The following is a 72,089-nucleotide window of genomic DNA, read 5'->3' as shown; positions in this document are numbered from 1 at the left end:
AAAATGAAGATAATAATACCTATGACATAGACTGGCTATAACAATTAAATGAGGTAACTGATGTACAGTAGATTCAGTTATTTTTTTTAATTCCCATATGTCATAAGTGGGGTGGGGAATATAGGTTTATCTCATTTGGGCCAAGAACCTCCTTCAAATGGAAATCACTATACCCTAGACCAGGCAAAATACAGAAAATGTCAGAAAAGAGAATGAAGTTTACATGAGAAAAGAATACAAGTACGGGCAGAAGAAGGAGGACCAGAAAAAGCTGTTTATATTGAATGACACAGAGATTCTATGGTTCTAAACAACATAATCCACATTTTTAAATAAATTTATTAGAAAGATGTGGGATTAAGTAGCTAACAAAATCAAAGGATCAAAATCAAATAACTAAGGTTCATGCAGAGCAAGGAAGGGAGCAGTAGTCATCAATGCGGGTGGACCATCTCTTCAAGTCATGGCCATGGGAATGAAGCCTCCAACCATTTCCTTTCCTTAAGATACTGGCTAAGATTCAAGATCCTGAGAGAGTCAGTTAGCCTGTCTTGGGGCATGTACTTGCCCCTTGGTTAAAGAAGCCCAGTCACCTTGAATGACAGTCTGGTACACCTCAAATGATGGGCCATCATTGGGAAGGTCTGAATCATCAGGGAGAATTGGGGTTCTATTAGAGAAGGAGTAAGGAAGGCTGAGCAGGCAAAGACAGCAGGACCCATGGCAAATTATATGTAGGTGGTATGAGAAAAGGTACAGGAGAAAACATAATTCTGTGCAAACCTATTTTATACCATTGATCAAAATGTGTTACAAGCATTCCTTTACCTGGGTCCCCATGACATTATAAGCTCCTGAGAGCAAAGGACTGCTTTGAATATATGTCCTCAGTAGCTGTCCCATAAGGAACTCTCAGCAAAATTTAGACTCACAGAAAGTTTCCATTTCACTGCACTAGAGTGTCACAATGGAACCATTATTGGTTGGGTCCCACAAACAAAGGAAGGATGTTCATTTACACAAATCATGCATATGGTTGTGTAAAATTCAGAATTAGAAATCAATCAAATGAGCTAAAAATTCATTTTTCAGTCTTTAGAATTTGTGAGTAATGTAGGTAAGGGAGAAAAAAGATCTTAAAGGTCTAGTAAACAATATTTATTGTGTATTTTGATGTGTGCAATAAATGTATTTCTGGCTAGTTAGTTTTAAAAGAAAGTCAACATCTCATTTTTTAAAAATGCAATTGAGCCCAGCCAGTGTTGGTCAGTGGTAGAGCATCAACCATGCACCAAGAGGTTGCCAGTTCCATTTCCGGTCAGGGCACATGCCAGGGTTGTGGGCCCAATTCCCAGTTGGGGGCATGCAGGAGGCAGCCAATGGATGATGTTTCTCTCTCATTGCTATTTCTATCTCTCTCTCTCTCTCTCTCTGACTTCCTTCCTTTCGCTCTAAATTTAATAAAAACATATTTTTTTAAAAACACAATTGAGATGCACACAGAAAGATGCCAGCCCTTTATAGCCATCCATGACAAGGCAATGACATAATTTATCCACCACCACACCCCAACAGCCTGCGATTCAGTATTTTCTCACCAGGGCATGTCTGTATATTAATTTACCCATACTTCTTGCCAAGTCCCCTTAGTGAGAAAAGATATATTTCAGAGGGTTAGAGACATGGTATAAAACCTCGGTCTTAAAACCTAATGGCTCATGTGGGAATCAAATTCATGGACACTAGGAGTTGATAATAAATGAATTGTGGTATTCAGGTGTCTGTTTTTTAAACCTGATCTGAATGAATTTTAGAGTCAGAGTTTAAATGAAAATTTATGGAATATTATTGGAAATTGTTATGATTATTTTGACCTAAAATTTCAAAGTGACCTTTAAATTTCATTGAATTAATGAGTCCATTTTCCTAAGAAACTAAATTTTTTCCTTATCAACCTTAGATGGGTATGTAATGACCTTCACATATTGCATATATGTTTCTCTGTTGGTTAATGTATTTATCACCATTGCTCCAAAATGTATAGGGAAAGACCATTAAAACTAGAAAGTGGGAAGGAAACTCTCCCTTTTCTGTCGTCGAACAAAATTGTTAAAAACCCTCATGAACCCATCCCAATATTCTTTTTCGTCTTCTTTAAACGTCATCATTGGAGTTTTGTAAATATTACATTCTAAGAAGAACATATTTTTCATTAGACATGGAGGCTTTCTTTTTTAAGGTGGAAATTTACAGTTAATTAACAAAAAATCAATTAGTAGGTTTCTACAGTGTCAATAATGAAGCTAAAGGGCATTAACTCTTATCACAAAGTTGTCAATCAAGGGATTGTGTGATAACAGGACAAAAAGGGAAGTGTTCAACTAATGGTACTTACCACCTGGATTTTCAGGGGGCTATAAAATGCCTCCTCTTCTAAGTGTGAAGCAGATAAAAGTGGCTCTCTCCTATTGATTACAGGCCTAAAGCAAAAGTGGTCAATTGACTTTCCTGGGCTAATGAAGTCACCTCTGTTTAGAGGTAAGGTCATAAATTCTTTGCTATCTGCAATGGTTAATTTTGTGTGTCAACTTAGCTAGTTTATGGTACCCCAGTTGTTTGGCCAAACACCAGTCTAGATGTTGCTGTGAAGCTATTTTTTTAGATGTGATGAACATTTAATCAGTAGACTTTGAGTAAAGCAGAGTACCTTCCCTAATATGGGTAAGCTTTATTCAAACAGTTGAAGACCTTAAGAGCAAGGACTCAGGTTTCCAGATATATAGTATATCCCCATATTGGTTTTTTCCTCAGACTAATACACTATCTTAGAGTGTTTCCAAAGTTTTAGTGAATTGAAAGCTAGTGCCTACCTTTTTAAAATTTTAAATAGTTCAAAAAGATTATTTTTTCTGATTTCATTTTATGAGTTTATAAATAGCACCACATTTTCTCTCACTTCCTGTTTAAAACTCACAAATGGCTTCCCGACCCCCAAAATCCTTAGCATGGCCTAAAAGGCCCCATGTGATCTGCCCCAGATAGAAGGTTCCTCTAACAAGATTACTGGCATCAGACTTTTGTACAAATCACTTCCTACTGTCAGGTATGAACAATCAGTTAACAAAAGGTGCCCTTGTGAACACAGAATTAAAACAGCTGGGCACAGATATTCTTAACAGTTTCAACAGAGTATCTGAGTGGATTGTTCTATCCCTTGCTAGATATTTCTATCCAGGCACCTGGGGCCTGTCCTCAGAATCAGATTACCTTCTTCCCTGAGAACTAATGGCAACCAAATGAGAAGGCTTTACTCACTGGTGCTCATTTCTCCCAACTCCATTTCCATAACTCAATCTGTTTTGACAATACAGCATCCCCATGGGTGTGTTGCAATACTACTGCACTGCTTTCCTAGGGTACACACCCTAATCACGTTGATGGAACTCGAGTAACACTCTGGTGCCATGAAAAATCAGAAGGGACATCTTGATCTCCTTAGTAGCACATTTAAAAAACTATCACTAAGGTTACTATCTCTCTGGACACATTACATCTACTTTGGATCTATTTTTATTTCCCTTAGTTTGATCTGGCACAGTCCCTATAATCTGAGAACAATTTGGGATCTAGTGCTCCCTGTGCACTGATTAATTTGTCCTATTCCTGAGTAGTATGACAATGTGGTTTTTCCCTATCTCTGACTCATTCATCACCCTCTTCTAAACCTGTCTAAACATCTCTATTTTCAACATATTTGTCAGAACTTAGGTTATCCCATTCCCATCCCTCACCAAACATAGTGCAATGTTTACCTTTTGAGAGATTTCCCATAATAGAAGTAAAAATCTATAGAAATTTCCCAACAAGAGACTCGTCAAAAAATGAACATGTCTATCAGCGTGGCTGTACCACCATAGATCATGCCCATAACACACACACACACACACACACACACACACACACACACACACACCACTACCACTGCCAGCACAACAACAACAAGGAAAGGGAAAACCTCACATAATCCTGATCAATTATAATTACAGGAGGAAACCCTGACCAAATTAAGCAAAATCTAGAGTATGTGGCTTTGAGTATTAAATGTATCAGCAGAAAGAAGAAGGTCTGTATAGGACCTAGAAAAAGTGAAGCAAAAGCAAGAAGTGGTCAGTACATCTCACGCATCATCCAAGGGGGAAGTGCTTTGAACCTTGAGCCTGGGAATTTCATTCATCCAGGCAGATAATAAAGATAATAACCTATACTCATATAGTTCCTACTCTGAGCCAGGAAAAGTCTAAGCACTCTGCATTTATTAACTGATTTAGTATGCATAACAGCCTATGAGTAGGTACTACTACTATTATGCCCATTTTTCAGGTAAGAAAACTGAGGCAAAAGCCAGAAACAGAGCTGTACTTGAATCTAGATAGCCTGATGTAAGGATCTATTCTCCAATAGTAAACTATAGTAAAGAAGTAGAAAGGACTGGTTCCTTTCTCTTTGGAAGAGACAAAACTAGCATTTGTTGAGCCCCTGATAATTGTTGAGGATTATCAGGTGGAAACAACACTATGAATTTCAACCATCTGATCCCCATTTACAGAGGTAGAAACCGGGCCTCATGGAGTTCCCTAAGAATCAAGGACTTTTGAGGGGATCACTGAGAGCTTGGCAAGATCAAAGCCAATTTATTGGCTCCCTTTAATTCATTTTGAAACTAAGCAAGAAACAAATGTAGTATGTTAAACAAGCCCAAACATGAAGACCCAACCTTGAGAGTGTGGTCCATCTGTTCATCTGAATGGACCAATGGACCAGTTGATAAAATGTGTGCGAGTGCGCTCTCTCTCTCTCTCTCTCACACACACACACACACACACACACACACGAATAAAACAGGAAATTCAGATGTCAAATTGAGTTGAGGATGACTCATTTTAATACACCCTATTCTGATTATATGAGTCAACAGAGAGTGTTATGTTTAATGAAAAAAGATGTCTCAGAATACATTTTCAATTTCTCAAATTGGAAAGCAGCTATGCTCACCACTATATCACCAATGCCTTCTCAATTTCTCAAATTTACTCATTAGCATCATAAAGACTCATTTAGATGTAAGTGAGAAAGTCCAACATTACAGAAGAAATCAAAGCTGGAGGCCAGATCGGTATTCAGGAGTCTCTCTGTGTATAATGACTTAGCCAGAGACCTTTCCTTTTACCAAATAAATTTATATTTGAGATTTATTACAAAGTAATATATTTTATAGAAAGGTCTATGGAAAATAAAAATAAAAATTGCAAGATCCTAAAACTATCCTATGGTAATCATGTTAATGTCTGAGGCTGAGATGGTATTTTACAATGCATGTATTTTAGATAATATTTGGACCACAGGATATATAAATTTTTGGATCTTTTTTCACTGGAATATTTATGTTATTAAATATTTTTTGAAAGTTAAAGACTGAAAAATATTTATAGCATAGGTATACCAGGATACATTCTGTTGTTAAATATCTATGTTGTTACCAATGAGATAGATAGCAAAAACATTAGCACATTACTCTGAAAATAGATAAATAAGGGGGAGAACCAAGCATATCTTATTACTTTCCAACATGAACTATTTTAGGGTAAGCAAATTGTTAGAGGGGGGGAAAACTTTTCTTTACAGAAATTTTTCAGTTAACTAATGTAAAAAGATTGGTAGAATTTAAAAATACCATTTGTAAATCCTCATAAAATCATGGATCTAGGAACAATCATTAATAAATGTTATAACTAACAATTATATAAAAAGTCAACAGGGAACTTAATTTAAAAGGTAAATTAAAAAAAGAGGTCTCACCAGAACCTACAAATCAATCTTAGCATCACTAAAAGTGGGGCAACCAGAAATTATATGCATTCTGGTGTAATACAACAGGAAGTAAAAAACACCACACATCTAGTATTCTTGACAAAAATAAAGATAAAAATGAGCCTAAATCCACTCAAGCCTCTAAGTACTAGTTTACAGGAAATATGAGGGATAGACAGAAAAAAAATTATTCGATACCATGAAGTAGACATCAGCTAAATCTAGAATGTGGGACATTCTATAGGACAAAAGACCTAGTTTATTTATCAAATAAATAACAGAAGAAAGAGGTAGGAGGGACCCTTATACATTAGAAGAAACTTAAAAGGCATAATGTCAACATATGCAATTTGCAGGCTTCTTTTAGTTTCTAATGTGAACAAAACAATTACAAAAAGATATTCTTGAGACAATGAAATGTAAACATAAACTCATTCAATTCTCTTAGATCTAATAATGGCCTTTGGATACTATTTTAGGCTTTTATCACACAGAAATATTTAGAAATAAAATAAGATGCCTTGGATTTGCTTTAAAATACTCCTGAAGAGATCTGGATAGAGAGACAGAGAGAGAGAGAGAGAGAGAGAGAGAGAGCGAGAGCGAGAGCACAGAAACAGCTAAAACCACACTAGAAAGATATTAATAACTAGAGGCCCATTGCACGAAGATATTCATGCAATAGGCCTTCCCTTCCCCTGGCTGCCGGCACCAGTTTTCCTCCAGCACCCGGGACCCAGGCCTTCACTGCTCCGGCTGGAGCCTTCAGTCTTCACTCCACCACTTCGCGCCTATGTATGCAAATTAACCACCATCTTTGTTGGGTTAATTTGCATACTCTCCTGATTGGCTGGTGAGCATAGCGGAGGGATGGTCAACTTACATGTTTGTCTATTATTAGGTAAGATTATTGAAGCTGGGTAATGGGTACTTTTGAAATGTATTGTAACATTCTCTACCCTTTTCTATTTGTATAAACTGTATATATATTTACTTCTTTGAAATTTTTACTAATACCACAGACACAAGGTCAAAAGGCATAAACTTCTTTAAGGTTCTTAAAAAAATCTTTTTCTCCAGAAAGTTTACACCAGTTTATAAACCCACCAATATGTATGTCCGTTCTCACCAGGCCATCACCAAAATTGAATAGGTATTTTGAAATATTCATTCTATTTTATTAGAGAAAGGATATCTTGTATTAATTAATGCTTTTCTTAACAATGAGTTGAAATTTTCTTAAAATTAGTCACTTACATTTCTTCACTGAATTATCTGATTATATTCTTTATCCATTTTTATTGCAGTCTTTAATTCATAGGGGCTTATATAATAAAAGTAATAGGCCTTCTTCATCTGATACCAAATATTTTCCCACTTATTGTTTGATTTTGATTTTGTTTGTTATGATATTCAGAAGTAAATTTTTAGGTAATTAAATCTATAGGCATCTATCCATGGTTTCTTTATTGCCTTTATGTTTAAAAATTCCTAGCCTCTCCTAAATTGAGGTAAATATTCATGGTCTTAGAGTTTTTTAAGGAATTTTTACTCATACATTTTTAATCCATCTGGATTTCATCTTGGTGTATGGCTCATGGTGTCAATTGGTATATTACTTTATTATTTTCCAAATAGTAAGCCATCTTTTTTTTCTTTTTCTTTTTTCAAATTTAAGATGCCTCCTGACATTTAATAAATCTCTCCATATACTCTTGTATGTTTATGACCTTCTTGATACTATGGCTCCCACTTCCTGTTGAACTTTGTGTCTGCACCGTATTATTATGATTTTGTACCTGGTGAATAGAGATAGACTTTTTTAAAAAACTAGAATAGGAAATGAGAGAAACAAGGAGAGGGCATGAGATTATTATGACATGGACAATAGATTCATTTCAGTGGATATCATCTATATCACCAGCATCTATATGAAAGCTGTGTGTTCTAGAAGAGAGAGTAAAGATTCCAGAGTTTGGTATACAAAGATTCAGAATCTGATTTTATTTATTTACTGGCTGTATGTCCTTGAATAAACCATTTAACTTCTCTGATCCTGTCTCCTGCACTGCAAAATGAAGATTATAATATTTATCTCATAGGGTTCTTGTAAGGTTCAAACGTAGGTGAGAGGTGGCTGAGAAATTCTTATAAAATATAAAAAAGTATAATTTTATTTTTTAAGCATAAATGTTGATAATGTCCAGGATATTAGTAATGAAAGCTCTAAAGGGATTTCCTAGTATTAGTCTTAATATGTGATAATTAAAAGGATAGAAGAATGGTATAAAGGCTACATATATCTAGATGTAAACTATCATGAAATCTATATTCCCATGACCTAAATTTAATTCATTCAATGTATTCCCTATTTATCTCACTAGGTTCTTACTTATATGTATAAGATTAAGTGGAATATAAACAAAATAGTCATTTGTATCTAACTCTAAATTTACCAAGACAAACCAGAGACCCAATGACTACAGTCCAAATAAATCAAGCCATACCCTTTCTCCTTACACTTTACTCTTGAAATTAGCAGTGCTTCTTAATTATATTGTCTTCTAAGTCCTCAAACTCCTATTAAATGTCTACCATATGATAAGCACAGCCAGACATCTGCCCATACATTTTCTCATTTAAACCATATAATAACCCTGGGAAGTTTGTATTATCTTTTTTAATTTACTAAAGAACACCAAGTTGAGAGAGATTAAGCAGCTATATAAGGAGCAGAACTGAAATTTTAACTTAAGTCCTCTAATTCAAAGACTTTTCCAAAGCTTACTTTTCCTTTCCTAAACTCCTTGTTGATGCAAAGTATTCTTACCATTAATAATAACAACAAAGACATAAAGAGAAATATAATCGTAGAATATATATTAAAATGTAAGATACTGTTTTCCCTCTTTTATAAAAGTGGATCATGGATTTTCAGATAGAAGACTCCACATTGAATTATTCTCATCATGTGAAATCAGAATAAAAACAAAAGCCCAATCCAGCCAGCATGGCTCAGTGGTTTAGTGTCCACCTATGAACCGAGAGGTCAAAAATCAATTCCCCGTCAGGGCACTTGCTCTGGTTGTGGGCTCAGTCCTCAGTGTGGGGAGGGTGGGCGTGCAGCAGGCAGCCAATCAATGATTTGCTCTCATCATTGATGTTTTGATCTCCCTCTCCCTTCTTCTCTGAAATCAATAAAACTATATATATATATATAGACAAAAGCCCATCCAAGGCAGAGGCCTAGCCTCTGGAGATAAACAGAGATTCCTGAGAATGAAATCTGGCTCTTCTTTTATTTACTGTGTTCCTCAGGGTAAGTCACTTTACCTCTGAGTCTCAGTTACCTCACCTATAAAATGGAAAAACAATTTCTCCCAGAGTATTGACTCAAGGATCACATCATATACATTACCCTAGGCCAGTGGTCAGCAAAATGCAGCTCGCGAGCCACATGCAGCTCTTTGGCCCCTTGAGTGTGGCTCTTCCTAAGCCTTAGGAGTACCCTAATTAAGTTAATAACAATGTACCTACCTATATAGTTTAAGTTTAAAAAATTTGGCTCTCAAAAGAAATTTCAATCGTTGTACTGTTGATATTTGGCTCTGTTGACTAATGAGTTTGCCGACCACTGCCCTAGGCCATGCCCAGAAAACTATAGCTGGTATGGTACACTTTCCATTTTTTTAGGAGCAAGTTAACTGATTTGCAGAACACAGATGGATTGTTAAGAACATTCATTCACACACATAATACTAAACATGGTGTGTGTGCTGACTAGGAGGATATACATATTTTTAAATATTGTGATAATTGTTGCCTCGGAGATCAAATATGCACTGCTTTGACCTACAACTACAACCCCACCAGCTGCAGTCTGCTCAGTTTACCTGCTCAGCCTCTGCCCAGCTCCTTCCATCTTGCTATCCCCACCCCATCACTCTCCCAATCCTGGTCAATATTTTGTCTCTTCTCCCCTTTACATAATAGCTGTTGCCCAATCTCCCCAAGTATGCAGTTCAGCTAGGAAGGTGATTAGGGCCCAAGTCCCCTCTGTATCCAACAACAGTTAACTTGCACCCACATGACACAGAACTAACATGGTTATATTTACAGATTATTGGGGATTTTCTGTGACTTTCTAGCACCTTGCCTCACTGCAAGCCTTCCCACACACAAATACATCATCCACTACTGTTTTCAACACTGTTTTTCTTAGTTAATTGATATTTGACACTTTTATTATTCTACTAGTGGCCCGGTGCATGAAATCTATGCACTCGGGGGGGTCCCCTCAGTCTGGCCAGCACCCTCTCACAGGCTGGGAGCCCTCGGGGAATGTCTGACTGCCAGCTTAGGCCTGCGGGGAGCCGGCCTAAGCCAGCAGTGGGACATCCTTAGCACTGCTGCAGAGGCGGGAGAGGCTTCTGCCACCGCTGCTGCGCTTGACAGCCATGAGCCCAGCTTCTGGCTGAGCAGCGCTCCCACTGTGGGAGAGCACTGACCACTGGGGGCAGCTTCTTCATTGATCATCTGCCCCCTGGCGGTCAGTGCGTGTCATAGCGACCGGTCATTCCACCATTGGGCCGAAACCTGCTCTCCGACATCCCCCGAGGGGTCCCAGATTGCGAGAGGGTGCAGACCAGGCCAAGGGACCCCACAAGTGCACAATCGAGGCCAGGGAGGGATGTGGGAGGTTGGCCAGCTGGGGAGGGACCAAGGGAGGGCACCAGGGAGTATCTGGCCCATCTCACTCAGTCCCAATTGGCCAGACCCCAGCCACAAGCTAACCTACCAATCAGAGCATCTACCCCCTGGTGGTCAGTGTACATCATAGTGATTGGTCAACCAGTCAACTGTCCGCCCTCTGGTGGTCAGTGCACATCATAGCGAGTGGTTGAGTGGCCTTAGCATATCATTAGCATATTACACTTTGATCAGTTAAACAGATGACCGGACAACTGGACACTTAGCATATCTTGCCTTCCAAATGGCCCTTCAGCTTATGTTTCTATGCTGTTAATGACAGGACGATAATTTCCTCTTGAAGATGCATCTTTTCTGGTATTTTGATAATTCTGAAAATTTTCTTTCTCTCATTAAGCCGAATTCTGCTTTTGGATAACAATAATCTGAATTTTTCCTTCCCCATAATGATTCTCAAAAAAAAAAAAAAAAAAAAAGAAATATCTAATTCCTTTTCTATGAAGTAAACTCTTCCAATAAGATCCTATATAAATCAGGCTATGCCACAAAGATCTGATGCTAAGTGAAAGATGACAGTCTCAAAAGATTACATATAGTTTGACCCCATTTATATGACATTTGGGAAAATGTAAAACTATAGGAATAGAAAACACATTAGTGTAGCCAGGAACTAGTTGCTGAGGTGGAGACAGGAGACATCGTATTTGACTACAAAGAGGCAGAATAAGGAAATTATTTGGGGTATGGAAATTATTCTGTATACTACTGTGTTGGTGTGTTTGTAGTTACAATAATCTATACATGCATTAAAAGTCTAGACTATATACCAAAAACGATGACTATTACTACATGTAAATTTTAAAAAGAGTTAATATTAAACTCTTACTATGTGCCAGATACTTACAATTTTTTAATTTTAATCTTCATGATCACCTCACAAGTTAGGTAATATTATTATATTCCCCACTTTGAAATAAAGAAATTGAGACACAGAGAGGTTTATAACTTGCCTGAGGTCATAAAACTTCATAGAGGCAGAGCTTGGGTTTTAACCCAAGCAATCTGACTCCAGAACTGAATATCGTCACCACTGTCCTATGCTGTCTCTGAAAAGAATGAGGCACTTCATTCATTCTCTCTCAGTGAACCTATATGACCAATATAAGGAGTAGAACATCAGCTAGAGCTACATCAGCACAATTAGTTTGCAAATGGAGCAGAGCCTAATGCCACCAAAATAAGCATGTCTCTGGGCCAAAGAAGTCTTCATTGCTTTTTTTTTTTTTAATATATTTTATTGATTTTTTACAGAGAGGAAGGGAAAGAGATAGAGAGCCAGAAACATTGGTGAGAGAGAAACATCAATCAGCTGCCTCCTGCACGCCCCCCACTGGGGATGTGCCTGCAACCAAGGCACATGCCCTTGACCGGAATTGAACCCGGGACCATTGAGTCCGCAGGCCGAAGCTCTATCCACTGAGCCAAACTGATTCTGGCTTCATTGCTTTTTTAATAGCTAATATTCAATCTTTTCTAGTTCCAATTTCCTTTGTAGTAAAATGTCTTCTTGTTAACATACTAAATAAATTTCAAAATCAACTTTCTAAGGTCTATGAACTCTGATAAAAAAATATTTTCTTAACTGTCCCTTAAGAAATTCTGATTCTGATGTAAGTAAAATAGAATATGTCAACTGGAAGCTCAAGTAAATTGTTTAAAATTTCAAAAATCTTATTCCATTCCTTCTCCCTCCCCAGTCCCCCACAACTAAATCCTTCCGGACATTTTTTTGAACTAAAACCTCTTAGTAATGAGACAAACGGATAAATACACCCACATCCGGGGCCTTGTGGTCATTCTTACACATTCATTTAGAGCTTTCAGCCGACAGTCTACATCCCCACAAACTCCATTCAGCACTTTGCAAAAATAAAGCTATCCACTGTAAAAGTAGTGCATGGCATACCTGATAATTCAGCAGCTGCTGAAAAGAGAGAATAAAGGGAAAGAATTATGATGGTTTTTAAAACTAAAAATTACCAAAAGTATGTCTAAATTTGGTAAGCACTCTCTTGAGATGGTAATGGTTGCATAATTTTGATGTGAAAAGCTGGTAGAAGAGAATTTACTTTTGGGTTTTTAATGTTCAATACATGTTCGTGACAGATTTAATCACTTCAGCACTGTGTCGAGACAAATTACAGACATAGTCATGTACACATGTAAGAATGATCCAAGTTCTATGTGACATGTCTGCCTTGTACCCACCTTCCCTAAAATAGTCAAGAGTTTAATGGAGCTATTCTCAGTCCATTATCATCATCCTCCAAACATCTTTAATCTGAATGCCCTAATAATTCAGAAAATTTTTTAAAAGAGAAATTTGTAGAAAAATATAGTTGGTCTTTGAAGTCAAACAGCCCCAGCCCCTTTCATCACTCTATCATTTATTATCAATGCTACATATGACACATTCCTGTGTATTCTCTGATCTTCTTTCTTCTATAAAAGTGCTTTAACCGTATTTCTCTTTCAGGTTACCATTAGAATCAAATGAAATGATGCTGACCTTACAGAGGTCTTAACCACATACTAGGATGTCGGTAAGTTATAATTACAATCAAAGAAAGAAATCCTACAGATGGAACAGTGTTCATCTATGGCTATTTGCAGCTTTATTTCACAATATTTCCTTAGGCAAATTTCTCTACTCCCTGCCTCAATATTAGGTTTGATCTTGTTATAAGCTCATGGGCTTTTCAGTATTAATTATTAGTTATCAGCATACCTCCCATGAATACAGTGATTTTGGGCTTATAAAATTAAGCTTGCTAGAGAAATATTTAAGAGACATTAAATGACTATAACCTGATGCAGCTTACCGGCTAATTTCACAATCCTAATTCACAGGCCCAAGCACATACGCCCACACACCCAGGAAGTGCGGGTGGGGCAGGGTGGAGGTGGGGCCTGGTGGAAGTCAGTGGCTTATCTATTATATGCACTCACTCCGGAGCTGTAAACAAGGCCATGTGAGGACTCAGCTAGAATGCTTCCTCTGAGTCAGTATTAAGCAAACTTCCGAACTGTTAGGGAAGGAAATAAAAACACTGTACCCCCAAAGCCTCAGGACTTAGAGTACGGACCGTGGGAGTTGTGTTTAATATTGTCAGAGACTGGTGCAATCATTAATGTAAGTTTTGTAATAAAAAATGCTGCTTAATAATAATAGCTGGCATGAATTAGAATAGGTAGTAATCTCCATATAGAGTGCCCTATCACAAATTTACATGACTGATTATGTGGCATGGCAGGAATTTTTAACAAATCTTTGGTGCTTTACTTTATGAGAATGCTAACAAAACTTTCGATTTGGTGATAGGAGCCTTAGTGTCATGGTCTCTGACATGATTTTGGTTCAAAAATCAGAGGCAAATATCTCATCAACGGTGAAAAAAACAAAACATCAAGAAATCACAGATTTTCATAGACAGCATAATATGATGCCCTGGAAAGGGCAGACTGTAAATCCGAAGTGCTCCAATTTCACACTTCATAGTTTTGTGATCTTGGGCAAGTTATATCGCCTTACTGAGACTCCATTTTCTCACTTAGAAGATCATGATATTCACGAGGTTCTTATTAAGATCAATTTAGATATTAGATGGGAGTAAGCACCTTGACAAATATGAAGAGCTATAGAAATAATGAGACATTACAACTGACTGCTCTTGTCTGTAAATGTCCTGAGGTCAACTAAAACAGACTTAGAAAATCTGTAGTTATAGCTCAATACAGAGACTGCAGCTCTTACATATAATTTTATTTCTGAAGTTATAAGACTTAATATAGAAATCACAAGTTGTAAATTAAGAGGACATAGTTAAAACAATTTAATCCTTCCCAATGTCCACAAAATAGGATGTTTTATTAAGTGTTGTCTGGGTGCTAGACAGTAAAGCACATGACCATTTCCGGCAACCCAAAACTTGACCTCACACTTGGACTTCTGAAGGTAAACTTCCTGGGAGGAAATTAAATACAGAGGACCTCTTCCAGCTTTGGATACTAGTTTAAAAAAAAAAAAAAAAAAAAAAACACAGTAGGAAACAGTTAAATTAATTTTTAAACTCTTCCCCTAAAATTATTAAAGCCAACAGAAAAGGCAGTGTTAGGGTTTTTTTATTTGGAATAGGAAGTGAAATCAAAGATGTCCAAAATATCCTTTACTACTTGCCTATGTCTTTATAAAATGTGTTCTAAAGTAAGATAACAGTTCCTCCTTCCCTCCCTGTAATATTTTTACTTAAACCCTAATCTCCAGACCTTATAAATGAAAACATTCAACCAAAAGGGGGAGAAAAAGGACTATAACAGTCATAAGTGACATGTGTGACATATATAAATAAAGTAAAATAAGAATGTGCTCCCCCTGCCTTCATTACTCACGCTACCCAAGATCATTCAAGCTTTCTTTCCTCTCTAAGGTGTGGTGTGCCTGCTGGATTCAGTGGACACTTTGAAAGTTCAAATAGAGTCCATCTTTCAGGCAGATGAGATGCTCTTCTATTTTTAAAGACCTCTAGAAAAGGAAATTCCACTAGCTTCCCCAGCTACACATTCCAATGTCTACCAAATGTCACTGTCTGAAAATTTTTCCTTTTCTCTTATCTAAATCCCTCATCCTGTAACTTAAGCCTGTTGCCTCTGGTTTCTAATGGAGATGGTCATCATCCTTCACAGATCAACCTCCTCACACAGGCCAGAAACCACTTGATTTCTAACTCCCTTTATCACAGCTCTTTAATTGTGGTTGTTACTCGCCTATCATTTTCTCCCAAGTTTTCTTCCTTCCTTTCACATATCCTTTTAATATATTTTTAAAAGTAAAGAAAATTATAATTATCCAGTAACTTTACTACACTAGACCAATCTATTTTCAGTTTTCTTTGTTCTCACCTCTCTTACATACATATACATACATCGTTGTAACCATAATGGGTAATTTTATTGAATTTTTCCAAGTTCTTTTTTAATTCCTTCACAGTTTCACAACCCAGAACATGCCTAGATTGAGCTAGTTAACTCTTATAACTTGGACAAGGCTGGCATAAAGTTCAAAATTTGAAGAATTTCCTTTTTTATTCAATAGACTTAAATGATTGGTTACTAAGTATTGAAGCAACGCTAGGTTCTAATTAATTAGAATAAAAAAGATCCTTTATACGTAGATGATTCCTGCATCTGCCTATTCAATGCAAACTTATAGGGTTTGATTGAGAGAGCTGGACCTTGGGGTAGGCAGACCCTGCAGAAGCCAGGAGTGAGGAGTCGCCTGGCAGGTGATAAGAGCAGCAGGAGCTCTGGATAAATTGCCACAGCTTCCTCCATCCACTAGGAGGCCAGACCCCAAGGACAGAATGCTCAGTGCTATCCAGAGTTTAACTGGGCCCCTGAGGGAGGATGTTTGATGAAAGGCTGAGTTCAGTGGCAGCTGCTACCCAAATCTTTTCTGAATTATAAGGAAAGAGATTGGTTACCAGAATGAAATGGCAAATTTGTGCAACTGGGGGGAAAAACATGGTTAATAGAGTAAGGAGACTAGGATAAGACTTGTTTGAGGATTCACTTATCAAGTGGTGAAACAACCCACTAGCATCAAGAGAGCAAAAACCTGAAAGGAAAGACTGGTTCAGTAACAGAGTATCCTTAAACAAGTCAGTCTTTAGGTCTGACCTTCAGTTACTTCACCTGCTTAATAGATGTTGTTTGTGTGTATTACATGATTTAGGTTCCAGAAAATAGGAAATATTTTTTAAATACATTTTATTTTCAAAAACTGAACATATGATCCCTTCTTTAATGAAAAGTACCTATGCTCATTCTCCCTTAGATTTAAAAATGGAATACATAGACTATGCCTCAAAAAGTTTCGTTTTAAAAATAGAACCCCGTGAAAATAAAAAGAAAATAATAAAATAAAAAGAAAATAGAACCCTGTTTTTAAAATATTAAAGGAGCTTGCAGCTCAATAGATTCTGACTGATGAGCCCAAATGCCCAATTATTCCTCCATTCATTCAACAAAGATGTTGAGTGTTACCTGTAGCAGGCAGTGTGCTAGGTACTGGCAATAATGTACTTTGGAGAACAAAATTCAAGGTCCCAGAAAGAAAGCGATGGCTGAAAACATGCTCAAAGTCACTAATCATCCGAGAAATGCAAATCAAAACAACAATGAGGTATCATCTCACACCTGTCAGAATGGCTATCAACAAATCAACAAACAACAAGTGCTGGAGAAGATGTGGAGAAAAAGGAACACTTGTGCACTGCTGGTGGGAATGCAGACTGGTGCAGCCACTATGGAAGACAGTATGGAGTTTCCTCAAAAAATTAAAAATGAAACTCCCATTTGACCCCGTGATCCCACTTCTAGGAATATATACCAAGAAAACAGAAACACCAATCAGAAAGGATATATGCACCCCTGTGTTCATAGCAGCACAATTCACCATAGCTAAGATCTGGAAGCAGCCTAAGTGCCCATCAGTAGATGAATGGATTAGAAAACTGTGGTACATCTACACGATGGAATACTATGCCGCTGTAAAAAAGAAGGAATCCTTACCATTTGCAACAACATGAATGGAACTGGAGAGCATTATGCTAAGTGAAATAAGCCAGTCAATGAAGGAAAAATACCACTCATTTATGGATAATAAAGACCATTATAAACTTATGAACAAAAATAGATACAGAGGCAGAGCAGCCTCGAACAGACTGTCAAACTATAGCGGGAAGACCGGGGAGGGTTTGGGAGTGGGAGGGGGGCGGTAAGAGATCAACCGAAGGACTTGTATGCATGCATATAAGCATAACCAATGGACATAAGACACTGGAGGGTAGGGGAGGCCAGGGGATTGTCAAGGGCAGGAAAAAAGGAGACATATGTAATATTCTTTGTAATACTGTAAGCAATAAAACAATTTAAAAACAAAAGAAAGCAATGGCATACTTGAAACAGATAATTTAAAAGAGTTTAATAAAGAGTCTGTAAAGGATGTGGGTGGCAGTAGGAGAAACTGAAGCATCTGGGGCTAGCCAGCAAATGCCTAGGAAGAGCAAGAAGAGAAGCCAAATAGCTGAAGTTTATTACCCATGGGCCTAAACCAGCGGTTCTCAACCTGTGGGTCGTGACCCCTTTGGCGGTCGAACGACCCTTTCACAGGGGTCACCTAAGACCATCCTGCATATCAGATATTTACATTACGATTCATAACAGTAGCAACATTACAGTTATGAAGTAGCAATGAAAATAATTTTATGGTTGGGTCACAACATGAGGAACTGTATTTAAAGGGCCAGAAGGTTGAGAACCACTGGAAACCATCAGGGAGAGGAAGTAGTTATGGAAACCAAAAGTGTAGGAGATGACTCCCTGAAACAGGAGCTTTGGCCTTTGGTAGAAAAACACAGCTACCTCCAAACCTTTCCTTCCGCCCTAAGATCTCTGATCTCGCTTAAACCCAACTAGAAGCCGGAGGGCAGGGGAGCCCTGCTGACACAACTCTAAGAAGTCAGCCTCTCAGGACACAGAGAGGGATGCAGACACACAGACATCACATCCCTGCTCTGTGAAAAGCATCTGATTGTGGTGTAGAGAGATAGTTAACAAGAAAAGAAGACATTGCAGATGATCACCAGTGGTCTTAACAGTTTAAGACAAGGATATGATTGAGGAGGTGAAGGTAACTGTGAGATGATATTTTTGCTAAGAACTTAAAAATAAGAAGGAGCCAACTATAAAGATTCGGAGGGGAGCATTCTAGGCTGGGGGAAGAGCCAATGTAAAGGTCCTGAGGTAGAAGGGCTGGCTCTTAAAGTATTTAAGAACTGGGGAAAAGGCCAAATATTTCCAAAGCATGTTAAGGAAGAGGAAAATTTAAAAAAATATATGAGGTCAGAGTAAGTAGGCAGTGCCCATATTTTGTGGTAAAAGGCAAGGAAATCATAGCAAGGAGTTTGGGCTCTTCTTTAGTGCAGTGGGAAACCACTGAATGATCCGTGCAGGGAACTAACGTCATTTTGTGTACATGTTCCAAAGTTCACGTAGGCTGCTGTGTAAAGACTCAAGTTCAAGGGCACAAAATAGAAGCAGTGAGGCCAGTTACCTGGGTACAATAGCTCCCACTTATTTGCAGGAGCTATGTCCCAGGACCCCGTGGATGCCTGAAACCACAGATAGTACTGAACTCCAGATATATTGGTTTTTTCCTATACACACATAACTATTATAAACTTCAATTTATAAATTAGGCACAGTAAGAGATTAGGAATAATAACTAAATAAAACAGAACAATTATAATAATGTCCGATATAATAAAGGGTAATATGCAAATCGATCAAACGGTGGAAGGACTTGTCACTGTGAGCTCACTGACCATCAACGAGCAGACACTCAACGCAGGAGCTGCCCCCTGGTGGTCAGTGCGCTCCCATAAGCTGGGCTCATGGCTGGGGAGCGCAACTGTGGTGGTGGAGACCTCTCCTGCTAAGGATGTCTGAATGTGGCTTAGCCGCATTCATTCGGACACCCCACTCTCCCCCACCAGGGCTTCTGGACTGCTAAAGGGCGCAGGCCGGGCTGAGGTCCCCCTCACCCCACCCCGAGTTCATGAATGTTGTGCACCGGGCCTCTAGTACAGTGGGGCCTTGACTTACGAGTGTCCTGACTAATGAGTTTTTTGCGATACGAGCCGTCTCTCGGCCGATTTTTTGCTTTGAGTTGCGAGCTAAAATTCGGGTTATGAGCCAGCTTCAGATACCCCACCCCTAGTTGGCGCAGCGAACGTCACAGTGAACGCCACATCAGCCCAGGATCACGTGTCTCACTCGTTCACTTTTTGATTTGACATACGAGTAATTTGAGTTACAAGCTCTGTCACGGAACGAATTAAACTCATAAGTCAAGGCCCCACTGTATTACAATAAAAGTTATGTGTCTGTGGTCTCTGTCTCCCAGAATATTTTATTGCACTGCACTCACCTTTTCACTTAAAGAAGTACTCTGTGGCTTCCCGGTGGCATACCTGAATTGACAGCATAGCAATTCTTGCACTTTGGGCCATTAGTAAGTAAAAGGAGGGTTACTTAAAACACAAGCACTGTGATACCACAACAGCCCACAGGGTAACCCCAAAGGCTACTAAAGGGGTGGGAATATTTACTGCGTAAGCACGTTCGCAGGACGCAGGACGTAGGATGATGCGCGTCTGGGCGGGACATAGCAAGACTTCGCGAGATTTCTTCACCCTACGTAGGGCAGCGTGCAATTTAAAACCTAGGAATTGTTTCTTCCTGGAATTTTCCATTTACTTTTTTTGGACCTTGGCTGACCGCAGGTAAGTGAGTTTGCCCAAAGCAAAACTGTGGATAAAGGAGGAACTACTGTATTTCAGAAGTCTGTAGAGAGTTGATGGCTTTTTGGACTAAGATAGTAACGAGGGAATTAGAGATGATAAGGTACTTTCAGAAGGATTAGAGGTAGAAGACAAAAGAGAGAGAAAAAAATATCTCCCATATTTTATCTACTCATACATACTGCGCTTCCTGCAAGTTATAGATATTAAAAAATTGCACCCAGCTGGCAAGGCTCAGGGGTTGAGCATCGACCTATGAACCAGGAGGTCTTGGTTGGATTCCAGGTCTGGGCATATGCCGGGGTTGTGAGTTTGACCCCCAGTGTGGGGCATGCAGGAGGCAGTTGATCAATAATTCTCTCTCATCATTGATGTTTCTCTCTCTCCCTCTCCCTTCCTCTCTGAAATCAAGAAAAAAATATATTTTTAAAATTGCATTTTCCTAAACAGACATTATTTACCCATACTTCTCTGCCTTTCCATTTGTAGTTTTGTCTTTCAGGAATGTTCCCCTTTCTGGTCCATGTATCTAATCCAGACAATTCATTGTTCGTGACTCAGTTCTAGGAATACCTGACTCCAGAAGCTGCTCCTAAAACCCTGGTCTGAGTTGGCCTTCTCTCCTCAGAGCTTTCCGCAGCAACTTCTGCCTGCAGCACTTGTTCCCTTCCTGTTCACCTGGCTTATATCAGGGGAGCAGCAAGGGAAAACACCATAAAATAGACTAGGAATTAGAAGATAGAGACTTATTTGAATTTAAGGCCTTTTTTTTTTTTTTACCTTGAGTGTTCCCAAAAATAGTGCCCAAGGCAAGAATTTATAAATGGAGGCAGGAGTGAGGGGCTGGGAAGAATAAGGGAAAGTGGAAAAGCAAATACACAGATGCGTTATTAAAATCACTGTTGTAGGCAACTGGCACTCAGTCCTGCCTAGAGTCTTCTAAAGAAAATGCAGAATGCCTTTTTGGAATTGTTTACCTGAGGATGGATGATTTTTATCTATAGCTCATATCGCACACTAATTATGATTTACTTGGAGGCATAAAAATTCCTATATACTTCCAGACTGAGCATGCCCGCTTGAACAAAGGGCTTCCCAAAGGCAGCTGTGGCATAGGAAAAACCCAAGGACAAGGTGCAAAACATCCAGTGCTTGAGAAAAGATGTCAGCATGAGGTAAGCCAAACTATTCACTGCGTGTGCACTAAAATCAGAAACCAGGCTAAGAGGATGTGAGTCAGGAATCCAAAAGCAATTCATACAGTCTGTTTTTTGTGTCCCTCAGATATACATATGTTCTAAAATAAGTCCCATCCGCCTCTCTAAGTCTTCAAGGTGGTGGTCAGCCACAGGCTCTACACATGACCTAATGGATACATATTAAACAATAGGCTACAGTCTTCATTGCTGCACCTGGTCCTGAAGTTATAAGTGATATTTATCATCTCCTTCCTCCACCATCCATATTAAATTTCCCTCTCGCTCATCCAGCACTCATACTTGCCTAGGTTTCTAGCCTGGTGGGATGAGGCAGGCCTTAATCCCTGAGCAGGCTGAACCCTTGATGACCATGCTTTTGTCAATTCATGGTTGCTAAAATTGCAATTGATCATTATCAATGAGCAGTGAATGCTAAGAAATACCGATGATTGACCCATACCTTGTCAATTCCTTAGCAATCTCAAATTGCCCAAAGCTTCAGTTCCCAATGTCTCCTCATCTAAATCATCTCCAGTGTGAACCTAGTACTATATTGGTTAGGTTGGGTTCTACCAAAAAGCAAAGCCTCAGTCAAGGAGATAATCCCAGAGTGCAGGTTGGAAACCAGAGAGAATTGGGGAAGGGGAAAAAGTTGGTTTAAAGGTACATTTTTTTAATATCATAGCCTTGGGAAACTGGGGCTTAATCCTGGTGTTTAAAGAACATACAGAATGTATCTCAGAGCTGTCTGCCAGAACAACAACTAGTTGAAGCATTTATTCATAGGTTTCCATCCCTCATTGATGGAGAATTGCTTTGATGGAGAGTCAACTTTCATTAATTTAGGGGCTCCATGTATGAGCTTAACAAGTGGGATTCCATTCCTAGTTGTAGTACTGGAGAAGTCCTGAACCTGAAAGTCAAAAAGCATGGTGTACATTTGAGATGAGATTCTGTTGTTGTAACATGAGTCAAAGGCAGAATGCCCATTGCATCCAGGCTGGAATCAGAGGTGAGACTGAGAAAATGTGAGTTAGGGTCCCAGAGGCTCAGAAACAGCCTTCTCAAAGAATTTGGATTTAATTTAATAAAACATAAGCAAGTATCAGGCATCTTTTTTCCTTTTTAATGAATTTATTGGGGTGACACTGGTTAACACAATTATGCAGATTTTAGATGCACAATACTACAACACATCATCTGTACAGTGTATTGTGTTCACCACCCCATCACCATTTATCCCCTTTATACCCTCCTCCACCTCTCCCAACCCCTGCCCTCCTTCTCCCAGCAATCACCACACTGTTTTTGTGTCCATGAGTGTTTTTCTCTTTTTTCTTTTTTGCTCAAGCAAGTATTAGACTTTTAAGCAGAAGAGTGCCATAATTAGGTTTATATTATAAGAAGATTATACTTGAGATACTGAGGAGGATGACCTAGGCCAGTGATGGCGAACCTTTTGAGCTCGGCGTGTCAGCATTTTTAAAAACCCTAACTTAACTCTGGTGCCATGTCACATATAGAAATTTTTTGATATTTGCAACCATAGTAAAACAAAGACTTATATTTTTTATATTTATCTTATATATTTAAATGCCATTTAACAAAGAAAAATCAACCAAAAAAATGAGTTTGCATGTCACCTCTGACACGCGTGTCATAGGTTCGCCATCACTGACCTAGGCAGAGAATGGAATGGTGAAGTACAGGGGCCCATTTTGGATACTAGGGCTCTGTCACTGGAGATGAAGGAAGGAAGGAATTAATGAGCTATTTATTGATTGATTTTTTTTTGAGAGAGAGAGAGAGAGACATGAATTTTGTTGTTCCATTTATTTATGCATTAATTGGTTGATTCTTGTATGTGCCCTGACCTAGGATCAAACCTATAACCTTGGCATATTAGACTGATACTCTAACCTACTGAGCTACTCAGCTAGGATAAATTAATGATCTATTTAATCAGTGGGGGAAAGTTGTGAAAAGTTTCATGTTGGGAATTTGCTAAAAGAGCCTATATAATCAAAGGGTAATATGCAAATAGACTGAATGGCAGAACAACCGAACCAAAGTGTAATATGCTAATGATATGCTAAGGATGCTCAACTGCTTGCTATGACGTGCCCTGACCACCAGGGGGCAGACAGTCAACTGGTTAACCAGTTGCTATGACGTGCACTGACCACCAGGGGGCAGATGCTCCGACAGGTAGGTTAGCTTGCTGCTGGAGTCCGAACCGATCAGGACTGAGCAAGATGGGCCAGACATGCCCTGGAGCCCTCCTGTGGTCCCTCCCCGGCCCAATTGTGCACCTGTGGGGTCCCTCAGCCTGGCCTGCACCCTCTCGTAATCTAGGACCCCTCAGGGGATGTCGGAGAGCTTGTTTCAGCCTGATCCCACAGGCCACTCCCCTTGGGAGGGTGCCAGACACAGGGCTCTCCTGATCGGGACTGATTGGGTGTGAGCCTGGCAGGCACAGTGGGGCTGGGATGAGCAGGAGTGGCAGGTAGGAGCTGCAGGCGGTGTTTTACTGCGGGTTTCAGCCGGATCCCTATAGGCCACCCAGAGGGACCCCACCCATGCACGAATTTGTGCACCAGGCCCCTAGTATTATTATAACCAAGTATGATCAGTTAACCATTACCTGTAGTTAGTAAGAGTTTGTTGATGGAACCAATGTGGTTTTAAGCTTAGGTCAATGAATGGATCATGAACCCACATAGTATCTACACTAATAAAAGAGAAAGATGCAAATTGACCATACCCCCGAACGCTTCCCATTGGCTAACCCCTGAACGCTTCCCATTGGCTAATCAGCAGGATATGCAAATTAACTGCCAACCAAGATGGCAGCCGGCAGCCAGGCATCTGAAGCGAACAGGAGGCTTGCTTGCTCCAGTGACGGAGAAAGCCAACATTCCCGGCATGCGGCAGCCCAGCTCTGAGCTTCGTTTGCAACAATGTTGCAATTATAGAAGCTAAAGAAACCCCAGATTCCTGCTGTCAGCCAGCAGCGGGCTCAGAGCTTAGAGCACCAGTGATGGCAACAGAGTTTCAATTATAGAAGCTAAACAAAGCCCAGATAACCTGCTTTCAGTAGCCAAGGCCTCAAGCTGGAGCCGGCCTCAGAGATAAAGCCGGCTCTCAGCTCCAGTGACAGCGATAGAAGGTAAATAAATCCCAGAATAAAAAAAAAAAGAAAAGAAAAAAAGGAGAGGTTGGGAGCTTCAGTCACCCACCAGCCTGAAAACGGCCCTCAGCCCCTCATCCAGACTGGCCAGGCACCCCAGTGGGGACCCCCACCCTAAAGGGGGTGCGGGCAGCCTAAAAACAGCCATCAGCCCCTCACCCAGACTGGCCAGGCACCCCAGTGGGGACCCCCACCCTAAAGGGGGTGTGGCCAGCCTGAAAACAGCCCTCAGCCCCTTACCCAGACTGGCCAGGCACCCCAGTGGGGACCGCCCCCTGAAGCCTCAGCAGCCGGTCTTGCCTTGTGGCCTGGGAACTGCCCAAAGGCCCACTCCAAGCAGCCAGTCTTGCCTTGAGGCCCAGGAACCGCCCATTAGCGGGTCCAGGCTGCAAGGCAAGGCCCGCCCCCAGAAGCCCCAGCAGCGGGTCTTGCCTTGGGGCCCAGGAACCACCCATCAGCAGGTCAGGGCTGCAAGGCAAGGCCCGCCCCCAGCAGCGGGTCTTGCCTTGGTGCCCGAGATCCACCCATCAGCAGGTTGAGGCTGTAAGGCAAGGCCCGCTCCCAGCAGCGGGTCTTGCCTTGTGGCCCGGGAACCGCTCATCAGCAGGTCCAGGCTGCAAGGCAAGGCCTTCCCCCAGAAGCCCCAGCTACTTTAAAAATAGAAGGATCCCCTTTTGAACCAATCTGTTTAGATTCATGATTAGTAAAACAGTATGGAACTAATGAAATACAGTGATAGCAATTAGGAAGTGTGACACTGATGGTTCTGGGCATGTGAAGGGTGAGGGACAGAAGGGTATACACGGTCTTCCCTTCAGTTCTGCTGGAGAGATGAGCTCAGAGGGCCCAAGCTGCTCTATGCCCAGAGGAGGTGGGTGTGGTCAGTGGCTCTGTTACAGAACTTCCTGCCAAGCAGAGACCTTACCCGACCCACAGGAACCTTTTACTCCAGAAAACAGAAACAGCCAGTTCCCAATGTGCATGGGAAAACCAGCGTACCCTCCTGTGCACAGTGTCCTGATGGGGTGACGGGGGAGGTGGGCAAGGGGAACAGTGCAGAGTTGTTAGGCAGCTGGAATGGGAGTGGAAATGCCATGAAATGGCCACAGTCCTGCTGTGCCCATGGCCTGGGTGGCTCCTCCAGGCACTGGCTGAGGGATTAGGGCTGATTCTCTCAGGAAGGGAATATTCCATAGGTGAAAATTTACAGGCTGAGGGTGGGCCGTGTGTTAGTTTGGGGCAAATCCCTCAGCATTCCTGCTGCCAAGCCCTCAAAGGAATGAGGCAGAGGCACCCCTCACTCCCAAGACCCCATCGTGGACATTTTAGCATCTACGTGATTTTTAATCCCTTCAGGGAGACTTTCTATCCTGCAGTCCCATCCCACCCCACTGTTGCTGTTTGTCTGCCAGCTGGGTCGAGCATCAAGGGGAAAGGGGGTTAATATTCACTGAAAGACTACCAACCTATTTACTGTACTGTTGGAAATATCATACCCTTTATATCCTGTATATTGGCTTCTTTTAAATAAATTGAAATGTCTTAGAAAAAAAGAAAAAAAACAAAAGGCAAGGCAGGGCGGGATCCAGAAGACCCAGAAGCCGCCTGATATGGCAGTAACTCTATCAGTAAGCACTCTGAACGTCAGTGGCATAAATGCACCAATTAAAAGACAGATTATGAGGGTAAATCAAAAACAAAACCCACTTTAAATATAAAGACACATATAGATTAAAAGTAAATGAATTAAGCTGCAGCCTGTTTTGCTCAGTGGATAGAGCATTAGCCCGTGGACTGAAGGGTCCCAGGTGAGATTCCAGTCAAGGGCATGTACCTCAGTTGCTGGCTTGATCCCCAGTCCCTATCAAAGCATGTGCAGGAGGCAACCAATCAATGTGTCTCTCCCTTTCCCTTCACTCTCTCTAAAATTCAATGGAAAAATATCCTTGGGTGAAGATTAACAAAAACAAAGTAAATGGATTAAGTAACATTAAAGAGATTATAAGAAAAATATATTCCAAATTCTGTTAGTTGTATAATGGTTATGTTTAAATTATTAACACCTAAGAAATTGGGTGAAAGGTATATATAATATGCTGTAGTACTTTATAGTTTTTTTAGATGTGTAATATTATTTCAAATTAAAATATTAAAAAATTTAAAAATTAATAAAATATTAATTGAAATGTATCTGCATTACATGAAAAATCTCCTAATTGCTTCTAGCATAATTTATTAAATTGTACTAAAATTTACAAGGGTTCAATTAAAAAATATCTTAATTCTAAATGATATAATAGAAAATATATAATAGTGCAGTTATAAGCACTTATCTGAAAATAAAAATTTAAAGAAGTGAATTTAAAGAAGGGATTAGCCAAAGAAAATATATGCACAACCCATGGACACAGACAACAATATGGTGATGGCCAGAGAGAAGTAGGGGGCAAGAGCTGGGTAGAGGGGGCAAAAGGGGGGAAATAGGGACATCCTATATAATAATAATAAAAGGCTAATATGCACATTGACTGAATGGCAGAATGACCGGTTGCTATGATGAGCATTTGCCACCAGGGGGGGCAGATGTTCAATGCAGGAGCTGCCCCTAGTGGTCAGTGCACTTCCATATGGGGAGTGCCACTCAGCCAGAAGCTGGCTCATGGCTGGCCAGTGCAGTGGTGTTGCCAGGAGCCTCTCCCACCTATGAGGGAGCACTGAGAATGTCCAACTAATGGTTTAGACCTGATCCCTTGGGGGCCTAAGCCTTTAGTCGGACATCCCCAAGGGCTCCCTGGCTGCTAGAAGGATGTCTGACTGCAAGCTTAGGCCTGATCCCCTGGGGAGTGGGCCTAAGTCGACAGGTGGACATCCCCACGGGGTCCTGGACTGTGAATGGGCACAGGCCGGGTTCAGGGATGCCCCTCTCCCCCGAGTGCACAAATTTTTGTGCACCGGGCCTCTAGTCTATACTAATAAAAGGGTAGTATGCTAATTAGGGCAGACAAAGCCACAGAGTCTGCTAGGGCCTAGGGCTGGTGCTACACGGGAGGGGTGGGCCATTCTGGCACTCACATGGCAGGGTGCACCCCCTTCCACAAAGGTGGCGCAGGACAGGTCACAGTGCAGCCCAGTCCCAGTGCTGCCCCTTCCTCAGAGGCAGCCACAGAGGCAGCAGCACAGGCCCAGTCCAGGCGCCACACCTCTGCAGAGGCTGGACAGGGTGCAACCTGCTGTGCCTCAACCTCCACAGCCCCTCCCTCAGCCAGCCTGGCCCCAGCTCACCCACCACCCACCAGTGGGTGGGAGGTGGGTACAGTGCTAAGAAGTAAGGGCCGAGGGCCTGCAGCTGTGATGTCTGGCAGTGGCAGCAGCAGCAGAGTAATAGGGGCAGCGCCTTCCCCTGATCAACTCAGTAGCCTCCTGCAGAGGAGGACATCCCCTGAGGGCTCCTAGACTGTGAGAGGGGGCAGGCCGGGTTGAGGGACCCCCTCTCCCACCATGCACAAATTTCGTGCACCAGGCCTCTAGTATGCATAGAAAGAAACAAATCAACTCATGTGTTAACTGTGGTTATATCTAAGGAGATGGATAGGGGAGAAATTAATGTAATTTTTACTTTCACTTTCCAAATTATTATCTTTGCGGCATTTTAATCTTTCAAAATAAGATGATAGTCAATATTAGGTTTTAAAATCGGGCTGGAGGAAGGAAGACATCAAAAATAAAAAAATGGAACTTCTCCTCCTTTGTACAAATGTATGCAGAAGAAAATCTTGTCTCTTATGCCTCCCAAATTTTTATGTTATACAGTTGAAAAAGAGGTTGGGGGGGGGGGGGGGGAATAACATAAAAGTAAGTAAAACATAATGTATGTAAATAATTTCTGCAGAAACATACCAAATGTCACCAAAATGTTGAAAGCACCAAAATCTATCGCTTCATATAATAGTGATATATGATGTAAAATGAGTTTATAAAACCCTTTAGTCTCCGGGCTTATCAGTCCTGATGTGGCTTTGTGCTATCTTCTGCATCTCTTTAGCTATTAAACAGTTATTAAATTATATGCTAACCTTTTTTTTCCCTTTGTGGAATTTGTATTCCTCCAAATTCCTAGCATAACCCTTTTTTTCTTCCTTTATCCTCAATGATATTCAATGAACATCTTCTATGTACCATTGTGCTAGGACTATTGATACTACAATTAATAACATAACACCTGCTCTTCTGATAATTAGCATCTAGATTTGTGTCTGACTTTAGCACTCATTTAACAATGTAACTTCAAATAATTTATTTAATCTTTCTGGGCTTCAATTTTTTCATTGTTAAAGAGAGGGGGGTGTATTATATACAGACTAGAGGCCCGGTGCACTAAATTCATGCACAGAAGAGGGGTTCCCTCAGCCCATCCTGCACCCACTCCAATTGGGGACCTCTCGGGGGATGTCCAACCGTCGGGCCTAAACCGGCAGTCGGACACCCCTCTCACAATCTGGGACTGCTGGCTCCTAACCACTCACCTGCCTGCCTGCCTGATTGCCCCTAACTGCCTCTGCCTGCCTGCCTGGTCACTCCTAACCTCTGCCTGCCTGCCTGGTTGCCCCCAACTGCCTTCCCCTGCTGGCCTGATCTCACCCCCAATGACCCTTCCCTGCCGGCCTGATCACCCCTAACTGCCCTCCCCTGCCAGCCTGATCTCGCTCCCAACTGCCTTCCCCTGCAGGCCTGATCTTGCCCCCAACTGCCCTCCTCTGCTGGCCAATTTGGTTCTGATTGGTCAGTTTCTATGCCAGTCAGCATCTCTGGGCCTATCAATGGGGGCCTGATCAGAAAGGCAGAGCTGATCAGCAGCCCTGGTGGAGGCCTGGAGAGAAATGGAGGTGTGGCTGTTGGCCAGGCTGGGAGAGAAAGAGAGGCAAGTTCTGATCAATGGCTGCCACAGAGGCTATGGATCAGACCCTGCATCTCTCTCTGCAGGCCTCTCTCTGGGCCTGATCCGCAGCCCCCTAGGCATTCAGTGCTGGGTTGAGGCACCTGCAGCGGCCCCAGTCAGTGCTGAGTTGCCACAGCCACCCAGCACTAACTTCTGGTCTGGTCGAGCCTTCGGTCATTTCGATCCTGGCTCTTTATTATATAGATTGTGTTGAGATAGATATTATTAATTTGTTCATTCAGGCATTAATTCAATAACACTTACTAAATTACGTGTATGCAATTAAACTGGTATATTTTGCTTATTGGTTTGTTGGTTTTGTTTAAAAAGCTTTTCCAGCCACTGTTTTCTGTAAATTTAAGCACCAAAATGTCATTTTCTAGTTCAGCTACAGTTACCATCTTAATGTCTAAATTCAACTAGTAAGTTGTGCATCTTATGAAAAGAATAACATTTTACTTATAAATAATCAAGTAGACACTCAGCCAACAAAACTAGTAAGTAAATTGAAACAAGAAGAAAACATAAGGAAAAGCAGAAAATTTGGGAGTATGATTTTGAAATGTGCTATTTCAAAATTACATGTGCTCACTTTCTTTTATTGCCATTTTTAATGTAAGGACTACCACAAGAAAAACAGTTACTTCACTGATTGATAATCAAACCTGTGGAGCATTTCATAAGAATGACTTAACAGGAGATGCCTTTGATATTTATGTTTTGCTATTTGCATTACTGATTTTTGAGACTAAATCCTATACATATTTTACATTATAATACATTATATAAGCAATACCTGTGGTGGAAATTTGATGGTACAAAGTTGCACTTATTTTGCTGGAAACAGAAAATTTAAGGGAAGAGAAATATTTTATTATAAAGCCCACAACTTCCATCCCACCTTATCTCTATATATATTTTGGTGGAATTCACTTATACATAAACATTTTTATACTTGCTATCTGCAATCAAATATCAGTTTTTCTGCTTGTTCAAGGCTTTATTATAAATATATGCACATATTTATTTTATGACCTCAAGGTATTTGAGAATTTCTCACATATACCAGCTGTTCCCTTTATAATCATGGCAGCATAATGACAGACAACCAGGAACAGAAAGTAAACCTGGATAGAAAATGCAATAAAAAAAAGAGTTAAAAATCAGTGGACAGACCACATAGCTTTGAAATGAGTGGAGTCCCTAAGACTTCAAGTAAAAGGTACTGTACATTCGTAGTCTACTCTAATTGATAAAGTTTTCCACAAGGATAAGGTCAGCAATTCTGATACTGCCACACATGTACAAGATGGGGCAAAGTAGGTTTATAGTTGTGAATACATGTAACACAGAGTTTATTCTTGTACTATTATTTATTAATTATTGTATTATTTTCTGTACGAACAACTCTAACCCTACCTTTGCCCCATCCTGTATACGGAATTGGCAGATGGTGGGAACAAGGTTTCTCACTGTCGGAGTGAGAGAATACAGATAAGCAAGGAGATTCAAAGTGGTACAAGGGGTAATGAATTAGAGTCAGAAACATCAGTATCATGTTTAGGTTGCTTTTGAAATGGACAGTTACATAAAAAGATTATATAAAGACTAGAGGCCTGGTGCATGAAATTCGTGCGCGGGGGGGGCGGGGGGGGGGGGGCGGTGTCCCTCAAACCGGCCTGCACTTCTCCAATCTGGGACCCCTAACCTGGCAGTCAGACATCCCTCTCACAATCCGGGACCACTGGCTCCTAACTGCTCGCCTGCCTGCCTGCCTGATTGCCACTAACCACTTCTGCCTGCCAACCTGATCGCCCCCAACTGCCCTCCCCTGCCAGCCATCTTGTGGTGACCATCTTGTGATGATGTGAGAGTGGCCATCTTGTGGTGGCCATCTTGTGATAACATCGCAGCAGCCATCTTGTGATGATGTCACACAACGCCACCTAGGCTTTTATTATATAGGATGGCTTAGCAGACCCATGTAATACCTTGTTCTGTCAGCTGAGAGGCCCTAGAAGTAACCACGCCTACTGGCAATAAGCATGCCTAGTGCCAGACCTTGGTTTCTATTAAAAAGAAGTTAATTAAAGGAACCAGGGATCCTTAGAGAAATAGCTGATTATAGGACTGAGAAGGAGATATTCAAGATAAGCCTTTTATATCTTGCAATGCCAGAAATTTAAAAAGTTCTTTTAAAAGAACACCCATTTTGATACGGGTATGTCAGATATAAGAGCTAAACTACAAGAGCTCCCAATGGCCCAATCTGGAATAATTTGAGCAGCAAAATAAAATAGAAGTATTAGATTATAACATAAAGTGCAAAATAAATACCCATGAGTCCATAGTGATACAACTATAAATAAATGATGGGCTATATAAATGAATGGGGAAGTAGAGGAAAATCTCCCATGCAGAAGAATTCCAAATAATGTAAATATTTTCATCCTCAAAGAGAGAGAGCATATATCCCCTCTACTTTTAATCTGATGAGATGCTTTGATTTTTTTTAATTTTTAGCTTTATTGAGGTATAATTTACATTGTAAGATATTTAAAGTGTACATCATGGTGATTTGATATATGTATACATTGTGAAAGGATTCTTCCTATCTGGTTATATAGCACATTCATCACCTCACATATTTCTTTTTCTGTTTTTTGGTAAGAACGTTTGCGTTCTATTCTCTTGACAAACCTCCATTATACAATGCAGTGTTACCAACTATAGTCACAATGTTTTACATTAGAGCTTCAAACCTTCCTCATCTTAGAGCTGAAAGTTTGTACACTTTTACCAACCTCTCCCTAATTCCCTACCTTCCAGCCCCTAGCAACTGCTTTTCTACTCTCTGTTTCTATGAGTTTGACTGATTTTCCCCATTTCTTAAATGTGGACTGTGCATAGTGACTTCTTCCCAAAGAGTTCAGTATGAAAAGGAGGGAAAAGGAATAACTTTTGAGTGATGAAACCTGACTAACACTGCCCCGGCCAGATAACCAAGGTTAACATCGACAGTGATATGTCATGTTAATAGAGGTACCCTGGTATGATGTGATGAAAAGGGCACTTAACCTCTGTGATCTTCCTCCCAAATAGCTATAACCCCGGTTTAAAAACACTGTGAAAAAAAAACAGCAGGACACACCAATGTTTGTGGCAGCATTATTCATAATACTCAAAAGGTAGAAACAAGCCTAATATCTATCAACTGATGAATGGATAAACAAAATGTGGTATCCCCAGACAAGGAATATTAATCAGCAATAAAGAAATAATGTTTATCTGAAGACACCAAAAAAACACAAATTTGAAAAATATATACTAATATATCCATATGTTCATCACAGAATTATTTACAATAGCCAAAATATGGAAGCAACCTAAGTGCCCATCAATAGACAACTGGATAAAGAAGATAATACACACACACACACACACACACACACACACACACACACACATTGGAATATCCCTCAGCCATAAAAAAGAATGAAATCTTACCAGTTGTGACAACATGGGTGGACCTAGAGGGTATTACACTAAGTGACGTAAGTCAGACAGAGAAAGACAAATACCATATGATTTCATTTATATGTGGAAGGAATCTAAAGAACACAACAAATGAACAAACAAAACAGGAACAGACTCATACAGAAAACAAACTGATAATTGCCAGATCGGGAGGCTGGGTAAAGAAGATAAAGGGAGTAAGAAATACAAATTGGCAATTACAAAATAGTCATGGAGATAGGAAGTACAGCTTAGGAAATATAGTCAATAATATTGTGATAACTACTGAAAATATCGGGGGGAAACACTGTAAAGTATGTGGTGGTTTAACCACTATGCTGTACACCTGAAACTAATACAAAATAATTAAGTGGTAATTGAAAAATAAAAATTAAAAAAATCAAGAAAAAAATAAGAAATGTTCTTATAAATGCTACACGGATAAATCTTGAAAATATTATCCTAGGTGAAAGAAGCCAGTCACAAAAGACCACATATTGTAAGACTCCTTCTTATATGAAATGTCCAGAATAGTCAAATCCATAGAGATAGAAAGTAAATTTTAAGTTGCCTAGAGCTTGTGGGGGGAGGGGAGGAGCAGTAAATGCTAATAGGTATGGGGTTTCATTTTGGGATGATGAAAATATATCTAAACTTAGTGTTGGTAGTTGTACCACTCTGTGCATTTACTAAAAAACACCAAATTGTGTTAAAGGGGCAAATGTTTTGTTATGTGAATTCTATTCCAATTAAACTTTTATCATGAGAAAAAAAAAACAAAACACCAGGCCAATTTAAATAGAGGGGCATACTGCAAAACATCAGTACTCCTTAGGTAACAAACTCAGGTAACAAAATCAAGGATAGTATGAGAAGCTGTCACAGCCAAGGAGAGCCAAAGAAATATGACAGCTAAATGCAATGTGTCATTCTGGATGAAATCCTGGAACAGAAAAAGGGATAACCTTTTTAAAGAAACCAAATAAAATATGAACTTCAGTTCATGATAATGTATCATTATTGGTTCATTAATTGTAGAAAATATACAATATTAATGTAAGATGTTAATAATAGGGAAAACTGGGTGTGGGGTTAATGGGAACTCTTTGTACTGTCTTCTCAATTTTTCTGCAAGTCCAAAACTGTTCTTTAAAAAATCTATTTAAAAAGTAGACACTGGTGATGCATTTGAAAAAAATAAAATATCAATCCTTATTAATTTTTTAAAAGTAATAAGATAGTTTCTAAACATGATAGATTGGGGAAATTTCTAAATGTAGAAGCTTTGGGAGAAATCATAGAGGAAATTTTATATAGATTAAATAACATAAGTTTTGAAAAAGATTAAAATTAAAGGGCAAAAAAAGAGAGAAAATATACACGGTGGGGCAAAAGTAGGTTTACAGATATTAGTACAGGAAATGCAGTTTATTCTTTTATTATTATTTATTAATATTTTACATATGAACACCTGTAAACCTTTTGCTCACCTTGTATTCAAAGTAAAATACCATAAATAATGGTTGATATTCTGAATTAATATAGAGTCCTTACAAATTTACTTTTTAAAGATAATTTCAAAATGGCAGTTGAGAAAAGAGGGGGAAACAGTGCTAAAAGAACAATGGGAAATTATTTTGTCTCACTGCTACTCAAAAATTACAGTATAAAAGAGATCTGATGCCAGTCTATATCTGTTAAATTCCAACATTATATATAATGTTGATAGCTAGTTTATATATAATATAAAAAGTATACAGCCCTAACCGGTATGGCTCAGTGGATAGAGCATCAGCCTTCACCCCCTACTGAAGGGTCCCAGGTTCGATTCTGGTCAAGGGCATGTACCTTGGTTGCAGGCACATCCCCAGTAGGGGGTGTGCAGGAGGCAGCTGATCGATGTTTCTCTCTCAGCGATGTTTCTAACTCTCTATCCCTCTCTCTTCCTCTCTGTAAAATATCAATAAAATATTTTTTAAAAAGTATACAATTATGTATATAGGTGGATTATATATATTTACAAACAAACATATTCTCCTCAGAGAAATGCTGGTGAAAGTGTCAACGGATCCATAAACTTTTGTTGTGTGTTTACAAGAGCCTTAGAATATTGCCCACATGTGACTCTAATTATCTACCCAAAGGCCCCGCAAACGGTTTCTGTAAAGGGCCAGAGAGCAAGCATATTAGGTTTTGAGAGCCACATAGGCTTGTTGCCACTACTCAGTTCTGTGGAGGAAGGCAGCAGCCATAGACAATTCTGTAAATGAATGAGTATGACTTTGTTCCACTAAAACAGTGCACCATACTTAGCCCACAGTTTGCCAACACTGATCTCTCCTAACAAATAACAAAAGTGAAATAAAACACACACAAAAATTACATGTTCAACTATGTAAAAAGTATTTGTAGAGAAAATGTTAGCAGAAACAGCATTAAAATGTTAACCAGAACACTTGGATGGTGGAATAAGGATTATTTCCCCTGCTTTTCCCTATAATTCCATTTTTGTATGTATTAAAAATAAGAAAATGAAATCCTAAAGCTAGTTTCTTTGAATCTGTGCTTTATCAGTAAGCTGGAGATTCCCTGGCCAATTTAAGATTCTAATACATTCTTATTTGTGATATATAGGGTGTCCCCCAAAAAATGTATACACATTTTTTTTCTGATACCTCAATTGATGTTTCTTTCTTTTCAGATTTAACCCATTGAAATTAATAATTATTCAAAGTGTGTGTACATTTTTGGGATCCCCTATATTTATGTACATTCCAGAAAATATTTTGGTTAGTCTTCATTCAATTCTCCATAATAATGGGCTTTTTGACACTCATAAATTATATTTTAAAATATTACTCTCTTCTAATCAGTCTATGTTAAGATTCTGAATCTATTGTTATTCATGAAGCGTCTCACGTCCTCTGGAGCTCCTGATATTTTATGGGGATCGCCTACAGCCACAAGTGGAAAATGCTGCCTGCTTTTCTAAAGCTCTTTTTAATGACTCATATTCTTAAAAGCCTCTGTTTAGGTGACAAAAGAACCACTGTTGTTAGGAGGGATGTACAGTGCATTACACAAGTTTACCCTGGCAAGCCACAGGCCCTGATCTGCAATTCTGTGTCAGCACTTTTCGGCCCCACGAATATGGATACAGATGGGTGTGTGAGCTGCTCCAGGCTCCTCACAGGGCCAATCAAAACAAGGAAAACAAAGGCCTTTATAAGCTCAGTGCTGACCACAGTCCCTACAGTATTGCTAGGGCTACATTTTTCTCTTAACTTTCCGTATAGAGAATGCCTCTCACCTGAGAGAAACCAGATTTCATTCAGAGCCTAGGACTTCAGTTTGTTGTTCTAGTGAGAGTACATAATCTCTCTCTTTGGAAAAGGGAAAATGAAGCCTTTTTAAGCCTTTATCTAAGAACTTCCAAAACACCCCAACAGCTTTCTGAACACACAAGATGCAAAACAAGGATAGTGGATAGCCTAGAGCAAAGGCACACAGTTGGGCTGACTCTACATAAATAAAGGAAAATGAAAAAAAAAATGAAACCATAAGCTGAGACCATTTGAGGAAGAGAAAGATGTGTTAGTTTAGTTTCACTAGAACCTCAAATAGCCCTACACTGGCCACCATAAAAGTTGTCATCTCCTGTCCTTCACCCCATCCATTATCCTCTCTCAGAAGGACATGTGCTATTATAAGAGTTTGTCACCATATTATGGTTTATACTTACTGGTTTTTGTTTCCCTCACTAGACATAGGCTCTTTGTGAGGGCAGAGACCACCATCTGTTGTTGTTGCTGCTCTGTCCTGTTTTCCATAGGAAATGCATGGAAAATGTGTGCTTAATGTGTAAATATGCAGCATAATAATTTAGTAGAAAGGCTGGATTACTAGTCAGACAATGTATTCTAGTCTGGCTCTACCATTAACTAGTTAGGTGTATTACTGAGGTTCCTCTATATTAACACTATGCAAGACCCACCTGAAATCTCAGTAACTACATCAAAAAGCATTTATTTTTGCTCACAAGTCTGTAAATTTGCTGGGCTCTGCTAGGCTTGACTACAGGCAACCTTCAGGTTGGGTCAGGTTGTCTCCACATCTCTTCATTCTGAGACCAGCAACTACTTGGAAAATGTTTTCTCCTGGTGACTGGCAGAAGCACAAAGGGGACAGCAGAAACACAAACACCTCTTAAAGCTTCCATCCACTTGGGACTAACACACTGTCACTTCTGCCTACATTTTATTGATCAAAACAAATCATAGAGCCAAACCCTATATCAGAGGCGCAGGGAAATGTGTCCCACCAACAGTATACCACAAACAAATAATATAATTTAGCACATCAGATAAGTGAAATTCATCAAGTTTCAGTTTCTGGGGGAAAAAAAGAACAATTCTAGTCCTGACTATGCACTAGGCTCTTGTGAGGATTAAATGCTTTTGTGTAGACATTATGTAATTAAAATCGCTTGACAAAGAACTAGACATTATGTAGGTACCAGATAATGACTGCAAATGGCCATTTTCTTATAGAAAGACTACAATAAAAGTAATATAATCATTGCTTAGCATAAATTGTATATGAAATATTGTGGGAATAGGAGATACAGTTTTCAAGTTGGCCTGCATGATGTTCTTGAGGCTACTTTTATTTTATTTTATTTTATTTTATTTTATTTTATTTTATTCCTCACCCAAGGATATGTTTTATTGATTTGAGAGAAACATCAATATGAGAAACATTGATCGGTTGCCTCTCATTTGTGCCCTGACTGGGAATCAAACCCGCAACCTTTTGGTGTATGGGACGACACTTAACTGACTGAGCCACTGGCCAGGGCTCTTGAGGCTACTTTAAAAATAAATAAGAATGACCATTGCAGAGAACTGGGAAGTAGAAAGAGTATAGGGAGAAAGGAGGCTTTAGTTATATCAGTATTTCCTTTTTAGGGTGAAAAGAATAGAGTTAAAGCAAATGTGGCCCAAAAAATGTCATCTGATAATCTAGATGTTGAGAGAATGAATGTATGTTATATTATGTTTTGTGAAGGCTTCATATATTTCATAGTCAAAAATAGAAGTTTTTAAATTATTTTTAAATATGTACCCGGCAGACAGAGAAAGGAAGGAAGGTTTTTCTGGGCAGAAAAATCACAAGTGGTAGGAAAAACCATTTGGTCTTAATGAGGGAAAACAGTGGAAGAGAAGAAGACAGAGGAATGGGGAGGGACTATATTAGTTTCCTAGGGCTGCTGTGACAAATACTACAAATAGGTGGCTTAACATAACAGAGATGTATTGTCTCACAATCCTGGAGACCAAAAATTTGAGATCAAGGTATAGGCAGGGTAGAATCCTTCTGAGAGCTCTGAGGAAGAATCTATTCCATGCTTCTCTCCTAGCTTCCTTGCTATTCCTTGGCTTATGTATACATCACTCCAATCTCTGCCTCCACCTTTACATGGCATTCTACTTGTATGTTTCTGTCTTCATGTGGCCGTCTTCGCACTGCATGTCTCTGTGTCCAAATTTCCTTTTCTTACAAGGACACCAGGCATGTTGGATTAAGGGCCCACCCTCCTTCAGTATGACATCATCTTAACTCAACTAATGGTGTTTGCAAGGATCCTATTTTTCCACAAAATCACATTCTTATCTTCAGTTTTTGTCCTGGCTCCAAAGTTCTGGGAATTAGAACTTCAACAGATCTTTTTGGAAAACACAATTTAACCGATAAGGGGATCAACATAATGTTACTATTTTCTGGCTATTATTATCAACAAATGTTCATATTTACTAAAGAATTCAAACAAATAGCATAATATGTTGTTAAAAGACATCCTCAGGGGACCTGTGACTTAGCTGACTATGGAAGAAAGGAAATCACAAGAAGGATGATGCTTTCTGTGTTTCTTCCATCTATTCATGTGCCTCCCAGGCTAACCCACAGTATGCTCTGCCTCACACCAGCCCACGCTGAGTGACTCACCATCCTGCCCCACTGTCCTCTGCTGAACAGTTTCATCATCCAAAGAAAAAACTCCCTGGCTACTGCCAGCACCGCCGCTGCAATGTTGAAGTTAATTTTTAACCCTGGGCTCTTCAGCAAGTAACTTGAACACCAAGATCTGGCACCAAGGTTCTGTCTCATATTTTCATTCTTTAGAAAACTTTATTAGTACATTTCACAATGTAGATGCTGATTAGGCAGAATTTTTAGTCCTTCATAATCTGTTTCCCAACTTACAACTACAAAAATAGTGAACTGTTTCAAATCAGTTCTGACTGCTGGGCTCATCCCTTCTTAAGTGTGGACTTTAAGCAGGAAATGTGGAAGTACTTGTGTTAGTTTCCTGTTAGTACTAACATCCTAGGTCCCCTGGTTCTGTAACACAGATTTTTTTTTTTTTTTTTTTTTTTGCCTGGGTTACTGACATGGTATTCTGAAGTCTCTGATCTTGGATTTTTGTCTTAGCTCCAAAATTTGGATTCCAGACTCTGCTTACAAAATCCAGGAACCTGAACTATCAGCTGGTCTTCTCCCTGGCTCTTCCTAAACGTGACCCCTTCTGTGCTGACTCTTATCATAACCACTGTTCTACCTACCTTATTAACAACCACAGAATTGACCCCAACCTGCCAAAGTCCTCCTAGCCTGATTCAACTCCTGTCCTCCCTATCGTTTATCTCTATCTTTCTACTCTAAATCTTCCTTCTTTCATGTCTACCCAACTCATGGCATGATTATAAGCATAAAGGAATGGTTAATGTGACATATTTTTAAAAGCTAATTATTACAACTCACAGTGCCCCCTCTGTTAGAACCTTAGACAAGACGCCTAGTATATCTGTCTCACTAGATACAATAAATCTCCAAGACAATAATTAGGATTTATGCATTTGCCAACGCTAATACAGGAAGGAGCTAAATCTGCAATGTGTTCGGCTCTGGATAATTTTAAACAACTTTTAGACACAATTGAGACTATTTATAGCATTCACAATGTGTATGCCTTAAAGACTGTCCTCTATAAACCTTATTTTATCACTTCCCTTAAAATTTAGTGTCCACAAAGTATTTAAGAAAAGCTACTGTGAGTCCAGCTGGTGTGGGTCAGTACTTGAGTGTCAACCCATGAACCAAAACAAGAGGACACTGGTTTGATTCCCAGTCAGGGCACATACCCAGGTTGTGGGCTCAATCCCTAGTAGGGGACATGCAGGAGGCAGCCAATCAATGTTTCTCTGTCATTGATGTTTCTATCTCTCTATTCTTCTCCCTTCCTCTCTCTCTAAAAAATCAATTTAAAAAAATCTTTAAAAAAAGAAAAGCCACTGTGAGTGGCCTGAATGTTTTCCAAGCTCTAGATACCATACTTAGTCACATGGAATGTGGAATGGGCTAGACACCTTGGAATTGCTCTTGTTAAACTGGTGTAAGCAATTGACCCAACAGTTTTGAGACTCATTATTTGTTTTACAAGTTCCTGTGAGGAAAGCTATGCAGTTGTCTTGTGAAGTAGTTTCTTAAAAGGCTTTTATTTTGTCTGGATATGATAAGGATCATCACATGGTATGTCTAACTGATGACTTAGTGCTCTTTCAGTGGATAGAAACTTCTATGGGAAAAAAGAATTAGACAATAAGTACCAATGACTTAATACATGCCGTGTTTCCAATTCAATTTGCTTTGATAAAAATCAAATAATCCCCAGGAACACAAATATTTATCTACAGCGATTAGACAGTCTGTTAAAATTGGCATTCTCAGTCTCTCCAAAAGCCTCTCATTTGTCCTTTATATGACCTACACATTGTCAAGAGGTTAACAATGTTGGAAAATTCCTGTGGTCTTCTTAGTTTTCGTGCTATCTGGCAGAGAAACATCAGGACCCTTACTTTTCTTTTCAACATAGCATGTGCTTTATTCACAACCAGAGCTCCTCTGTCTTGATTAACAAAATAGGAAACAGATATTTTAATTCTAAATGTACTGTAAATTCATAACATTTTTCCTTTGAAGTAAAATGTTTTATATGACTACAATGACACAGGGAAAGAATTCATATAATCAGAAGGCTTGACAATTTAAAAAATACTTTGTCCTCAGTAAAATAGTCCAAGATTTTAAAGGTAACCTGATATTATTAAAGAGTTTGGTAAAGTGATTTTTTTAAATATATTTTATTGATTTTCTACGGAGAGAGACAGAGAGTTAGAAACATCGATGAGAGAGAAACATCGATCAGCTGCCTCCTGCACATCTCCTACCGGGGATGTGCCCGCAACCCAGGTACATGCCCTTGACTGGAATCGAACCTGGGACCTTTCAGTCCGCAGGCCGACGCTCTATCCACCGAGCCAAACCGGTTCCGGCTAAAGTGATTTTTAAATGTGCTAGTTTTTATATTATGCAGTATATTTTAAAACATGATTGAGCCCTAAATGCAATTACATACCACATTCCCTATGTACAAAGATTATTCTTTCCTATTTAGACATTGTTTTAAGTATTACATTTTGCCTTGATATCAAGTATCCTGGCACCAAGGTTAAATGTACCTTTAAAAAAGATAAGCTATCTACTCCAATAAAACCATAGCCGATAAACCCTTTTATCAAATATGCCAAGTACATGTTAAATCATAAAATATATAGGACTAACTATAGAGGACACCTTCATACTTTCAAGGTTACTATCTTTATATACATACCTAATGTGCTTTCAAACAAGACTGAAAAAATAATAATTTATTATTAGTAAGATATGACAATCAAAATCATAGGTGATTTTCATGTCCTTCAATGAGTCTTGGATGTTTAGAAGGAAAATGCAGCAGGAAGGAAAATCTTCAGATTATAACATCAGGAAAGGAGGTTAGACACCAATTCTAAGGGAGATGGAAGTCTCTAAAAACAGTATATCATACAGATTCCCATTACTCTGTGTGATAGCATGTTGCTAATGAAAGCAAAGGAGTAAGCCACCATTTCTCTTAAAGTGACTTGTAGCCTAGCTTCCATTGTCATCTCCTCTTCCCAAATTCTTTCTTGGACCTTCATTCCCTTCTACTTCCCTCTACCACTGTTTATGTACCTTGCCCACTAAGCACCCTTCCTCTCCTCTCTACCGCTATTTTCCCATTTCCTCTGCCTCCTTCAAACGGATCTTTCCCAGGGAGCCTATTCGGACTATGTTTATCCCTACCTTAGCACTACAGCTTCACTCGCACACACTCAAGGATCTGCATTCAGCACTTGGTGTGTGTGTGTGTGTGTGTGTGTGTGTAAGAGCTTGGGTTCCATTGCACCTGTGCTCAAGACCCAGCTCTGCCCTTCCTATACTGTGAGGCAGGTTAAGCCTCAGTGCCCCCATCTGTAAAGTGAGGATTATAACAGGAATATTGTGAGGACAAAATGAGGCAATGCAAAGAGAACACTCAATGCAATGCTGGTAGAGAGTAAACACACAATAAATCATTATTGTCATATTTATTATTTCACCAACACAGAGGCAGTTCTCCTCAGTGCAAAGGCAACCTTTTTGGTATCATTTTGTATCGCCCTGCAAGATTGGTGACTGCACTGTTTGAACTAAAAGCGGAACAAATGATGCAGGAAATCACATGCTCTTATGTGGCAAAGAAACACAAGCTTTGAAATACAAATAACAGATGATTCAGGGTGGGAAAATCACTATCTTTAAGTCCTATGCTTGGTTGTTTAATAGATTGAGTCCTCAGATAAAAGCATGCTAGGTCTACATAATGAAGTAAAGGACTGATGGGGGGTGGGGAGTACGTTTATCAGCAAGTAAAGGTAAGTTTTTTCTTTCCTGCATTGGATGCATAAATATAGACAACTAAACAGTGTACTTAATTATGCTCTTTAAAAAAAACATTTTCACTTCGCACAACTTATTCTGACAATCTCAGGGAGGGAAAAACAACAAAAACAAACAAACAAAAAAGCCTTCCTAATACCAGTGTGGGAGGAGTCAGCAGAAGGGAGAGATGGGGGACTAGATTTACTGCCATGTGAAAACCTGGAAGATAGAGCTGGAACCCCTGTTGACAAAGAAAATGGGCCAGAAGGAGTGTGTTGTCTAACAGCTTCAGTAATTGTATCTGAGGACAGACTTGGAATTGCTTTCAAGACTGTTAACTGAATTTTTCTTGGAAGATTTCAGCTTAACTCTTAGAACCTCATCTGTTTAGTTGTAACTTTGTCAATATTTTAAATGTGTATTTATAGTGTGGAAGGGCCAGGACCTTTAGAAACCCAATCATTATGGTAACACCAGAGAAGAAGGGGGGGGGGGGTGGCGGGGGGCAGGGGAAGAGGTGTGGCTAAGGATTGGCAAAACAAAAAAAAAAACAAAAAAATAGCTCCAGCAGGGCCTGGTTGTGACAGAACAGCCTCCTTGCCTACTAAAAGGAAGTTGCCAAAATAGACACACCCCCTAGACCAGTGGTTCTCAACCTTCCTAATGCCGCGACCCTTTAATACAGTTCCTCATGTTGTGGTAAACCCCAAGCATAAAATTATTTTCGTTGCTACTTCATAACTGTAGTTTTGCTACTGTTATGAATTGTAATGTAAATATCTGACATGCAGGATGTATTTTCATTGTTACAAATTGAGCATAATTAAAGCATAGTGATTAATCACAAAAACAATATGTAATTATATATGTGTTTTCTGATGGTCTTAGGCGACCCCTGTGAAAGGGTCGTTCGACCCCCAAAGGGGTCGCTACCCACAGGTTGAGAACCATCGCCCTAGACAAATGTAAGTACAGCAAGGCATTTCAAAGTCAGATACAAATGAGTGTTTATTATCTTTCATCTTTTGTAACCCAGACCTCTGTTCCTAAGCATTTATGTGGGTAATTGGAAAATGACAGTATAGCACATTTATTTCCTTAAGTCTCCATTTCTCTCGGGGCAGATGAGCTATGACACCTAAGGCGGACAGTCCATGTAGCACAGGACACTGTGCTTCCCCGTCACCCAGTGGTCATCCACCCTCTTACCGTCCTTCCCAGCCTTGAATGTACACACGCTCTCATGCCAACAGAGAGGCTCCAAACGGTCTTTTGTTTTCATGCTCCTAATCTTCGCAGTCTTCACACTCTTCTCCAGATATTGCTTTATTTCTCAGGCAAAATATTTATATCTCTACTGTACCTTATTTTGATAGCTGATTTGTTGTCCTCTATCAAATTGTGCTTTTTTTAAAATGCCACTGCTGGAAACCCATTAAGACTTTGTACTGGAAGAAAAAAAATACTCATCCTGGGCCTAAAAGGTAAAACCATATAATCCATTATCTACTTACCACCATGCACAAGCACTATAATTTATGTCAGTATTACACAGAGCATAAAATTAGGGCAGAAATCTGTAAAGCCAGTTGAGGTGCCAGTTTTTCATTATTTTCTCTAGTGCATGCTTGAAAATTTCCATCATAATAAAAGAACTTTAAAAATGTACATGAGAACAGAGAGACCATTTCAGGAAAGCAGATGAAGTGATCTGCATGCTATCCTCTGATTTCAGCTTACAGTCAGCAGCATGCCTATACCTGGCAGAGTACCAGTGTTCCTCTCCCCAATCTTGGGAAGCTGGTGGGAGGAGAAGGGGTGTTTATTTTTAGTGCGAGTTACTTCAATGAGAGAGTGCCCAGTTTTCTTGTTGAGGTGGGCCAGGCATGAAAGGCCAGATAGTCTATTTTCAAACTAGATCAGCCATGGGCAAACTACGGCCCGAGGGCCGGATCCGGCCCGTTTGAAATGAATAAAACTAAAAAAAAAAAAGACCGTACCCTTTTATGTAATAATGTTTACTTTGAATTTATATTAGTTCACACAAACACTCCATCCATGCTTTTGTTCCGGCGCTCCCGTCCAGTTTAAGAACCCATTGTGGCCCTCGAGTCAAAAAGTTTGCCCACCCCTGAACTAGATGGTAGCAAGGTAATGGAGAGTATGAAGGCTTTCGTGTTGGACAGACTAGATTTAAACTAATTTCTCTGACCTTTTATCCCTTGTAAAGTGGAGGTAATATCAGCTGCACAGAGTTATTATATGTGAAGTGCCTACTGATATATCTGGCAAATAACAGATTCTCTATGCATGTTTATTTCCTTCCTTCCTGTCATAGTTTCTGTTGCTAATCATATAACCTGTTTAAGAAACTCCAAAGACATCTAGATATAACTTTAAAAACATTTTCATTTCTACAAAACACCAATAAGAGCTTGGCATATTCAGTCACTGGACATTATTAATAGGAGGGCTATTAATAGAGGAGGAACCCATGTCTTTAGATAGATGAGACACCCCATTGTGTGGTGTGTTAGGTAGGACAGTGGAGTCTCTGCCAGGGACATGAATTCTCATCTCCACTCTCTCATGAAGTAGCTGTTGCCTTTGAAAAGGACACCTAAGCATTTTTAAGTACTCCTCTTTCTAAAACTAGAGAATGACAGGCGTAGAGACAGCTTAACATATATAAAACTAATAATTTGATCTATCACTATATTAAATAGAGAAAAATCAGTCTGGTTTTTCTCAGATATGAAAACTTTCCCTATTGAATTCTGACACAGTAAAATCACTATACAAATATGAGGTTTTGACTCTGAATCAAATGGCTTTGGCCAGAGGCCACAGCAAATAGTCATGATGTGTGGTTATTATTATTCCTACTACGACGGACGCAGGATTGTGAATTAATTGGCAATAAGCAGCTGCAAATTAGTTCATGTCCATCCCAGAGAATAAGCAGCGTGGGGGACCAGACGTCTGGCGGCAGGCCCCAGCGTGGCCCTGCACCTAACAGTGGCCTCGGCAAGTTATTTCGTATTTCCGAACCCCATCGCCTCATCTCTAAGATAAGGCATAGCTACCTTTAAAAGGTGTTAAAGCCCTAGCCGGTTTGGCTCAGTGGATAGAGCGTCGGCCTGTGGACTCAAGGGTCCCAGGTTCGATTCCGGTCAAGGGCATGTACCTTGGTTGTGGGCACATCCCCAGTGGGGAGTGTGCAGGAGGCAGCTGGTCGATGTTTCTCTCTCATCGATGTTTCTAACTCTCTATCCCTCCCCCTTCCTCTCTGTAAAAAATCAACAAGATATATATATATATATATATATATATATATATATATATATATATATAAAAGAAAAGGTGTTAAAAAGTTAAATGAGAAAATGCTGGTAAAATGTTCCTAGCAGTGAGTAAGTGCTTATTTTATTCATGAATTTCTACTTTTTGATATATTATACCAGCTTTTTGTCAATAATGTTGATTTTTCTCAGGGCTAAAATTTAAAATTTTACTGTTCATGTTTATGATTCATTTCTCATTCTGTGTGTGAGAGGTTGCACATTTGTATGGTTTTATAAAAACAGCAAAATCTTGTTTTTCCTTTTCTTATTGAATTTATTGGGGCGACATTAGTTAATAAAACCATACAGATTTCAAGTGCACAACTCAATAAAATATCACCTGCTTACTGCATCGTGCACTGACCACCCAAAGTCAAGTCTCTTTCTGTCCCCACTTACCCACACTTTGCCCACTTCCACCTCCCTCCACCTCTCCCGCTTCCCCTCTGGTTATCACCACACTGTTGTCTATGTCTATGTGTCAAATTTTTTTCCTTAATTCCTTCAGTTATTTACCCATGGTCCCAAACCTCCTCCCCTTTGACAGCTGTTAGTCTGTTCTGTATTTCTATGCTTCAACCAGCAAAATCTTAACAAAACAGCAAGAAGAGAGCATTCACTATGGCTGGGCAGTCATGGAGACAAGAGGGACTCACAAAAGCCTGAAGGGATTTACAGATTGGCTGGCTCTCAGTAGGAAACTGTTTTTTCATCAAAAGCCACAGATGTCTCTAAAGCCCTTTCCACCGCAGCCCTCATCACAGGCAATTTGTGAAGGCACCTGGTCAAGACAATTTGCAATTCTTCCTTGAATAACAGAGGAATCGCACCCCCAGCATACCTGGAGAACTCAACGCTAAGACATGAAATGGGCTGCATAATACGTGCAACTAGAGCTACAAAGTCTGCATTTGAGAGGCTGCATTTTGAACAATTGCCAAAGAAGACAGAATTCTGTTAATTGGAAAAATCAGCGTTGATTCAAGAAAGTGACTCATAAAACCTGGACAGTATAGGATACACTAGTAACCCAGCAGGCTGACACTGACACAGATCAGCAGGTGAGTCAAAGCCCAGACGACAAGAAGAAACAAACGCACGAACACAACAACCCAGACACAGCATTCCCCGGATCACATTTATCATCACCCTAATGGACTGGAATAGACCACAAGTTGCTGTTCCTTTCTAAACCTCTCTGTGGTGTGTGAAGGCTTTGCTATATATAAATTAAATGTATATTTTTCCATTGTTTAGGTTGAGTTTTTCTCAAAGATGACATATAGTTTTGTAAAGAAAAACCAGGTGAACTGGTTTGTTACCATACAACATTTACAGAGAAACATGCTCATAACAGTCATAATCCTATTTGGGTGTACTGTTGTATAAATATTACAAATATTGATTTTCATTATTATAATTTTGAGGCCTCTCACCACAAGATGGGGTTCAGAACACTTACGTAAGTTGGCTATCTTTTTTTTTTTTAATATACCTTTATTGATTTCAGAGAGGAAGGGAAAAGGAGAGAGAGAGAAACATCAATGAAGAAAGAGAATCATTGATTGGCTGCCTCCTGCATGCCCCCTACTGGGGATCAGCCCCGCAACCTGGGCATGTGCCCTTGACAAGAATTGAATGCAGGACCATTCTGTCCACAGGCCAATGCTCTATCCACCGAGCCAAACCAGCTAGGGCTAAGTTGGCTATCTTTATTTAGAGGCTCAACATAATCACTGGTGCTCCCAGAGCAGAACAGACACTGGGGCTTTATTGATTTAATAAGAAAAGATTATCTTACTGTTTCCGGGGCAAATTATCTGTCTTTACTCATAAGTCTTTCACAATATTTAACTCCTTATTTTTCTCCTTCCCTTATATCCTCACAGTTTCTTTCTCCAACAGTTATTCATCTTTTCGTCACCTCCATCAATGAGGAAGTCATTTATTTAACTAATGAGACAGTTGCCCCAATTTACTTTCTTTTCAAAGACAGACTTTCCCCACAAAGGAATCACTGCCAGAAAGCTCCACAACCTCCTCCACCCCCACCTCCTCAACCTTGGAGTAAGAAAACCCAGACGCATATCTGGACCTGAAATGGCTCTTGCCTGAGAAAGCACGAACCTTTGAGACAAGAGAGGAAATGCTTTAGACAATAGCAGAAGCTGCACAGTCCACAAATGCTCAACTTTCCACCACACCCATTGGTGGAATTTGTTACCAGTAAACACACATTGCTCTAAGCACCGTTTTTATTAGAGATGAAAGAAAAATCATCTGTTCTTAAAGTCAACTCCAAATATGATACATATGCAAAGTGGATATTTTTGCTTCTCTGAACTAGAAACTAGACAGGGAAACCATTGGCTACCTAAAAGAGTGTTCTTTTCCATGTACCCTGAGCTCAATCTCTCCCTCTTGAAACTCCAAGATGCGCAGTAATTTCAAATCAGATTGTAAAATAATGAGAGCAGAAAACATGATGGAAAAATAGTGGAACACTGTTTGAAATCTTATCAGAATTCTCTAGAAATTATATCTACAAATGAAATCTTAGGGCTTATAGGTAGCCTTACTAAGCAACAAGAAATGTTCAACATCTAACATAGGTAAAATAATAACAAAAAGAATAGTGAAGAATAAGGAAAAATAACAGTGAAAGTACCAGCCATACTTTACACTCTGAAGTGGTCCCACTGTTGTTAAAACCATTATGGGGTCAAAGTTGGTTTTTAGGGGCCTCCCACCCCCTTCTTCACTCTCTTCCTTGCCCTCCCTTTCCCCTACCCAAGTGGGCCTATAGAGAACACTAAATTCCTTCAAAGTTCCCCTCTAAATATTTTCTCTTCTTCCCTCCTTAGAGCTCTCATAGACTCAGTATCTCACTGTTCCACCAGCTGTGAGAAAGGGAAGCAATTTAATGAAACTCACTCATCCTTAAGAATTATTATGTGACAATATGCCAAGCATACTTACTTTACTTTTAAAGAAAACACTTGGTGCCCTGGCTGGTGTAGCTCAGTTAGTTGCAGCGCCATCCAGTACACCAGAAGGTGGCAGGTTCAACTGCTGGTCAGGGCACATACCCGGATTGTGAGTAGGATGCATACAGGAGGCAACAGATCGGTATTTCTAGCTCACGTCAATGTTTTTCTCTCTCTTTTATCTTCTCTCTCTCTCTCTCTCTCTCTCTCCCTCCCCCCAATAAAAAAATTATTTTTTTTAAGAAAGAAAACCCTCAGCTCCCAAAGGATAGTAATTGATCAAGTGTCCAAAAATAAATGTTTATTTCTTTTGTTTTTAAGTAGAAGAGGTCAGATAATGTAAAAAGTTTTGTGCAGAATGTCTTTCTACTAGGCTCAATATTTCACCTTCAAATAAAAAGCTATGACATTCTGACTTCCATCCCCATCCAAGTATAGCCAAAAAGCAAGAATCAAGAGTTTAGTTCACCACCTTTGAAAGACCAAATATTGTTCTCAACCACACCTTAGTCAATGCATTGCTCCATTGTATATTTTATCTTTTAAAACTGTTGTTGTTATTTTGGTTTTTTTTATTTTTATTATTTTGAAAAGAATACTTGCTCATGATAAAACACACAAGAAAATATTCAATATTTTCTCACCTATAATAGACCTCTTATTTTATTCTCTTAATGTAACTGCCACCACATTTTCTTGTGTACCCTTCCAGATATTTATCATATTTCCTAAATTGAGAAATATAAATAGGTTTTGTTTGGCTTTTTTATTTAACAATATGTTTTGCAAAACTGCCTATATAAACCATGGCATATATGTGTATTTTTCAATTGTATGTTATTCTTTTCTTTAGATATACCATAATTTACTGATTAATTTGCTTATTAGTGGACATTTGGTTGTTGTTTTTTTTAGTATTTGCTTATTACAAACAAATGAACTAACGTAATGAACTAATTTTCACATATGTTTGTGTATATTTATGAACATACCTATAGATCAAAGAGCTTAACTTGTAATAAAATAGTAAGTGCATTTTTATGTCTTCGAATAGTATATAAATATTACTTACTTTGCATACCTTCACACATTACTTACTGTAGATCTCCCTTACCTCTGGGTATGGCTGAGTTTGAGCTAATTTTCATGAGTGCTCAGTGTGAGGAGTGACAGTAGGGTGTGACCATAATTAGAAATGAAGCGGTAACATGAAAAGCATCCTAAACAAGTTGGGATATGTAGTGGATTTGGTTATTATTATTTTAGAGATGTTTTAAGAATTAGACATTTACATATATCCTTCAAAATAACATCTTGAAAGGCTGTTCTCTCATGCTAAGGATACTGCCAATATTCCAGCTATCTTTGTAGCTCTGCTTCAGGTATGGTCTTCAGAATCAGCACCCCCTTATTTTTTACCTCTTTGGTGGTCGCAACTGTCTCTTAATAATGGGTTTTATCTTTCTGATAGCGAGCATTCACAACCAGTCCTCTTGGAAATAAAATTGATTGTCAAGCAAGATAAAACATTTTTGGTTAAAAATAAAGGGTACCTTGGTGATGGGTGGTAACTAGACTTTTGGTGGTGATCACTTTATAGTATATGTGGAATTATAATATTGTTCACCTGGACCACATGTCCTATGCCAGTTTTACCACAATGAAATAGTGTGCCACCCTAACCAGTTTGGCTCAGTGGAAGAGCGTCGGCCTGTGGACTGAAAGGTCCCAGGTTCGATTCCGGTCAAGGGCATGTACCTTGGTTGCGGGCACATCCCCAGTAGGAGGTGTGCAGGAGGCAGCTGATGGATGTTTCTCTCTCATTGATGTTTCTAACTCTCTATCCCTCTCCCTTCCTCTCTGTAAAAAATCAATAAAATATATTTTTAAAAAAGAAATAGTGCACCTTAAAATAATGTGAGTGTATATATATATGTGTGAGAGATAAACTGGACCAGAAGGATGTTTCCAGTGAGGAATTCAAATATGGTTCTCACCAGAGCATGTGAAAATGTTCCCAAGGTCACAGCTCTGAAGGACAACTTGCATTTGAATGCAGACACTGTGGTATGTTTGTTTTTAAAGACTGATTATTTTATAGCTACCACTCATAAAGCCTGTGGTCATAAAACACCTTCCTCCGTCTTGGAGGCAGACCACACTGTGTAAATGATGGTGTCAGGTTTTAACTCGGGCTAAGACCACTCTGGCCCTTACAGTGGCCGGACTCCACTCTCTCCCCGAGTAGCAAGGACCACTTCTATTCCCACATCACAGAGATGACCTCTGGCTTACGTAGCAAAATAGACGAGGAAATTTTGTTTCAAAAGAATAAGTATCGTTAAAGGATGAGAAGGTCCTAAAAATAAAAATAGCCTAAAAGATAGAAATAAGCATGCCATTGGTTTGGGGACATTTTTACTCGCTGTAAAGGGCTTTACATTTAAAAAGAAAGAAAGTCAACAACTCTGTCTTAATTCCACATCCGCCACTTGCCGGGATGACCACGCCCGGCTGCACTGCCTCCACAGCCCTGCTCTGTCACAATTCAGTTCCAGCTGACTTCACGGTCCTCTTTGTCACCTTCCAGTCACAGCCCCCACGCCAGTTCCTATTTTAGAAGCTCCTAATCTCTTACCATTTAGTATTCTCTGCCTACTGCCTCCATGTTTTGTCTTCCCATTCCCTTCTTAATTCCATGGATTTCAGGATTATGGGCTTCTGGGGTGGAAAAAAGACTACACTTTAGGTCAGACAGGGATGGATTCAAATCTTGGCTTTTAGTTGTGACCTCAGAAAACGTCCTGAGCCTTTCCAAGTTAAAAAATATACATATGGTAGGTTGTTCTCGAGTACATATGTTCATTTAAAAAAGAAATTATTACATTAAAAGGTGTATATAAATTTGGTGTATTTTTGTATGCACATGATACATATATAAGTTTTAGGAAATGAGGATATAAAATTTACTGGTCTGAAAGCTGCTTTACAACATTACCAGTAATCCAGCCTCTGCCTTCATATCCATCTACAGTGACCAAGAGCTGCATGATTGTGAAAGTGGTCCTTTCTGTCACTGTCGCTGATACTGGAAGGGTCTTCTCCATTTTGCTTTTAATCCTTTCTCCCCCCCCCCCCCCCCCCCCCCCCCGCCCCACTTGCACCATGTGCCCTACCTTGTCCCCTAGAACAACACAGGCAAATCTAATCCCTTTGTCACATGGCAGCCCTAAAATATTAAAAGTAAGCCTTCATGGCTCTCTGACTCTTTTCTTCTCCAAACTAAGATGCTTGGGGTTTTGGTTTTGGTTTTTTCCATTTCTTATCCAACATTGTATCTGGGTCCTTGGTCATTCTAAGCATAGCACCTGTCAGCTCTTGAGCCTCTCCCAACCCGGGACACTGCTCTCAGCTCCATATCTCACCTGAAACCCTCAGTGCAAACTCATCTCTCTTCCCCAGCTCCTGCTGGCCTTGACTGTTTTCATTTCTCTCCTCAGCTAGGCTGCAAAAGACATGTCTCCTATTTCTTTTGAACAAACCACCTCTCCACTCTTCACCTCTGCATCATCACCCCTATAAGAAAGTGTCTCAAAGCAACTTTAAATTAGTTTGGTTGACTTTAGCAGTTATTGCCTCTTTTCATGTAACCAATACATTTTATGTGCATTGTTTCAATCTTTAAAACATTCTCATCCTAATATGTAAAAGTCCAGGGTTGTAAAGACCAATCACAACCGAATGCTGACCAACCCGGAAGTCCTTCAGTCAGGGCTGGGTTGCCGGGGTGACCCAGCACTGACTGCCCAGGGGGCTGAGACCCAGAGAGAGGCAGGGTCTGATTTGCAGCCTCAGTGGCAGCCTTTGATCGGTACTTGCCTCTCTCTTTCTCTTCCTATTTCTTTCTGAGCTTAGCCAGCAGCAGGGCTTTTCCTTCTCTCCCAGCCACTGCAGGGGCTGCTGTTCAGCCCTACCTCTCTGATCAGGCCCAGAGATAGGCCTGGAGATGCTGACTGGCATAGGAACCGACCAATCAGAACCAAATGTGGGTAGTGTGAAGAACCAATGGCTGCCTAGGAGACGGAGCTTTTGACATTGATTGGCATAGAAACTGACCAATCAGAACCAAATGTGGTTGCTGTGGGGAACCAATGGCTGCCTAGGAGACAGAGCTTCTGACACTGACTGGCATTGAAACTGACCAATCAGAACCAAATGTGGGTGCTATAGGGAGCCAATGGCTGCCTAGGAGACAGAGTTTCTGATGCTGACTGGCATAGACACCAACTAATCAGAACCAAATATGGGTGCTGAGGGGAGCCATTGGCTGCCTAGGAGGTGGAGTTTTATATGTTGATTGGCATAGGACCGACCAATCAGAACCAAATGTGGGTGCTGTGAAGAACTAATGGCTGCCTAGGAGGCAGAGCTTCTGACACTGACTGGCATTGAAAACAACCAATCAAAACCAAATGTGGGTGCTGTGGGGAGCCAATGGCTGCCTAGGAGTTGGAACTTTTGACGCTGACATAGAAACCGACCAATCAGAACCAAATTGGCCAGCAGGGGAGGGCAGTTGGGAGTGATCAGGCTGGCAGGCAGGTGAGCAGTTAGGAGCCAGTGGTCCCTGATTGCAAGAGAGATGTCCCACAGGGTTCGTGCCTAAACTGGCAGTCAGACATCTCCCAAGGGGTCCCCAGTTGGAGAGGGTGCAGGCTGGGCTGAGGGAACCCCTCCTCCATGCACAAATTTCATGCACCCAGCCTCTAATCTATACTAATAAAAGGGTAATATGCTAATTAGACCAGACATCTTCGGGACATCCATCTGGCGGAGACAGAGGCAGTTAGAGGCAATCAGGTTGGCAGGGGAGGGCAGTCAGACATCCCCTGAGGGGGACCACCCCCTCTCCCCCCAATGCACGCGGGCCTCTAGTAACAAAATAAACTGATGAATAAAATAGATGCAGAGACACGGAAGCATGGAACAGACTGACGAATCTCAGAGGGAAGAGGGGATGGGGCACAGGCAGGAAGGAATTAACCAAAGAACTTAAATGCATATAGACATACCCCATGGACACAGACAATAGTTCTCTGAAGGCCTGGGGAGGGGTTGGGGCTGGGGAGGAGGGGGGTGTTAATGGGGGAAGTAAGGGGGACATCTGTAATACTTTCAACAATAAAGATACATTTTTTAAAAACATTCTCATAAGCTAACTAATAAATAAGTCAAAATGTATTATAAAGTGAAAACAGAAAGGGTCAAACATAAAAGAGAACAATATTCATCTTCTGAGCCCAGCTTTATTTCTCAAAATGTATATATATAGCATCATTGTCAAAAAGATTATGCTGGAGTCAGACTGCTGAGGTCCAAATCCCAGCCACTTGCCACCGTGTGACCTCTCTGTGCTTCTGCTTCATCTGTAAGATGGGGATGACAGTACCCACCTCATGGTTGTTCTAAAGATTACATGGGTTTCTCCTAACACATGGAAAGTGCCTAGATCAGTAGTTGGCACTAGGCAAGCACTATATTTGCTGCTACGTTGATAATGGAGATGATGATAATGGGTTTGGGAAAATCATTTTTTGCCTTTCTGGGTATCAGTTTCCAAACCTGTAAAGTGAGAAGGAAGGGATAGTGTTGATACTAGTGAGAGTAATACCATACAATCCTAGATCCCTTGACAATTTACAAACCATTTCCATATGCAGTACTTCATTGGGAAACATGCTTTAGTATTCCCATGCCCTCAGCTCACCTGATTTGCTGGAACAGCTGGTCAATGTGCTGCAAGGTGTAAATACTGACTCTGGCTCCTGGCCTCCATTATAGCAGAAAGCATCAAAGGCCTCACATCGCTGATGCCTCCTCCAGTGACTGACTTGCTATGTGTGACATACTTTAGAACTGTAAAAGTTGGACTCCCCCAAATGCACTGGTAGACTGGGAAGAAAGAGACAAGGAAATAGTAAAACAAAGGCATTCATATTTATTGAGCATTTACAATATAGTGATTATAATGTCAATCGCATTGAGTCTTCATAACAATTTCCATGGAAGGTTTTATTGCCATATTTCTTTGATAATTTCCACAAAGAGGTTCAATACTAGGTCACAAAGATAGTAATTTTAAACCAGGATGAAAGTCTGACTGAGCCCAAAGCTTGAGCTGATGCTAAAGTTTCATGCTATCTCACTGAGATTTTCAATCTACTAAGATTAGATGTAGGTTAGCTCTTTAACTCCTCTGCTAAATTTCAAGCCCCGAAGAGCTCTGCTTGATGAATGGTACCAAGAACATAATAAAGGGAATTTATTTTATTATGAACAACTAGCCTAACGATGGTGATATCTTTCAATAATGACTGACTTAGTCTGGCAGTCCTAGCAAAGGCTTTAATGCAAAATGTCACTGTATTTTAAAGGCACTTTGAAACAGCTATCTTGGCAAGTCCACCTGATAAGCGATTGAGATGGCTGCTGAGTAATTATATTCCTTCCATGTTCACAGTACATCAGAGAACAAATATCTGGTGGGGGGGTGGGGGTGGGGGGGGAAGATCATCATTTCATATAACAAGTATTGTCAACAAATAAGTTCATGAAACTTTTTTAATCCTTGTTCTTCCTCATTTATTTCCCACCAACATACTTGTCAGCTCCCTGATTTGATGGGTGATAGCCCTCAGGGCACATGAGGGTGAAGTCAGCATAATATACATTGCTGCACAGTCTTGAGTCAATCAACTGGAACTACAAGGGAGTTCAAAGGAAGCAGCATGAACATGAGGAAGCAATGAAACCATGGTTTTGAAATCTTGGAGACTTAAATTCGAAAACATAGGTTAAATAAACAAATCACAATTCCATGTTAATATACATCTACAACATCTTCATTGATATTTTCCTAACAGTGACTAGACACCAGGCAAGGTTCACTATATATTATTGCACTCAGGCCTCACAATAAGACTATGCAATAGGCACAGTGATTATACCCATATTTAACAAGGAAACTGAGGCACAGCAAAGAAATATAATTTCCCCACTGTTATAGAGAAACACATTGGTAACATGAGGGTTCATATCCCAGTAGCATGACATTCTCACAAGTGCCCACCCTTTCTCAAAGCAAACTTCTGATTGCCTCTGGAAGATGATCATATATGCATCAGGTATGATCCCTAAAAGATGAACTGTTTTAGTTTAATAGTTTTCATGAGATTTCCAAATCCATTTGTACAATTCTGCATTAAGCAGTTGTTGTGATAAAAATGAACACAAAGATCTGTATACACTAAAAAAGTCAAAACCAATGTGTTTGCATGAACTTCCTCAGTAGAGTCACTTCATTTACCTATTAGATCACAGACCACACTTGGGTTAGAAAGACACTGTGAATTTTGGGTATGATTGGAGCTAACTCGTGGTGAATATACGTGAAGGGTTGAATTTTTTTTTCTTAGTATTATTTTTCCTCTACGTACCTAATCGTGACCTGTGTAGCTGTTAGAAAGGAAGGCTAAGGGGGAAATTGTCAGCCTACAGAACTACTTATCACTGGTTTGTTTCAGAGTCTAGAGCAGTGGTTCTCAACCTTCCTAATGCCACGACCCTTTAATACAGTTCCTCATGTTGTGGTGACCCCCAATTTCATTGTTACAAATTGAACATAATTAAAGCATAGTGATTAATCACAAAACAATATGTAATTATATATGTGTTTTCCGATGGTCTTAGGCAACCCCTGTGAAAGGGTCGTTCAACCCCCAAAGGGGTCGCGACCCACAGGTTGAGAACCACTGGTCTAGAGTATACAAACCTTCTCCTTGTTACTCCACAAAAGTCCTTATCCTTCCAGAAAGTTTCTCTTCCCAACGCCAAGGACTGATAAGGAATGAGGACCAAACAGCAGGAGACTTGTTATCTCAAGTGGCTTGTTGACATCCCTAAGATTTTTCAGACTGGGTAACACCCATTTAGCTCATTATGCCCCTCATAGATAGCTATAATGTTCTCTAAGAACTTTCTGTGGATCTGAAGTGGGATAGGGAACACACTATAATATACACTGAGTGGCCAGATTATTATGACCAGCCAGATTATTATGACCACCCCATCAGTACAATGAAGTGAATTAGTTATGCAAATAATAATAATAATAAAACCTTGAGAGTATTTGCTTAGGAAGTTTTCAATATTCAGTATTTTTGGAAGGGTCAATGAAGTACTGATGGGGTGGTCATAATAATCTGGCCACTCAGTGTATGTCTCTCTAACCCTCTTTCAATATCTCTCTCTCTCTCTCTCTCTCTCTCTCTCTCTCTCCATTTTCAAGTTTAATGAAACTCAGCCTATGTCACAAAAGGAATACTCCATTTCAGAAGCTAATTAGAGGTGGCCCAGAAATACAACTGAAAGGCAAAGGAGGGTAAACAACCAGTGACGGGGAGCTAGGAGATCCCACCCTGGGCAACATTCCCTTGTGTTCCAACCTCTGCTGCAGGCGTGATGAATGGAGGATGGCATAGCCCTGGGAGTCAGAAGGTCCTGATCCAAGTACCACTCACCTGCAGTCTTGGGCAAGCCCCTTTTCCTGCTGAGGCCCCAGCTGTCTCACTGTTGCAGGGACTACAGCCTCACAGAGGCTTGGGAGGAACTGATGTGATCTTAAGGCAGACATGCTCTAGGTCACTAGAGAGGCCCGTGTCAAATGCCAATTGTGAGTTCAGTTTTCAGAGGTCTTGCCTCTCATCTGCTTCTCAATCTGACCAGGAGCTGCTCCTTGATCCTTGAACCATTTTCCAAGCCCAGAAGAGATCAAAATCTGATGTTGTTTTAAGTGTGACCCCAGTCATTCTTATTAATAAAATCCCTTCCTGTTTCTCTACAGTGAGAAAGGAGGGCGGAAGCAAGGTGCAAGGGGAGTGGAGGGGCCACACCAAGCAAGGACCTCAGCAGGGACTGGAAGAGCTCTCTCCAGCTGAGTCAGTCCCGTGTTTTTTCCTGTTAAATGATTCACATGCTGAGGCAAATGGGTCCAAAATGCAAAAACTCTTTCCTGAGCTTCCAGATGAGTTGATGGTTTTTGTTTTTGTTTTCCAATTCCATTTCTCTTTTCTTGGGAACATGAGTGCAGTGTTTCCACTCCAGGTGGAGGTTTCCTCCACCTCATTTAAATGCCCTGGGGAGGAGGGGTTATCGTATCAAGGAAACACTGGCTATTTTAAGTGTTATTCATATTCCTTAAACTTCCTTGTGTTTTTTACTCAAGAAGGTTGAGTATATTATAAATAAACAAAATTTCATAGTATATTATCCACAATAAAGTCTGAGCTCTTTAGAAATCAAGCTCTAGATAGGTGAATTTCCATGTGTCTTAAAAGGCTTACTGTTGTAAACATAAAATACTTTTTTCAAAGACTTTAAGTGGGAATCTCTTCTGGAATATATAAGATATATATACCATGTTTCTTCATAATAAAATATAACATTTCATTGACTATTAGAAGTCATTATCCTTATATCCTTTTAACACTCCTCTGTTTTGTCCTCCTCTCTTGTTTAAGTGAGGTCAATTTTAGTTGAGGTCCTTCTTCCATGTTCTGCTTAATCTTCATGCATATCCATAGCCACAATATCCTCTTTAGTCAAGTTATTCAGAAAAAAGATGGTTTACTCTTTGGCTTAATCTGACTAGTGGTAAAATTCCCCATCTTAAGGCCTTCTAGTAATTTCTCACTGTAGTTAGAAGATTAGCCAAACTCCTCTCTATTACCTACAGAGCCCTATATGGTCTAGCCCCTGCCTTTTCTCCAACTACTCAACCTTCATCCACTGTGTTCCACACACTAGCTTTCTCTGAGTTCCTCCAAAGAACCAAGTTGTCTCAGGTCCTTTGCATTTACCATTGCTACTTCCTGAAAGATTCTCCCCTGGTTTTCTCCTGACTGCCTCTTTCTCCTTATTTTGGTCTAAGGCCAAATGTCAAGTCCACAGAGAAGCCATCACTGTCTTCTACACCAAGTAGGCTATAACCCCTTTCTTGCTTTATTCCTATCCCAGAAATTAAAGCACTAGTGGAATGCTTTAATTTGTATTCTTATTTATTCATTTGTATTGATATTCTGTTTTGCTCACAGCAATATCACATTTTAAGGAATAGCTCCCAGCACATAGAAGGCACTCACTAAATACTCTTGAAGAAATAAATCCTGGCTGGCTCATCTCCACACCTCCTGAAAGCTAATCTCTGTCTATAATGGAGAGTTCTGCTTTCAGTTTTACTATACATTGGGAAATCTAATCTAAATAATCAATTATAGCCCAGCCTGTACGGCTCAGAGGTTGAGCATCGGACCATGAACCAGGAGGTCATGGTTCGATTCCCAGTCAGGGCACATGTGCCAGTTGTGAACTCGGTCCCCAGTGGTGGGCATGCAGGAGACAGCCCATCGATGTGATTGATGTTTCTCTCTCATCAGTGTTTCCATCTCTCTATCCTCTTCCTTCCTCTCTCTAAAATCAAAAAAATATATTTTAAAATAATAATAATCAATTACATAATATCCTAAGATTGCTGTCAAAACATTAAGAAGCTGGCAATGTCCAATGTCATTCGATCAAACTTTGGAAAGAGACAAAAGAGCTAAGAGAATGTTTGGACACACTCTAATTTCTTGGATAGTTCAACAAGATATAACAAACAGCTTAAAATAGTGAATAATAATACAAGGAGATCTAAACATAAGTATAAAGTGGCCCCAAAAAACAATATATGGCCAAAACCGGTTTGGTTCAGTGGATAGAGCGTCGGCCTGCGGACTGAAAGGTCCCAGGTTCAATTCCGGTCAAGGGCATGTACCTGGGTTGCGGGCACATCCCCAATAGGAGGTGTGCAGGAGGCAGCTGGTCGATGTTTCTCTCTCATCGATGTTTCTAACTCTCTATCTCTCTCCCTTCCTCTCTGTAAAAAATCAATAAAAAGTATATTTTAAAAAACAACAATATATGTTTGAAGTCTCATAATTTATTTTTAAAATCCAGATGAATTTTATATTCTAACTCTCTTTCTCCATATATATATATATCCTATATAATAAAAAGCTAATATGCAAATGGTCGTCATGCCCTCACACCATCACGCCATAACGGCTCAGACACTCAACACTGGGGATTGAGGAATGGAGACCAGCCAGGCACAAATGAACTCGAGAGGAATGGAACCAGCCAGGCTGTGGCTTCAGGAGAGGGACAAGCTGCCCACTCTGTGGTCCTAGGCGCCAGAGGCTGGGGCTGCGGCCCAGGAGAGGGACAAGCTGCTCGCCCCGCGGTCTCGGGCACCTGTGGCTGTGACCCGGGCTAAGCCACCTGCCCACGGTCTCCTGTGGCTGTGGCTGGCCCGGGAAAAGCCAGCCCAGGCCTGGGTGCCTGTGGCCAGCCAGAGAGGGAATCCTGGGTCCCAGGTGCGGGATGAGGCAGAGGAGATTAAGGGTGATCAGGCCAGCAAGGGAGCAGTTAGGGGTGATCAGGCTGGTAGGGGAGCAGTTAGGGGTGATCAGGCAGGCAGGCAGAGGTGGTTAGAGGTGATCAGGCAGGCAGGCAGAGGGGTTAGGGGCAATCAGGCAGGCAGGAAGGTGAGCAGTTAGGAGCCAGCGGTCCCGAATTGCAAGAGGCAGTCGGACATCCCCCAAGGGGTCCCAGATTGGAGAGGGTGCAGGCCGGGCTGAGGGACGCCCCCTCCCATGCACAAATTTCATGCAAATATATATATTTGTTTAATATAAAAGAAATTTCCCCTCAAATTGTTGGGGGAGAATGTACCCTTCAAGAAGTTGTGTCCTGTTTACCCTAGAAAACCACCAAGAATTCCCCCAAGTACATGTGCTCCAAGCTGATAAACACCTAGAAACGATTCTGGAGGAACCTTGAAGGGAGCACAATCCCCACCCACCCCTTGCTGCCTCATCCATTTGCCCTCATCTTCATCCCAGGGAGGAAGAGCTCTGGAACAAAGACACCTATGTGAACCAGGAGTCCCAAGGAATGCAGAGTTTTGAGATGGAAAACAAGGTTAAAAGTCCTATCGTTCTGTATCATTCTCTTTTCAGACATCTCTCTCTTCTAAATCATTTCATTGCTCTTTCTTTCCATGTGCTTGGTGAGGTAAGAGGTGCATTTGGAGTCCAAACCTTGGTTCATAGTAATGAAGTTTCCTTTGATATATTTCTTCAGTTAAAAATCTCTAATCACTATTGGTGGGCTCATTGAGGATTGGAGGTTCAAGATCCAGGCCATCATGCATAAATTATAATAATAAGAATACTTATAGAGAGAAGACAGAAGAAGCAAACAAGCTGGTAATGGTGAATTGAGTTGATTAGTAAAAGTCTTTTAAAATAAAATGTGATGAATGGAAAATATTCAGTCAGAGATGCCACATGAATTTGAATAATCAGCCTTTTTGTGACCTAACATTTGAAGGCATGAAAGAGAAGGCCATTATCCCATGAGTGTGCCAAAAAAGCAGATTACCGAGATAGTAATTATGGTGGCTCCTGTGGGAAGCATCCTAGACTGATGGTCCCGGCTGCAGCCCTCTGAAATTCATCATCACATTTGTCCTGAAGCCATGCTTTCTGTAGCTGCCCCAGCCATGACTAAGCACGGGAGGGCTGCTAAGACAGGCCCACTCCTGGAAGATGCAGGATTACTCTGATGGGCAACTTTAGCTTAAAGACTTCCAATTAACCTTGCTAAAACTTTCTTCCTTGCTTTCCTTTTTCCCCTCCTTCACAGGGAACAGTTTTGCTGAGTGATCTGACGTGTTTACACATCATTTTCTCCGAGCCTCCTCCAGCTTTCTCTGCATTTTTCTCCCACAAAGTTTTTCTCAACAAATCTCATGCACATCTAACTTCATCTGCTTCTCAGAGGACCTGAACTAACACAAGTAAGGAGCTATTTGAGGAATGGAAGGAGGAATTGGGCCATTTACTGCAGCTAGGATAGTTTAGAGTAAGACTAAGATTAACGGGTGATCATAAAAAGACCAGATTTAAGAGGGAGCTTTCTGAGAATAAGTAGCAGGTAACACAAGAGGTTGTGATGGTGGGGATGGAGGTAACAGTAATCAGAGTTTGAAGTTAATTATTTGCATACTTGATGCTACATTAAGCCTAAAGCTCAATTAGAGAATCTGAAGAGATTTCGTTGTTTTTGGCAACATGCATAGTTAGTTGATATATGTGGGTGGAGCCTTGTTAAGAGGACTCTATATTTTTACTCCGACTCTATACAGTCCTTTTAAAAGAACTCTATAAAATGTTTTATTGGCTTTGAGGTGTTTTTCTTGTAGTTTTTTGGTTTGTGATTTTAAGGTTTTGCATAATTAGAAGTAAATAATAAAGTTAATTATTTGTATCAGATATCAGCATTTTTCAGCCTATAGTAATGTAAGAAAAAACTTACATTTTTATATTCTTTCAAAGTCTCCATGTGTGAAGCTCTGTATACCCAATGAAATGCAGTAATGTCTGTAAAGCTGAATTGGAAATTGTTTGGCATGTGCTATTTCACTGAAACCTAACATGGGGTCCTGTGAAGTAAGGAGGGCAGGAAGCCTTAAAGCTCACTTTTACCAAAGATCAAATTGAGGCTCAGGGGAGCTAAATAGCTAACACATAGTCAAATCCAACCCAGGTGCAAGGTTGCAGTAGGCAGAATTTCTAGGAACGACTCCTAAGAATTCATAACCTAATCCCAGTGATGTGTGAATGTGATGAAATGTCATTTATTCCCATGATTCTGCTATGTTATATGGTGAGGTTGACCTTATTAAAAGATTATTCAGGTGAATCTAATCCAATTACATGGAGCCCTTAAAAGCCCCTTCTGCCAGTGATCAAAGAGAAAAAGAGAAGTCAAAGAGAGAGATGGCAGAAGGGAAAGTCAGAGAGTCGAAGCATGAGAAGGATTGGAGGTACTAACGCTGGCTTGAACATGGAAGGGGCCATGTGGAAGGCGTGAGAAGGAAATGAATTCTTCTAACAACCAGTGAGCTTAGAAAGAGACCTAAGCTCTGGGTGAGAACTGCAGCCCCAGCTCTTACCTAGATTTTGACCTTATGAGATTCTAAGCAGAGAACCGAGCTAACCTACACTTTGCCCAGGAACTGTGGGATAATAAATGGGCATTATTTTAAGCCACTATGTTCGTATTGATTTTAAACAGTGACAAAAAAAAAAAAAAAAAAAAAAAAACTAATACATGGGTTTTCTAGTTCCATCACTATTTTCACCATACCACCCTACTCTTAACTAATGCCAATAAAAATAATCAACAGTGAACTGAAAAGGCACAGTACTAACCTTATAATTTTGCTCGTTTAATTTTGATTAGAAGTCTAGCTTTCTAAGATTTATTTTAGGCCTGACCTCATTTCCTTTAGTTCTGAGCCTGTGGACTTGAACTCATTTTCAAGACAGACTCTCATTTCCTTGTCCTATTTTGAAAATAATTCAGGTAACATATAAATAAGAAGAAAATATTATAAGATTAAAACTTTTGTCATAGTTTGGCAAAGTTTTAAAACTCTTACAAAATACTGAAAATATCATGGGGATTGTTTGAACACATATAGTGAAACACTGTTGTTTTGTCTATCCATTGTAACTCCTTTAGTAAACTTTACTCACAATCTTTTGGGAATGCTCTTCTCCCAGTCAAACCAAGTGGGTCTGAGGAAATGTCCACACTGTGAGAGAATTAAATAAGATTGTAGATGTTTAGCAACAGTATCTAGCATATAGTAAGCTATCAGTAAAAAGTATATCTTCATCTCTTGTATTCCAAGATGTTTGAAAATCTATGTTAGAATCACAGTCCTATTAGAGAACGAAACTTTATGGTTTTCAACCTTCATGCATCCAAGGGTTAGTACCAGAAGAGATTCTTAGATCCTCAGTCACAGACATGAATTTTACTTGGTTACCTATCAGGTACCCAGTGGATATTCATACGGATGAATAAGAGGTATTTAGTTACCTGTTATCAGAGAATTAAGCCCAACCTTTAAAGAAAAAATGATTCATATCTGCATCTTAGTAGAGAAAATAATAAACAGTAGGTCATGTGTTGGCTTCAAACTATTTTAGCATCTATTCTGGAGAATAATAGAATCATAGGATTAGTAAAGTAAGTAATTATTTGTTTATGTATTTATTAATAAATAAAGCTCAGGAAAGAAGGTATAGCTCAGGGAAGTTAGTTGACTTCTACAAGATCAACAGTAAGTCTGTGACAGAGTCAGGCCTGGAACACAAGCTAGGATGGAAGCTACAGGAGATGTCCTACTATTGGTGGTCACCAGACCAAGTAGAAGGGAAGATGGGAAGTGGCTCAAAGTAGCAGGGAAAGTGAATGAGATCAAGTATGGGAGATCTAGCACTTAGTTCTTTTCAGAGGAGCTTAGGAGCTGGAACCCACTGAAGTCTAATACCACTATTGGGGTAACACCTCTGAATGGACTCTTTTGTGGCCAAATTTCTGGAAAGAAGACAGACTAGGCTGATTCTAATAAGATAATATCTCATATGCCATTTCAGAGAATTCAGACACCCTCAATTTCACCCTCATATCCATCACCTGTGTCTAATCCATTTGATGGGCACACAATACTCTTACTTAATTACTCTGCTCTTGAATCATGTTTACCATTGGCCAATCACTAATCTAAGGCTAAGTTTATAAGTATATTATTCTTTAAAAAGCACTCACAGGAAACCTGTCAGGGATAAAGGCTCTATACTAGGCATTAGGAATTTGCTGAAAAGTGTTTAATCAAACTCCATTTTCCTTGTCCAATCAGAGAAGAGAGTGAGTTATTCAAAAGAAAACTAAACCAACCAGAAGTAACTCTGTATAACCTAATCCCTCCAACCCTTATGTCATAAAGACAAATAAAAGCTCATAAAGAACCTTTGCTTGCTTCAGAACCTTATCAACTTGAGCCAGCTGATAGGGAAAGTAAGTCTTATGGCTGAACTCTTGAACCAGGAAAGGATCAGTCCAAAGTTTCTGTCAGGTGACATGACCTACAAAAGTACTCCCAATCCTTGGCTTATCTTTATGACTGATAAATGATTGCCAGTTATTTGCTCTATAATGTATGCTTGGAAACTGCGGTTAAATGGCTGAAACTGTCCCAAGAAAGAGGTTTCCTTCTGGAAAAAAAGAAAAAAATCATCCCCTACATGCAAGGTTTAATTAATGAAAAAGTTGCTTAGATGATCAAATTATGCCCTTTTTTTTTTCCGATCCAATGTTTTGTGGTTTAGGAGTTTTTTTAACAAGCAAAAAAAAAACCTTTAAACAGAAACCAGACTCTTTTATATTCTAATTTTTTTCCACTCCATTATGTTGTAGTAGTCCATAACAAGAATATGACCTCATCAGTTATTTACTCCCATTTTGGGTTTCATATGATGGGTTTCATTGGAAATCCCCATTATGGGGGAAATTTCTAAACCATGGAGCAGCTCATTTGTTGGGGGAGAGGGGGATTCTTTATAAATGAAAAAAGTTGAATTGTAATGGAGGAACAGTGAGTGATTTCTCTAAAGGAGAAAGTTTCAGCCTCCCCCTGCTTATTAAGGAAAGCTAGGTTTGAGATCCTAAAACAGGACTATGACCAAACTATGTGAGTATCTCGGGACCTTATGGAATAGTAGAGCTTAACTAGTTTATAAGTTTATTTTTTAAAATATATTTTATTGATTTTTTTACACAGAGGAAGGGAGAGGGACAGAGAGTCAGAAACATCGATGAGAGAGAAACATCGATCAGCTGCCTCCTGCACACCTCCTACTGGGGATGTGCCCACAACCACAGTACATGCCCTTGACCAGAATCGAACCTGGGACCTTTCAGTTTGCAGGCCAACGCTCTACCCACTGAGCCAAACCAGTTAGGGCACTAGTTTATAACTTTAGACACTGACAGCCAATGGTAGAGTTAATAACGATACTGAATGACCAAGCAATGTGCATAGACAAGTGTTCAAACAATTAGGGTAATACTCTCTTCTCAAGTGAATTATTGTCTGAAATACTGAGTTAAATGGAGTATCTACTATATCTAACAAAAACTGTTCAGTTAAATGCCAACCTCCCTGGCCCATTAGGAGAGGCAATAATTTATTCAAAATGTAGTTTAAGAATAAAGTTACTTTTCAGAAAGTAATCCTATTAAAAGAAAAAAAGAGAAGGCACAAGCAATACTCTATCAGACAAAGTCACAGTAACTTTTTTTAATTGCAGAAATTATTCTAGTTTAAAAAATAATTTGAAAAAGCAATTATTTTCATAATCAAGAAATCAACAACAACAACAACAACAAAAGGTTGGGGGTTGTCTGTTGGTTTCTTTGCTTGTTCTAGTTCACTTTCCTAAGAGCCAGCTTAGCTTCTCAGACCTTGACCCAGTGATAGATTAAAGTCCTTAATCAGAGATATGGAATGCCTTATCTAGTGACACATGTTCTTTCTCTGTTCTTTGAAACACATATTGTCCCTCCAAAGGAAGTTCACCATGAAACTAAATGACACAGTCAATAAATACCTCATAGGAAGAGCCCCCTGGCCGCCTGAAGACCACACCACAGCACCAGTAAGTCCTCCTTTTTAAGAACACCAAATTGTATGCGTAGTTACAGGAGAAAGCAGCCTTAGGTCATTCTCCCAAGGCCCTGATGTGGAAGGAACCACCTAGAACAGACAAACAACCATTGTAATCCCTGGGACAGGGGTGTGGGCTGTGGGAAAGGAAGCTCAGCATGGAATTTGAAAGCTAGGATTGCAAGGTAAGAGATCTGAGAGCTTCCAGAGGAGTCTGGTTTGTTTGTTTTCCGTCTAGACTGAGCGTGCAAGGACTTAGGAAATATGCTTTAGGTTAGAAGACACCCTGTAGTTGTTTTCTTTCTCCACTTAGAGCCCCATGTAATAATGCACATGACAGTGTCTGCACTCAAAGCTGACTTAACGTCTACAGACATTCCCTCTCTTTCTCTGCACATCCATTCAGTAATCAAGGTTGACTGCCACTACTTTCATTGGGCCTCCTCCACATCTCCCACATTACTCATGTCTTCAGCATTTCAGATTATCTCAATATTTCTCACCTGGATCAGAGCAACTATATTCTAACTGCTCTCTCTGCTGCCAGCTCCTGGTTCAGATTCTATATTGCTTTCTACAGAGCAAGACTGGCCATAGGACTAGCCAGTTTAAAGTTCTTTAGTGGCTTCCAACAGTCTCCTGGTTAAAATTCAAACTATTCTGGTACAGGCTCTGATAGAACAGTTACCTTGGTTCATATCCTACCTTTGCTATTTACCAATTTGATCTTCAATTCCCCGTCTATAAAATGGAATAAGAATAGTTCTTCTTCATAGGTGTGTTGTTAAACTTCAATGAGATACTTCTTTTAAAGAGCTTAGTACTGTGCCTAGTAAGCAGTCAAGCCCATAGTTGAAATCAAAGCCTATCATAACCTAGGTCTGTTTTTAATGACTACATTGCACTACCGTTATTCCACTTTATTTCCCAAAACACATGTCATAACAGGATTTCTGGTTCCACATACAGAGCCTTGCCACTTTCCTACTCAGAGAAAGAATCTACGTCCCATCCCCTTGAACTTGGACATGATCTGTTGACCACCTCAATTAATTAAGTCTGGCACAAGTTAGGCAATGTCATTTCCTAGGCTGGGTCAGAAGAGGCAATATACCTTCTGTCTGGCAATCTCGTTTGCAGCATGCACCTTAGGAGACCTAAGCTTCCATATGAGAAGTTCAGCTACATGAAACTACCATGCTTGAGAGGCCATGAGGACAGATCACTGAAAGCTAGAAATGCATGAGGAGCCCCAGGTGCCCAGCCATCCTTCACAGGCCCCCAGTCACTGTGTGGAGTGGAAAGGAGCTGACCCACCCAACCCTGCCCACATTGCAGATGTGTGAGCTAAATAAGTGATCGTGGTTATTGCAGCCACTAAGTTTTGAAGTGTTTTGTTATTGCCTAAGGAGAAACCAGAACACCCACATAAACCTCCAAATCTATTTACTCACTTCCATTTCCCCTTGACAACACACCTTCCATGGCCTTCACGTATGTTTTTATGCTTAAAACTCGCCACCAGCACAAACATGCCCTCATGTAAAGCATTACTTTGCTTTCAAGAGTCACTGCAGGTAGTTCTTGTTGTGGCTTTTAGTCGTTGTTACTCATTGTTGTAGTTTAGTCATCTTTCCTCAAATCTGGAAATGCATGGCTAAGGACCCAAACTTCAAATCAAAATGTTTGGGCTTAAGGTTCTTGTTGTTGTTGTTCACTACTTCCAAGCTGTTTAGGACTTTATCTCCTTAGACTTCTGTTCCTCCAAAGACAGAGTAATAGCCAAACCCTTACCTGAGTATTGTAGGTATTCATTTATAACTCCTAGCAAAGTTCCTGGTATCTGAGTTCAATGCATGTTGCTGTTATTAGAGTGTTAATTTTATTGCATCACAATTATCAGTTTCCTTTTCTGAACAAGAACTGTGTATCCTCAATGCCTGGGACCTAGGATGTGCAAAAACAGTTTTGTTAAATGAATAAATAAAGAACAAACAAACAAATGGATGGGTGAATGGGTGGGTAAATGAATGGGCAGGTATAATCTAGCTTCTCTTCAACTCCTATATCAAACATGTAGGAGACGTAGGACAATAGAGATCTCCAGTCTTAATGGAAGCAGCCCTGGTGCTGGCTGCTTACTTTTCTTCATGACAGGTCCAGTTCTCTCTTTCCTTAGTAGTTCTATAATACCACGGCCATTATTTCTGACACTCCCTCATTCCAAAAGCCACACAGAGAGCATCCTCACTTGGCTAAGTAAGCCCTTTTGCTCCTGACAATCCAAACCATGTGGTAGGACTGTGAGGAGAGCTAGTGCCAAAATCAGATGGCCTCCACTACAGATTCCTTTTCTCGTCTAACCATGTTATAGCGTGCTATCTAGATGCCTGACCTTGCCAAGTAAAACCCAGTTAATCTTTTACAATGTCAGCCTTCTTTATGGGCTCTAAGATATGGCCATGTCATATGGTGGCAGTGCTGTAGAAGGGACTCTGCTCTTACTGACAAGCAACTTTATGCTGCACTAAGCAAATAATTCACCCTTCTTGCCTCATGCATGACATTTCCCCACTGATTTCTGCTCAATGTGAGAGACATTATTAAACAGCAATACAACCTTGCTTAATAAGGTGAGAAGAGATATTCTACACCTACTTTTTGTTTTCATCATAGAATTTACATAAAATTCTATGTCGCAGCATGTTGCATATTTATACATAAACTTCTCATTATAACAGCTAACAACCTATGGATATGATTGCTAAGTGCCAACAATTGCCATTGCAACACAATGTTATACCAAGATATCAATGTTCTTCTAGTACATATTAATTTCAATGTTAAAATAAAACAACACTGGGTTCCAACAACAAAGGGGTTCCTGCAGTGCCCTTTTATGCCCTCTTGCCTCAGCACAAAAGAAAAAGTTTAAATATTTTTAAATGAGTAAAATCCAGAGCGTTGGCTGTACATACTCATAAATCATTTCACAAGGAAATATGAAGTTAATGTAATTATTGCTGTTACTCTTGTAGATTCCATGCTTCTCATAAGTGTAATCATTTCTGCATTCTTTCTCTGCTTGAAGGTCAGAGAATGCTGAGGGTTAGCAAGATTTCTGAGGCGTGGCACCACCTTCTCTGATTGGGCAGCAGCTCTCGAACGATGTGGGCCTTTTGCAGTTGACTCACCAGAGGGCAGCAGCTTTGCAGCTTGATGTCAGCCTGCAAAAATGTCAGACACTTCTCTCTGCCAGCTGCTGCACCGCCCTCTCCACCCCCCCTCCCCCCCACCAACCCCAGCAGTAGCCCAGAATTAAGCAAAGCTGTTTGGATTAGCCTCTGACCAGCCTCCTGGCTGGGCTTCTTGCTGTCCTGGTTACCAGCTCCAGTAAAAAATCCCCACCAGATCTCAGCAGGAACACTAAGCTCTTCCAACTATGTGTCTCTGGGGATACCCAATATAATTGACCAATAAAGGTTTGGATATTTGGGGGAGTGTGTATGGTTTTCTGGGTGTCCCTCTGCAACATACACACCACACACACATTCTCTCTCCCTCTCTTTCTCTCTCTGTCTCTCTGTCTCTCTCTCTCTCTCTCTCTCTCTCTCTCTCTCTCCTTCTCTAAAACACCAGAATGCGTTAAGAAATATTTAAATAAGCACTAGCAAAATTTCTAAGTTCTAAATGGATTGTATGCTATTTGTTCTCCTGGTATTGGATCTGCCTCAGTTTCCCCCACATTTCTGACTGTTCCAACTGAAGTCTCAGATAGGAGCTAAGACTATTCCTGGGGTCCTTTCTACTGTAACAGTCTATGATCCCATAAATTTAGACAACTGGGAGCTTTCTGACAGGAATGGCTTTCTGTTGCTCATTAGGCATGGCAGAGAGGCCTGCCCCACAGTAGCTAGTCCTAGCTCTGTGAGGACCGATTTTTATATATTACTTAGTTTCCCCTCGCTTCTAGTCTCTTCAGCATCTGTTCTTTTAGCAGTTCTGGTTTAGTTTTAAATTTTAGTCTTAGTTTAGTCTCAGTTTTTACCTTTTAGATGGTTCGTTTGGCTTTAGGCAACTGCAAGCAGTAAGCAGATGATAGATTGTAGACCCAGTTAAGGTAATCATGGTCAAGGTCAAGCAAGCAATTAAACCAATATAGTTAAGCCAAGGTGAAATTGATGACTCACAGAAACTAAGTCTACCCTAATTCAACTTGCTAAAGTGTGAAGATGCCAGGGTTTAAGGCTGTTTGATTCTCTCGGGACACTAAGACTTAAGGCACAATTGCTCTTTCTGATCTTGCCCCTATTCTATTTCTTTATCCTGATGGTTGGTAGCAGCCTCACCTCCTCATTCTGTTTGAGTCTCCTTCAGGATTCTCCAGTTTGGTTACTCCAGCTTGTAGTAGGCTAAATTGTGGCCTTAAAAAGATATGCCCATGTCTTCATCCCCAGAACCTGGGAATGTGGCCTTATTTGGAAAAAATTAAGGATCTGGAAATGAGATCATCGTGGATGACCCAGGTGAGCCCTAAGTCCAATAAGTTTCCTTATAAGAAACACAGAGAGGAGGGACGCAGGGAGAAGAGGACAAGGCCATATAGAGACGGAGACAGAAGTGTAGTGATGTCACCACAAGCCAAGAAACCCTGGGAGCCATCAGAAGCTGGGAAGGGTGAGGAATGGGTTCTCCTCTCGATCCTCTGCTGACAGCACATCCCCTGCCAACATTTTCATGTTAGACTTCCTGCTCAGAACTATGAATACGTTTCTGTTGTTTTAAAGGAACCAGTGTTAGTAATTTATTAAGGTAGCCATTGGAAACTAATACAGTTACAAGCTCAAATGCCTCATAGCAGCGGTTCTCAACCTGTGGGTCGCGACCCCTTTGGCGATCGAACGACCCTTTCACAGGGGTCACCTAAGACCATCCTGCATATCAGATATTTACATTATGATTCCTAACAGTAGCAAAATTGCAGTTATGAAGTAGCAATGAAAATAATGTTATGGTTGGGGTCACAACATGAGGAACTGTATTTAAAGGGCCAAGAAGGTTGAGATCCACTGCCTTATAGGAATCATACAGATAATGAACTGAGCAAACAATCTAGATAGGGAAATTCTGGATTTAGCATCTCATATTATTTTTCATTCCTAAAACCGGTCATTGCAATGGCTGGGAAACAACAGAAAGTGCAAGTGGTCTGAAGCAAATGAGAGAACAAATGTCCTAACCAAAGAAGTATCCATCAACCAGACCAATAATTGTTACCATGTGAAAACAAGCCCAGTATGGCCACATCTTCCCACTTTTATGGGATCTTGACTTAAAATCTCCTGCATTTTAAGTGCTGGCTGAGAGAACAACCAGGCAAACTGCACTCTG

The 72,089-nt window shown here is 40.1% G+C and overlaps 3 long non-coding RNA genes across 3 annotated transcripts in view; 2 read left to right on the top strand and 1 right to left on the bottom strand.

Annotated features, from left to right (window-relative positions):
* LOC139021301 (uncharacterized) overlaps nucleotides 1-13,181 on the top strand; it is an 18,132-nt gene extending 4,951 nt beyond the window's left edge. Inside the window, exons 2-3 of the long non-coding RNA XR_011473425.1 lie at nucleotides 2,479-2,538; nucleotides 13,115-13,181. This is a non-coding gene — a long non-coding RNA (uncharacterized lncRNA). The remainder of the gene's footprint in view (nucleotides 1-2,478; nucleotides 2,539-13,114) is intronic.
* A 41,208-nt stretch (nucleotides 13,182-54,389) lies between these two features.
* On the bottom strand, nucleotides 54,390-63,778 carry LOC139021303 (uncharacterized). The gene is made up of 3 exons (XR_011473427.1): nucleotides 63,721-63,778; nucleotides 54,783-54,967; nucleotides 54,390-54,637 (listed from the first exon to the last, which is right to left on the bottom strand). It is a non-coding gene; the product is annotated as an uncharacterized lncRNA (long non-coding RNA).
* Nucleotides 61,811-70,110, top strand: LOC139021302 (uncharacterized). The gene is made up of 3 exons (XR_011473426.1): nucleotides 61,811-61,976; nucleotides 66,603-66,690; nucleotides 69,790-70,110. It is a non-coding gene; the product is annotated as an uncharacterized lncRNA (long non-coding RNA).
* Nucleotides 70,111-72,089: the final 1,979 nt, after the last annotated feature.

Source organism: Myotis yumanensis, unplaced genomic scaffold (assembly GCF_028538775.1).
Source record: "Myotis yumanensis isolate MYYU_CA2020_CCGP unplaced genomic scaffold, mMyoYum1.0.hap1 SCAF_12, whole genome shotgun sequence".
Taxonomy (NCBI): domain Eukaryota; kingdom Metazoa; phylum Chordata; class Mammalia; order Chiroptera; family Vespertilionidae; genus Myotis; species Myotis yumanensis.
The sequence above is the reverse complement of the archived record's forward strand: the minus strand, read 5'-3'. Positions and strand labels throughout refer to the sequence as shown.